A 72,089-nucleotide genomic window follows, 5' to 3' on the forward strand; every position below is an offset into this window, starting at 1 on the left:
AAAAAAAACGGCGTGCGGTCCCCCCCCATCTTAATACCAGCCAGATAAAGCCATACGGCTGAAAGCTGGTATTCTCAGGATGGGGAGCTCCACGTTATGGGGAGCCCCCCACCCTAACAATATCAGTCAGCAGCCGCCCAGAATTGCCGCATACATTATATGCGACAGTTATGGGGCTGTACCCGGCTCTTCCCGATTTGCCCTGGTGCGTTGGCAAATCGGGGTAATAAGGAGTTATTGCAGCCCATAGCTGCCAATAAGTCCTATATTAATCATGTCAGGCGTCTCCCCGAGATTCCTTCCATGATTAATCTGTAAGTGACAGTAAAAAAACACACACACCCGAAAAATCCTTTATTAGAAATAAAAAACACAAACAAATTCCCTCATTACCAATTTATTAACCCCGACAAACCCTCCATGTCCGGCGTAATCCACGGACTCCAGCGTCGCTTCCAGCTCTGCTGCATGGAGGTGACAGGAGCAGCAGAAGACACCGCCGCTCCGGTCACCTCCACGTAGCTAATGAGATGAGTAGCGCGATCAGCTGAGCTGTCACTGAGGTTACCCGCGGCCACCGCTGGATCCAGCGGTGGCCGCGAGTTACCTGACTGACAGCAGCTGATCGCGCTACTCATCTCATTAGCTGCGTGGAGGTGACCGGAGCGGCGGTGTATTCTGCAGCTCCTGTCACCTGCATGCAGCAGAGCTGGAAGCGACGCTGGAGTCCGTGGATTACGCCGGACATGGAGGGTTTGTCGGGGTTAATAAATTGGTAATGAGGGAATTTGTTTGTGTTTTTTATTTCTAATAAAGGATTTTTCGGGTGTGTGTGTTTTTTTACTGTCACTTACAGATTAATCATGAAAGGAATCTCGGGGAGACGCCTGACATGATTAATCTAGGACTTATTGGCAGCTATGGGCTGCCATTAACTCCTTATTACCCCGATTTGCCAACGCACCAGGGTAAATCGGGAAGAGCCGGGTACAGCCCCATAACTGTCGCATCTAATGTATGCGGCAATTCTGGGCGGCTGCTGACTGATATTGTTAGGCTGGGGGGCTCCCCATAACGTGGAGCTCCCCATCCTGAGAATACCAGCCATCAGCCGTATGGCTTTATCTGGCTAGTATTAAAATAGAGGGGGACCGCACGCCGTTTTTTTTAATTATTTATTTATTTATTTCACTGCACAGTATAGACACGCCCACCAGCTGCTGTGATTGGGTGCAGTGAGACAGCTGTCACTCAGCGTGGTGGGCGTGTGTGACTGCAACCAATCACAGGCGCCGGTGGGCGGGGAAAGCAGGGAATACGAGATTGATTAATGGGCGGCCGGCTTTTTCAAAATAGTAAAAGCCGCCAGAGTTTTTATAACAGCCGTGCAGCACCGCGCTGGAGATCGGGGAACGGTAAGTATGAGAGAGGGGGGGGAACTGACCGACAGACAGCTAGAGGGACAGACAGACAGAGAGACCGACCGACAGACATAGAGACCGACCGACGGGCTGAGGGAGAGAACGAAACAGAAAAAGAAAAAAGACCGACATCACATAAAAAAAGCACAAAACGTACAGGGAGCAAACAGAGATGCGTCCGTGTCACTCGGACGTGCGCACAGACCCATTGACTTTCATTGGGTCCGTGCTGCGTGTTGCGTGCAGAAAACGGACATGCTGGCGTGAGACACGGACCAAAAAACGCATCACGGAAACGGACTCACGGACATAACCAAAAACGCAATTGTAACCGCTGAGATATAGTAACATTGGTGCACGTTTGGCCGTGTCTCCAGTATACACGGAAACGGAAAAAACACGCACGTGTTTCACGGATGTGTGTTTCAGGCCTTAAAGGACACCGGCAAGAATAGTAGCCAGTCTTGTTACATTTGTAACAAACAGGTTGTCCATACCGGTTGTTGCTCCTTCTCTGCATCCAGTGGACGTCTTCCGAGCTGTCGGCGAGCTGGGTCTTTTCTGTGGGCTTGGTCTTTGGCTGGAGCTGTAAGGTTGCGAGGATCCTGGCGACATCCTTGCTTAGGCGCTGAACTTGGGATGATAGGTCGTCAGGGGCTCCGGAGGGTGTTGCGGGTGTTGGCAGGGCCAACAGTGGAGGCTTCACCAACACATGAGAAGTATCAGCCGACCAAGGTGATGGTACGGGGTCACCGGCTTCTGATGTTTTCAAAGCTTTAAAGGCCCGGTCCTTTAGGACCGCAAAGTTCAAGTCCAGGTGTTCCAGAGCCCACAGCCGTAGCTGTTTACGGTCCTTGGCCGACCCCAGCCCCTGCAGGAACTGCTCCACCAGCATCTTATTGCTCTCCGGCTGATTAATGAAGTCTACCTGCCTCAGGGTGCGCAAGGCAGTTTGCAGCCTCAAGGCATAGTCCCGGATGCTGTCCCGGGGACGATGCCGGCAATTATAAAACTGCATCCGTAATTCCGCTTCCATGCGGGTTTCAAAAGCTACTTGCAGCTTGTCAAAAATGGTGGCTACCGAGGTCCGGTTTTCGTTGGCCTAAATCTCTACTTCTTGCTCGGCGGTGCCGGTCAGCTGTCCTAACACCACTGATGCTCGCTGCTTGCCGGACATGGCGTACATATCGAGAACGGTACATATCTTCTTTTTGAATAGCTGCAGGGCATCAGGTTGTCCATCATACTGAGGTAGCCAGGCAGCGCCGGGCACGTAGGGTAAGGTTATTGGTATAACTTGTGTGACTGCCGGGACCACCGTACCTAACACTCCTGCGTCCTGAGCGGGAGCTGCCGTTTCTCTGTCATTCAGCTCCGCCGCGGGTGCCGCCGCTCCAGCGGGGGCCACTGCTCCACCATCACTATCAGGCGCCGACATCCCTACGGTTCTTCCCCCTTGGTTTTTCGACAGCAGTCTCGCGGGACCCACTGTCCTTTGCGCTTCCTGTCTGGGGAGTCACTAACTTCCGCCCGCGTTCCCAGGGGGCGGGGCTTCAACTTTGCGCTCTTTTCGGGGAAGAAGACGCTGAGCTTGTCGTTTTTCGCGCCCAAAAATGGCGAAAAATTTCTGAACGGAGCACCGTTTACAGTCCAAAACAAAGCACACTTCCACCAGGTAGGTGGATGGGTTACAATCCTGTTCGTGACGCCAGGTTTTGAGGTGTGCCGCCCCCACGTCAGCAGCTGGGCTGTTGAGATCCGGATCCGCAGTGGCTCGAGGGGTCTCCGAACCCGAGGGTCGGGCGGACACTCAAATATAAAGGGGATGGAATATGTACAGGGGATTGTTGTAGATAGTTCGTGACGCCACCCACGGTGTGTGGTAAGGTGGAGTACCACCGCTGCTGTTGGGGAGCACCCGGGGGAGATGGATTGGCAGCTGGATGTTAACCCCTTCGTGGGTAGGGGTGGATGCCCCGGGGCTCAGTATCCAAAACACGGGAGGTGATGGCTGCTGGTGGTGGTGTACCGGGTGCGGACCGGAGGGTGTTGGTGTACTCACGATTGAATAATTGCACACAAGTCTGCTGGTAAACCAAGGTGTCAAAGGCCGGCTGCAGCTTCGAGATATATACGGTTCCCACACCCGGCTGGTGTACCAATGTCCCTTCTTCCGGCACTTTGTATTTTCCTTCTATTTTAGACAACCTCGTATGGAACAGGGAAGTCTGCTCCTGGTTTGGTTTTGGTTGGGAGATGTGCCCGCGAAAACTGACCCTTGGGATCTCAGTGGGTTGTTGCGGATATCCTATTCCCCGCGGTGGGCTGCCGTTTCGCTCTATCTGGGCTAACACACTAGAACAACGTCTGGAAACTTGCTCCCGGCTTGGTTAATTAGAGAAGGGGTTTGCAACCGTCTTCTAACTAGGGTCCAGGTACCCCGCCTCTGCACGGTTTCCGGACCGGATCTCCCTGTCGGTACCGAAGGGCTCCAACCCTGTCCCTGTCCACCTTGGATCTCCCGCTACCGGACTCCCATTGCCTTTGGACATGGTCCACTGCTTGCCACCTAGCCAGTAGACCAGGGCCACTATCCTGACTACCCTTCACTAGCCTCAAACTTGACTCCACTCCAACTTGCACTTCCACTCCACTTGAACTCCAACTTGAACTAGACTTCCACTTCAACTCTCTGATTCCCTCCCCCGGATCCTCAAGACCCCTCGGTGGGCGCTCCCAATCCACCTAGTCCCGCCCACTGGTGTGTCCTTCCTACCCTGAGGAGGGTGGCTAGGATTTTGTGGCAGATGGTACCTGATGTGGGATGGTGTTGTGGGGGGTGTATGTTTCTCTCTGACCACCTGGTGGCGCCAGGGCGTCACAAATACACACTCAGAGATTATCTGCTCCGTTGCAACTGAACTGCCACTCAAGAAGCTGACGATTTTTTAAAGTTTACTTTCTTGGATTTGAAAGCCTAAACATCCAAACTGACCCCTAATGGTTTGTAGATAAGCATTCTGATAGCGCCAGTATAGCACTGGCCTTAGCTTATATACGAAAATCCTGATCATTGGTTGCCTTTAAAGGGAACCTGTCACCAGATTTGTCCCCTATAAACTGCAGCTATCACCAGTAAGACCTTATATACAGCATTCTAGAGTACAGTATATGTGCCCAAGCCGATCTGTATAACATAAAAAACAAGGTTTTTTATACTCACCTGCAGGGCGGTCCAATCCAATGGGCGTCACTGGTCTCGGTTCAGCGCCTCCTCTTTTCTTGTGCTTTCCGTCCTCCTTCCCTGCTCCATGTGGATGATGCATCCTACATCATCCACACAGAGTCCTCCATTTCACTTCTGCACATGTGCGCGGGTGTTCTTTTACCTTTCCTAGTGCCTGCGCATTACAATTCATTGCTCTGCCCACAGCAGGGCAGAGAGAAGTGTGTGGGCGCAGTAGCACAATGGAGTACTCTGTGTGGATGATGTAGGATGCAACATCCACATGGAGCTGGGAATGAAGACAGAGAATTTGCAAGCAGAAAGGAGGCGCCTGACCGAGACCAGCAATGTCCATTGGAATAGACCACCCCACTGGTGAGTATAATAAAAGGGTCTTTTTTACATTGTATAGAGCACCTGGACACTTATATACTGTATTCTCGAATGCCGTATATAAGGGCTTACTGGTGGTAGTCACAGCTTATAGGGGACACATATGGTGGCAGGTTCCCAGGGTCCTGGGTTCAAATCCCATTAAAGACAGCATCTGCAATGTTTCCTCCTGGTACTCCATTTTCCTGCTGCAGCATTGCTAAAGGGGCGATTGGATGCCAGGGTAGTCGCAGCAGAGACTGCTGTTCAGTTGCAGCGCAGCCCTGTGGTTTTCTCTTGCACCACGATCGCCCCTTTAGTGCAAGGGGGTTTATGCTGGTTACTTGTAGTGCGAGGTACTCACTTTTAGGCCGGAGGCCAGAAATGAGTCATTCTTCTGGACCACTTTCAGGCTGCCAGCTGAAGCAGATCCCATTACCTTCAAACTCCACACACGGACACATTCCTCCTTAACCAGCAATGTTTCTTTACTAAATAGGTCATCACAAAATCTCGCATCACGTCTGCGGCAGGCACATTTCTTCTCGGTTACAGGGGTCACAAAAATACTTTTCCATAATGCCTCAGCCGTACGCTCCGGTTCCTCGACAGGGTTGCCAATAGCAACTGGAGTTACACTTAATTTGCAGGCCAGCCACTTTCCTGGTATTTTTGTTTCCGGTCGAGCTCCTAAACCCCTCATCCCCTCACTCATCTTCATACTGTCGGGCAGGTTCAAATAGTCCTAGGAGTATCCCGTTGTCCCACCCACAGGGATTTTCAGCTAGAAGCTAGGACGCGCCTTTCGGGGACGGAACTCCTCTGCCCAGTTCTGTCAGGATTTACTCCTGTTGTTGGAGCCCACTGACCTTCCATTGATTGAGGGTGTTCTTTCGTTATCTGCCAGGGCGTGACCACCATCCAGGCTGTCTGGGGAACAGCGGTCTGCAATAGCGCCTCTCACAGGCACTATTGCCAACACAAGATATTTGAGAGAAACATTGTTTCTCAACATAATATCGAACTAGACAATAAAAAATATGGGTGAACCACCCCTTTAACTAAACTTCCCCTGCTATTAACTCTCCTTAGCCTGAGAGTACAAGGAGAAGCTGCCAGCCCAATGTGGCCACCTTGTGGCCGCACACATACTACACCAATATCATGATGTCTCAGTATATATAACATACACTACATTTTATACATGACTGCTTTGCAGGTCCCTACACCCCCTTACACCACAAAGACATACTGATAGGGAGTTAAGATTGTGAGCCCCAATGGGGACAGTGATGATTATATCTGTAAAGCGCTCTGAAATTAATGGTGCTATATGAGAAAGCTAAATAATAAAGAAACTGACCCTTAAATGATGTACAGCAGTCCATCAATTATTGAGCTCAACATCTGGGCGTTTATACAATGTAGCCAATATTTCATTTGCTCAGTTAGTTAGTTCGGGTGGTGAACCTTGATTGCTGTCTTGTGGAGCATTCCTTTATACTTAGACTCATATTAGAAGAATAATCCATTTTGTGTAAAAATATACATTCATTAAAAAGGACGTTAAGTGCAATCATTATTTACTTCAGTAGAGTCAATAAAAAGTCAACAAACAAAAAAACTGCAACAAAACGGTAAGTCTAATTCTACATACAAAGAACTATATAAAACACAATCACTTTATTAGCTGCTAGCAACCAAAAATTATTATGTAGTCATAAGCAAATACATACATTACATTCTATTGTAATTGTATATTAGTTATTATTGTCCGAATTAATATTTAAAGCACAACCTTTTGCAACCCCCAAATGTACACATTAAGAGATTGATCTATTTTACATGTTGTAGTTTGAAATCCAATTGTATTTATAAAAAAAATTCTCATCATAAGCCAAGACAAATGCCCAAAAGAATTATACATCCATTCTGACATGGCTTTTCAAAGCAGATAAGCAAATACACCACCCTCATGCCTTGGTGTATTCAGTTTATGTTGTGAAATGTGGTGACAGATCCTATAAATATTAGTTACTAGTATTAATAAATAGGTCTTAAATTATTCTGTTGTATAGATAAAAAAGAAGAAAAAACTGTTTTCACTCACATGTTAAAATAATGATACAATTAAGAGTTAAGGCCATTACTTCAATACAGTACGTGCTACCTGGTATATCGATGTGCAGGTCCACCTAATAAGATAAGTTCAGGTGCAAAGGATTACTGAGCCCCTCCCCGCATAGACATATCTCTGTATAGTGAAGAGCAGCTAATAAAAATGTAGCTCTGTGTCGAGAGAAGAGCTAGAACCCCAGCATAGCCGAGAAGACTCCTTTTGAAGGGCAAGTAAAAATGACTATATTGTCAGCCCCCAGAGGTGGAATGAGACTGACTGCATATATAGCCACATCCACAGATCAGCAGCTGTTTTAAGTTAGAAAAGTTAACTGACGTTACAAAGTTATAAAAAAGTATATTTTTTTGTCTTTTTTTTCTTTTAATTCTAAACATATTGCTGATTACATTAAAACATATTAACAGCATTTCTAATAATGATTCATTACATAACCCTTATAAATCCGGTGTTTCATTATTAGTGAAAAGCATGTAATGATAGTGAAGAGGATTGAGGGTTAATTCATGGTGTTGACTGATGCAGACTTCAGGAACTGAATTGATGCAGTTGGTTGCCTTCTGCTTAAATACCTGTAAAACATACAAAAACGTCAAAGACTGGCTCTACAGTATTCATCATGAAAAATCCACTGTGTGCAGAATTATTAGGCAAATGAGTATTTTGATCACATGATACTTTTTATACATGTTGTCCTACTCCAAGCTGTATAGGCTTGAGAGCCAACTACCAATTAAGTAAATCAGGTGATGTGCATCTCTGTAATGAGGAGCGGTGTGGTGTAATGACCTCAACACTCTATATAAGGTGTGCTTAATTATTAGGCAACTTCCTTTCCTTTGGCAAAATGGGTCAGAAGAGAGATTTGACGGACTCTGAAAAGTCCAAAATTGTGACATGTCTTGCAGAGGGATGCAGCAGTCTTGAAATTGCCAAACTTTTGAAGCGTGATCACCGATCAATCAAGTGTTTCATGGCAAATAGCCAACAGAATCGCAAGAAGCTTGATGGGCAAAAAAGGCGCAAAATAACTGCCCATGAATTGAGGAAAATCAAGCGTGAAGCTGCCAAGATGCCAATTGTCATCAGTTTGGCCATATTTCAGAGCTGCAACATTACTGGAGTATCAAAAAGCACAAGGTGTGCCATACTCAGGGACATGGCCAAGGTAAGGAAGGCTGAAAAACGACCACTTGAACAAGAAACATAAGATAAAACGTCAAGACTGGGCCAAGAAATATCTTAAGACTGATTTTTCAAAGGTTTTATGGACTGATAAAATGAGAGTGACTCTTGATGGGACAGATGGATAGGCCAGAGGCTGCATCAGTAAAGGGCAGAGAGCTCCACTCCGACGCCAGCAAGGTGGAGGTGGGGTACTGGTATGGGCTGGTATCATCAAAGATGAACTTGTGGGACCTTTTCGGGTTGAGGATGGAGTGAAGCTCAACTCCCAGAGCTACTGCCAGTTTCTGGAAGACAACTTCTTCAAGCAGTGGTACAGGAAGAAGTCGGTATCGTTCAAGAAAAACATGATTTTCATGCAGGACAATGCTCCAACACATGCATCCAACTACTCCACAGTGTGGCTGGCCAGTAAAGGTCTAAAAGATGGAAAAATAATGACATGGCCCCTTGTTCACCTGATCTGAACCCCATAGAGAACCTTTGGTCCCTCATAAAATGTAAGATCTACAGGTAGGAAAAACAGTACACCTCTCAGAACAGTGTCTGGGAGGCTGTGGTGGCTGCTGAATGCAATGTTGATCGTAAACAGATCAAACAACTGACAGAATCTATGGATGGTAGGCTGTTGAGTGTCATCATAAAGAAAGGTGCTATATTGGTCACTAATTTTTTGGGTTTTGTTTTTCATGTCAGAAATGTTTATTCCTAAATTTTGTGCAGATATATTGATTTACCTGGTGAAAATAAACAAGTGAGATGGGAATATATTTGGTTTTTATTAAGTTGCCTAATAATTCTGCACAGTAATAGTTACCTGCAGAAACAGATATCCTCCTAAAATAGCCAAATCTAAAAAAAAACCTACTCCAACTTCAAAAAAATATTAAGCTTTGACCTTTATGAGTATTTTGGGTTGATTGAGAACATAGTTGTTGATCAATAATAAAAAAACCCTCTAAAATACAACTTGCCTAATAATTCTGCACACAGTGTATAGGCTTTATTCCCTATTTCTTTTATTTTTCTGTATTTGTGAAACTTAAAGAGAACCAACCAGCAGGATTTTCATATATAAAGTAAAGCCAATGCTATACTGGCGCTAGGATGCTGAATGTAAACATACCTTTTGTTCAGAGATTCAATGTTTTATTTCAGAAATATGCGCAAGTAAAGTTCCAGCAAAGTACTGCTATTTGATTGACAGGTGCAACAGGAAGGGAATATGTGGGACGAGTTTTGCTATCTATTTCCACCCCTGCCTGCCTGGCCTTGGTAGAAGCTAGACTGTATGGACTCCTTTTTACGTCTTTTCTGTCACGTGACATGGCTGTGTTAAAATTGCAGCCCATACAGTCTAGCATCTACCTAGGCCAGGGAAGGCAGACAGGGGCGGGAATAGATAGCAAACATATATTCCCTTCCTGTTGTACCTGTCAATCAAATAGCAGTGCATTTCTGTAAATGTACTTGCGCATATTTCTGAAATAAAACATCCAATCTCAGAACAAAAGGTAGGCTTACATTCATAATCCTAGCGTCAGTATAGCACTGGCTTTACTTTATATATGAAAATCCTGTTGGTTAGTTCCCTTTAATTGTTTTAGATCTTAATATCAAATTTAATACAAGACAAAGACAATCTGAGTAAGCTGTAAAGGTTAATAAGGGGGTGAAGGACTGATGCTAGAAAACATGTTCTGTGGTTTTGTCACATACTTTAAATTTTAAATGTATAGCCCAATGGAGAAGCTGGCTATCTGGCTCAGACTAACTTGGCCAACCCTTTCTCCAATATGGCTGATGTGTAGATATGAAGGAGGCTGGCATAGCTGAAACTGTGTTAGATGACCAGGCCGTCCATACATACCACTGATACACATGGTGGAAAGAGGGTGTGTAGGGAAGATCCCTGCCACCTATAAGATACTTACTCATTACAGTGAATGAATTCTTCCAATTGTGCGAATCTTGACATGCTGTCCTTTCAAGATCATACATATCTTGCCTCAAGATTCCTTCCACGAGCTCCATACTTATCAGATATTTCATGGACTTTGAGGGTCGTTTGAAATCCAGGTGAATGACTGCTGTTTTATCCTTAAGACTAAAAGCCAGGAAGATTTTTTTCAATTGTTTATTGAAATAAAAATAATGAATCAAACAATCATACAGGCTTAGAAAGGGTCCAGCTACCAGATGAAAAGTGGCCAGTTGCTGATTTTATTTTGTTTTGGCTGATCTCTGTTTTTTTGGGGTTTTTTTTTTATTGAAATCCAACATACAGTTCAGGCCTTATTATTTGCTACCAATTTCTCAGGATTTTCAGTGCTGTGTCTTTAGGCTGCTCTGTATACGGTAATTAACTTGTGAGCCCCAAACCTTTAAATGGTATATGGTAAAGACCATAAAAAATTAGCAGCAGAAAAAAAAATAAGGGAAAAATCTTGCCACTTTTGAACTGGTGATAAGGTCCCGATTTTATTTGGAGGACCTAAGGCAAAAACAATTTGACAAACACAATGAAGAAGCATTTTTTCTACATATTTAATTTGTTTAAACATATTTACCTTAAGACCCTAGAACTTTCCTACTTAATTTTATATACAGTATTTTTCCACATTTACTTTTTTACTATACTAAATACAAGATATCTTGTCTGCCAGTTCATTCTGTATCCATTTGAAAGTAGTATTTTTTTCTAGCAAAAATAATTAAGCTGCTTTTTCATTTTCTGTCTTCATATTTAATTAAATATATAGTTCCCCCATTATAAAAACAGTAGTTTCTTACAGTACTCAAATTGTATTAATTGTACTTAATTATCTTGTTACAGTAGTTTTCTGAATGTATGTTTCCAGAAAGTACAGTATGCATACAATCCATGTGTCTCTCTCATACAGTCATATGAAAAAGTTTGGGCACCCCTATTAATGTTAACCTTTTTTCTTTATAACAATTTGGGTTTTTGCAACAGCTATTTCAATTTCATATATCTAATAAATGATGGACTCAGTAATATTTCTGAATTGAAATGAGGTTAATTGTAGTAACAGAAAATGTGCAATCTGCATTTAAACTAAGTTTGACAGGTGCATAAGTATGGGCACCTCAACATAAAAGTGACATTAACATTTTGTAGATCCACCATTTGCAAAAATCACAACCTCTAGTCGCTTTCTGTAGCTTTTAATGAGTTCCTGGATCCTGGATGAAGGTATTTTTGACCATTCCTGTTTACAAAACAATTCCAGTTCAGTTAAGTTTGATGGTCGCCGAGCATGGACAGCCCGCTTCAAATCATGCCACAGATGTTCAATGATATTCAGATCTGGGGACTGGGATGGCCATTCCAGAATATTGTAATTGTTCTTCTGCATGAATGCCTGAGTAGATTTGGAGCAGTGTTTTGGATCATTGTCTTACTGAAATATCCATCCCCTGCATAACTTCAACTTCGTCACTGATTCTTGCCCATTATTGTCAAGAATCTGCTGATACTGAGTTGAATCCATGCGACCCTCAACTTTAACAAGATTCCCGGTGCCGGCATTGGCCACACAGCCCCAAAGCATGATGGAACTTCCACCAAATTTTACTGTGGGTAGCAAGTGCTTTTCTTGGAATGCCGTGTTTTTTTGCCTCCATGCATAACGCCTTTTTGTATGACCAAACTCAATCTTTGTTTCATCAGTCCACAGGACCTTCGTCCAAAATGTAACTGGCTTGTCCAAATGTGCTTTTGCATACCTGAGGCAATTCTGTTTGTGGCGTGCTTGCAGAAATGGCTTCTTTCACATCACTCTCCCATACAGCTTCTCCTTGTGCAACGTGCGCTGTATTGTTGACCGATGCACAGTGACACCATCTGCAGCAAGATGATGCTGCAGGTCTTGGGAGGTGGTCTGTGGATTGTCCTTGACTGTTCTCACCATTCTTCTTCTCTGCCTTTCTGATATTTTTCTTGGCCTGCCACTTCTGGGCTTAACAAGAACTGTGCCTGTGTTCTTCCATTTCCTTACTATGTTCCTCACAGTGGAAACTGACAGTTTAAATCTCTGAGACAACTTTTTGTATCCTTCCCCTGAACAACTATGTTGAATAATCTTTGTTTTCAGATCATTTGAGAGTTGTTTTGAGGAGCCCATGATGCCACTAATCATAGGAGATTCAAATAGGAGAACAACTTGCAAGTGACCACCTTAAATACCTTTTCTCATGATTGGATACACCTGCCTATGAAGTTCAAAGCTCCATAAGGTTACAAAACCAATTTAGTGCTTCAGTAAGTCAGTAAAAAGTAGTTAGGAGTGTTCAAAACAAGAAATTGATAAGGCTGCCCATACTTATGCACCTGTCAAATTTAGTTTAAATGCAGATTGCACATTTTCTGTTAGTACAATAAACCTCATTTCAATTCAGAAATATTACTCAGTCCATCATTTATTAGATATATGAAACTGAAATAGCTGTTGCAAAAACCCAAATTGTTATAAAGAAAAAAGGTTAAGATTAATAGGGGTGCCCAAACTTTTTCATATGACTGTATGTATATGTGTTATCTATTACCGATCTATCTAACTATCTATCTACACACAGTGGTTTGAAAAAGTATTCATACCAGTGTGGATCTCTGCAGCTACTCCAGAGTGACCATGGGTTTCTTGGCTGCTTCTCAAATTAGTGCAAATTAGCTTGGGATGTCAGTGTAGGGGGACTGCCATGTCTTGGAAGGTTTGTAGTTGTGCCATTCAGCTTAATTTTTGGATGCTTGCTTGAATAGTGCCCCATGATACATGATATGTTTGGAGCATGAGCTATTATGTTTTTAGAATCTAACCCTGACTCACTCTTCTCCTCCTTATCCCTGACCTGTCTGATGTGTCATGTGGAAACAAGGCGAAGATATAACTATATGAAAAGAAAAGAAAAGAATACGAAAGAAATTAGTTTATGGATGAATATGTGTTTCATATATGTAATGTCACTTGTGGATCATGTTTGATTGCTATGTAACCATATTGGATAATGGGTAGTAATTTAGGCAAGCATGGATTATAATAATACAATGATATATTGTTTCTATAATGTCCTATTCACCTATAATGTTTAGACTGTCTGGATATTTTTAAAGGAATATGGTGTGCATATTTTGAGGGTATATAATGAGTACTTCATATATTGTCATTATTATCGTATAAAATATAGTATCAATACCATCAGTATATATTTTATGCATAGTAAAGTGTAGTATTATTGCCACAGTATCCATATTACGTATAATAACATCATTAGCATGCAAAAAGGCCGATGATTGCCTCTGTATTCTGTTGTATTATATGCATGCACAATGTATAACACCAATTCCGGTTGTGCGCATGCGCTGCTGTCCGCTCCTCGGACTTCCTGATCTGCAAGCATCATGTGACCCAGAGCGTGACACGCTTGCGGGTCAGCGCGCGCAGCCCGGAAGCCCCTTTCAGAGGGAGGCGGCAGCACTGTCATGCACCCACGTGATACCGGAAGTGGTGTCATTCAGCGTAATAAGGGATAAACGTAAGTGTGTCTTTATTGGCTGAGCAAAACTATTTAAACACGGACGTTCCCCCACCTTGACACGCCCCCTTTTGATAAAGCAGCGGCGAAACGTATGTCAGGGGTGGTGGGACGCATGTCCAGGCATCCTATTTACTAATGTAAGTACTCCTTATCCATGTTTTGGTATACAGTTGGTAATGTGTAATCTTGTTGTATCACCTTAGTGATTGTGCATCATAGTCAGCACAGTTGATCATATTATCATTTAAGATACTGTGGATGGTCGCTAGGTAGCAGTATTGATGTAGCATATATATGCATGGTGACGGTAACTGATGGATATTTGCCAGCATGTGTGGCTAGAAATATAAATGGGAATTATTTATATCCCCTCATTTAATATATCGGCCAGTATACCGTTTCTATCATAGAATTCCACCGATCACCACAATGTATAGGGGTATATTACCATAGCGATAGCAGATATGTACTGCAGGATATATATGCATTGATATTTATTGACATCAAATCACATGTAACTACTATGTATGTATCTGTGGTTTAAGGGATGCATTATAATGGTCAATGTTACATTCTAAATACATTTTCCCTTGACCTATAGCAGTATATTTATTCAATATGGTATGGAATATTATACCTGACTATTATGATGCAGTGTCACCTTTTGATATGCTGAATGATGGATAGGATTTGATAAATCGAAAATTCTGGAACCATGTGCCCCCCAGGTGGCTCTCTTGTTTATATAATTATTGTATGAAATCATTGTGAATAAAATATTTAAGATTTTGATAGCAATTTTGCATTGAATCACTTCTTTCTTGGCTGGTCATTTCCGGTGCCAAGTTGTGGTAGTTTAAGAGGGATAAATAGGGCTGGCTAGCAAATTTTGCCTGGGGGGAAATCAGAAAACAGTGGTCCTCAAGTTTCTTATCTCTGACCAAATGCAGATTTGATGGATGAGAAGGCGGCGAGAATGGTAAATGCGCATGCGTGGGATTCTGACGGCGCAGACGTTACCGTTACTCATGTAAATCCATGGTATCACGCCCACAGGGGCAAGATACCATGGAAAGCATGCAAACGCCCACTGGGCTATGCGACGCCCATGGGGCTAGAGACCTGCTCATTTAAATAGGGAATATGTAAGTAAAAAAACGTATTTTATTACTTTCATATTACAAAATATTACAACACAAGGATGGGTAGGAAGGGGTTACTAGCTCACACATGCTCCTGCTTGTAGGTTATAACGCTTTTTTGACTTGACAGGTTCCCGTTAAATGCAGAGCCCCAGAGATAAGGTGCTCCAGACCTCAAGCTGCCACACTAGTCTCCAAAAAGAAGGAGACAATCATAACAGTATCCCCCTTTTAACGAGAAGCCTCATGAAGTTGACGATCTGGTAACATCATCCACCTAAAATGAGAACAACCTACGGTTACCAGTAGGAGGTGACACACATTTCTGGAGCAAAGACCTGTGGGCTACATCATGTGTTTTAAGTGCTGGGGGAAGCTCCAGCTGTACGGCCATAGGGTTAAGAATGTTAGCTACCCTAGAAGGATTGACAAACTTTGAATCTAAGGCCCCTAACACACTCTTCCACCTAGTGGTTTTAGTGGACACACACACATGGTCATTTTCAGTCAGGTCTGTACCTGAACATTTATTAGCACGTGTGCACCTGGTAATAGCAGAAAAACTCTGGCCTGAGCCGACAACAGCGTTGTCTCTCCGTCTATTCCACACCTTATGTTCCAGTACTGCACTTAGTGGGAATGAGTACCCTCCCCCGATCACCTCTACAGGGGCCGCACTAAGGCCTATTCCTCCCCTGATGTGGAGTTAGTGTAACCTTACTTTTATTTGATTCTTTAGAGGTCACTACTGGCGGGTAGGGTGCATGGTGTATAATAAGTACCACAGCACAGACACTAAAGGCCCCGTTACATGCAACGACATTGCTAACGAGATGTCGTTGGGGTCACGGAATTCGTGACGCACATCCGGCCTCGTTAGCGATGTTGTTGCGTGTGACACGTACGAGCGACCACTAACGATGTAAAATACTCACCAAATCGTTGATTGTTGACACGTCGTCCATTTCCAAAATGTCGTTGCTTGTGCAGGACGCAGGTTGTTCATCGTTCCTGAGGCAGCACACATCGCTACGTGTGACACTCCAGGAACGACGAACAACACTGGACCTGCGTCCTGCTGGCAACGAGGTGGGCATGACTTTCTGCGGCTGCTCTCTGCCCCTCCGCTTCGATTGGATGCCTGTCATGTGACATCGCTCTGACGCCGCACGATCCGCCCCCTTAGAAAAGAGGCTGTTCGCCGGCCAGCGAACAGCCTCTTTTCTAAGGGGGCGGTTCGTGCGGCGTCACAGCGACGTCGCTAGGAAGGTAAGTATGTGTGATGGCTCCCAGCGATATTGTGCCACAGGCAGCGATTTGCCCGTGACTCACAAACGACGGGGGCGGGTGCTTTCACGAGCGACATCGCTAGCTATGTTGCTGCGTGTAAAGCCCCCTGTAGGCTATGTGCCCAAAGGACAATGTACCGGCAGAGTTTGCCGCAGAAAACCTGCGGATTTATTTGGATTTTCTAGATAAATCCGCAGGTTTTAGCAAGTACAGACACTCCCCATGTTATCCTATGGGGAGTGCTGTGTCCATACTGCGGTATGTGCGGCTGCGGAATGTACTGCGGATGTCCCGCAGCCCCACATAACTGCCAATGTCAATGTCAATTATTCCTGCGGAAATACCTGCAGAAGTCCCGCTTCTCCATTATGGAGATAGAGGCCGGGACTTCCGCAGGTAAGTCGCATGAATGTCCGCAGGTTTACCGCAGATATTTCGCTGGAATCCCACAGCAATGGATAGCTGCAGGAAACCTGTGGATGTACCTGCGGATATTTCCACGGGTACATTGTCCCATGGGCACATAGTCTTAGGGGTACTTTGCACGCTGCAACATCGCAAGCCGATGCTGCGATGCCGAACGCGATAGTTCCTGCCCCCGTCGCAGCTGCGATATCCTTGTGATAGCTGCCGTAGCGAACATTATCGCTACGGCTGCTTCACATGGATTCACCTGCCCTGCGACGTCGCTCTGGCCGGCGACCCGCCTCCTTATTAAGGGGGCGGGTTATGCGGCGTCACTGCGATATCACACGGCAGGCAGCCAATAGGAGCGGAGGGGCAGAGATGAGCGGGATGTAAACATCCCGCCCACCTCCTTCCTTCCGCATATCCTACGGGAGCCGCAGTGACGCCGGTAGGAGATGTTCCTCGCTCCTGCGACTTCACACACAGCGATGTGTACTGCCGCAGGAGTGAGGAACAACATCGGACCGTCGCATCAGCGTAATTATGGATTACGCCGACGCTACATCGATGATACGATTACGACGCTTTTGCGCTCGTTAATCATATCATCTAGGCTTTACACACTACGATGTCGCATGCGATGCCGGATGTGCGTCACTTTCAATTTGACGCCACCGACATCGCACCTGCGATGTCGTAGTGTGCAAAGTGCCCCTTAGTCTAACTTGAACTGCCCCAACTGACAACTTTCCCTGATTGCCAGTCTTGGAGTGGGCAAATCCTGTAAGACATAGCAGGATAAACGCTCCTTAAAAACCAAGCCCACATAGCAGGATAAACGTTCCTTATGAACCAAGCCCACTTGCAGGTTGATATTGGGCACAGTATGTGTAAACTCTCTCAGGCTGAGCGGAGCTGAGTCAATAGACTGGATGGGAATGGACCTTGACAGTGCACTACACGCCAGATCCAGAGTCTGTGCAAAGCAAGAATCTATCAAATTGGCACCGCCTCCGCTGTCCACCAGCACAGAGATAGTCTCAGTTTTACCACCTATCATCACCTCTGCTGTGATGATAAATTGGGAAGTATAGATGCAGGAGATGTACACAGCCTGGTCATTACCCTTCATCCGACCAGGAGGACGCGATTTTCTGCCAGATGGACTTGGCTTACTGCCAGATGGACTGAGCTTAGGTCTTATAGGATAGGCCCCGATGTACTGACCCTTGTTCCCACATTAAAAAAAGGACTCAGACCGACAACGAACCACAAGCGACTCCATCTGAGGGGAGGCTCCCCCCAACTGCATAGGTTTGTCAGCTTTCACCAGTGGGAAATGCTACCTAGGGAAAACGACAAGGGACAGAGTCCTAGAGGGTCTCGTATAGCAAGAGCCATGGCGGCCTCCAATGACTCTGGTGCGGAGTATTGTAACAGAGTATCCCTCAGCCTACCTGACAACCCCTCCATGAAATGACTCCTGAGCGCAGGGTCACTCCACTGGATGTCAGTGGCCCACCTCCAGAACTCCGAACAATACTCCTCTACTGGCCGCGCCCCCTGCTGGAATTTACAGAGTTTAGACTCTGCGAGTGTGATACCGTCAGGGTCTCCATACACTAAAGGCCAGAGCTGCGAAAAATTAATCTACCGACCGTAATGCCTGAGAGTCAGTCGGCAGAGAAAAGGCCCAGGACTAGGGATCTCCCAACAACAGTGAGACAATAATCGCCACTCTCGGTTCCTCACTCCGGGAAGTGTGACGGCGGAGCCTGAAATATAATTTACAGGCCTCACTATAGGTGGTAAATTATTACTCCAACCAGAGAACTTATCCGGGAGTGCTATCTTGGGTTTTCGTTGAACCAGAAACCAGAACCAGAAATTTTCGGCAACTGCTGCATGAGTTCAGCACACATGTCAGACATCTCCTGAGAGAAGGTCTGAAGCAGTTGAGCGAGTGTAGCCGCCTGAACCATAAGGACGCAGAAATAAAATGTATATGGCTGACTATAATGTCACGCAACAAGCGTGGTGAGCGTGTTCAGACCAACCAAGGTCTGACGCGCATAGAAAAAACACCTAAACAACACCACAGACAAGGGGGAAACATAGAGGACATAATAACAACGGTGGGCCTTGGAACTATTAAGAGAGTAGATGGACACCTCCTAACCTCACCTGAGCTGTCCCTGCTCTCGTAACCAGTCCCTATACAGTTTCCACAACTATTCCCGAGCAGAACCCTGGGTCCCTAAGAAACCCTATAGAGGCCCTGATTAGTGAGGTTCACTAGACCCACAATTGCACTAAAGAGACAAAAGGGTAGGGAAACAAACGGAATAAAGAACAAAAAAGAGGAGAGGCTAGGCTATGACTTCAAGACTATCCGCAGCAGCTTTCTTCCTCCAAGACGACTTTTCTACAAATGTTTTGTATAGTCTACAAAGCTTCTTGAGATACCTGGCTATTTAAGTGTTAGATGGGTGAAGGGGTGGGATGGTAGGCATGACAGAAACTGCTGCCTTGCTGCAGCGCAGCCCTGGAACAGTTCTCTGCACCACGTCTGCCCCTCTAGTACAGAGGCAGGGTTGCTGGGACTTGTGCTGCGGAGCACTTACTTGCAGGCCAGAGGCCAGGGCTTGTTCGATCTTCAGGACTGCTTCCCAGCTGCCGGTTGCAGCAGGTCCCTGTGCCCTCAAACACCACACACTGACACAGACTTTTCTGAACAAAAACATCTGTTTACTTGTAATATCTCGCCAGTGGCGGGAACATTGCTTTCTAGTTATAGGGGAAATCATCCCTAATAAATATCGTCCTTACGCTCCGGCTTTCCTCTTTGGTCGTTGCTATTTACCGGAGCCACTCTTAATTTGTACATTTTTCCGGTCGATCGCTTCCCTTGCACTTGGGCTCCCATTGGGGTCCCTAAGCTCCTCTTCCACCTCTTCAGCTTCACTATCCACGGCAGAATCAACCATCCTTCCGGTCACTTAGGACCTACTCTTCTCTCATGGGCCCACTGACCTTTCGCTGACTGAGGGGATTCGTTAGGTATCTGCCAGGGAATGGCCACCACCCAGGCCGCACTGCATGTCCTGCACAAGGATTCAACCCACAAGGTCACGCTAAATTAAAGTTATTGGGGTTTGTCTCCACCATGTCTTTCACAGATGCAGTCTGTTCCTCGCCCTCAGGTTTTCTTCTCACACTAACTGACTTCTTAACCACTCTTTTTCAAACTAATCCCCTCCCTTCACTAACTCCCTCCAGCCCAGGAGTACCAGGGAAGCAGTTTAAACACTGTGGCCACCTAGTGGCCGTTTAACCCCTTAATGACCACAGGTAGTAATCTTACGTCCTAGCGGTCATAGTGTTACTGCCCGCGGTCTGCTGCAAGCAGCTTGCAGTGATTGGCGCACATCTCAGCTGATTTTTACAGCTGAGATGTGTGCCTGCCAGGTACGAGCGGAAACGTTATCCGCCCATGCCGTTTAACACCTTAAATGGCGCTGCCAATATGTGACAGCGACATTATAATGCCATTAGCGGTAAACATTTACTCACCAGCCAATACCGGAAGTAACATGACATGATCACGTCACTTCCGGTTGTTGTTATGGTAGCACAGAGTCATGTGATGACTCCTGTAGCTCAAATGACTCAATTCCTGCCTCACACAGCCGAGAGCTGGGTGAGACAGCTTAGGAACATATCTGCTGTTCACAGCTGTGTAGCTGTAATCAGCAGATATGGCAGAGCGATCAGACAGCTTATCCATATAGTCCCTTAAAAAAAACTAAAAATTCAAATCACCCACCTTTCGCCCCATTGAAAAGTAAAAGGTTAAAAAATAAAAAATATACACACATTTGGTATCGCCGCGTTCACAAATGTTCGATCTATCAAAATATAAAATTAATTAATCTGATCAATAAATGGTGTCGCGGCACTCTGACATGTTGTCCCGTCTCACCCCCTCCCTGCTGCCACAGCATGTAATTTCCACCTGTGATTAAAAGTTTTTCACTGCACAGCAAAGATCGGTGAGTGCCTTCACTTCTTTTATATTAACTTCTTGGACTGTTCTGGATCTATGAATGAGCACCACGTAGCTGTTACAGGAACTTTTCTGCTACATCAGCCTGATTGCTGCAGAAAATAGCGCAATCATAATGAAAAGTGTGAATATTTGCCCCGGCTAAAAATATTTCTTATATTGAGCAGTGCCCTGATTTTCCTTCTTAATTTCTTTATGCTATACATGTTTGGTGTCTACGAACTCACACCAACCTCAGGCATCACACCCACACATCTGTTTTACCATATAGTGAACACAGTGAATAAAATATCTCAAAAACAATAGCGCTATCGCACTTTTTTTGCAATTTTTCCGCATTTGGAATTATTTTGCCGTTTTCCAATACACTATATGGTAAAACTTATGGTTTCATTTAAAAGTACAGCTTGTTCCGCAAAACATTAGCCCTCACATGACCATATCGACTGAAAAATAAAAACATTACGTTTCTTGGAAGAAGAATGGCTAAAAAAAAAACCGGAAAGCGCAAAGTCGGCCGGTCGTGAAGGGGTTAAACACATTACACCATAACATGAACTTCAAACATTACATTTTATACACAGTAGACATGCAGGTGTGCAGTGGCCAAGCCTTACACCCCCTTACATAAGCACAAGGGGGGTGTGTCTACAAAGCAGGTGCCACTGACCTCAACTTCAGCAGAGCTGCAAACAGAAAAACTGGCATTAACTACTTAAGTGCCAAAGGAAACAAAATGACATTTAAATGCAGAGTCTTAGCGATTAGGGGCTACAGACCTCAAGTTGCCACTAGTCTCCAAAAACAAGGAGACAATCGTGACAGTCACACAATGGGTCTTCACTGACTTTTTAGAAGGAACTGTCTCTTTCCTTATGAACTAACCCCTCCCATTGTAGTCTAGTGCCAACACCTAACTACCATATTTCCTTGCCCTACAGTCTGGTAACCACATATCATAGTGCTGTACAGTACACAGGAACACATTGCAACATGTTACATTACTACTTAAGAAACATAAGAACTTACATTGAATTATAATTTACTTTGGCAGCAATGAAAAAATATTTCAGAAATGGAGATGCTGAATATATTTCGGTAATCTGTAAAGCAAAGGAAAACAATATTTAATTTCATAAGATTTTGAGATTAATTTTAGTCACATCCCAATTTAGTAATCTAAGGCAGATTATAGATATATACCCCCACTGCCAAGCGCGTAACGATCGTGGTCGCAGAATGTGAAACTGCAACCGGAAGCATGCAGGAGGGGGCTCACTGACGCCAATTTCCCCTGGGTGTGGGTCTTCAGACTCACACACTCAGCTGAAATGTATTGCAGCACAGAGACCAGCAGCGGCTGTCGTCCTTACCAGTCATGGGCGTCACATGACAGTGAGGTCACACGCTGCCCATGGTGGCAGGCACAAGTCAGCTTCTGAGCTGCGGTAGACGAGGAGTGGAGTGTTGTGGAAGTGGAGGAAGATATGAATAATTGTTTGTTTCTTTTTAAAATGTACTGGAGAAAAACGGAAGGGGCCTAGGATGGGGGACATTATACCAGGATGAAGGACATTATACCAGGACGGGAGACATTATTACAGGATGCGGCCAAGATGAGGGACAATATTATGAGACAGGGACCATTACTAGAGGATGGAAGGCATTATTACAGGATGGTGGACATTATTACATGATAGGGGCCAGTTATATATACACTATGTTAAAATACCCCAAACTTAAAAAAGTGGTTATTCAGCTTATTTTGCCTTTTTCTTGACATTTTACTATTAGGCTACATTGAAGCAGGTAAGTAGATAGTAACTACTTACCTGCCCTGCTGTCAGCCCCTCTCCCCCGGCTCAGAGTGGTCATGTGACCGCTCCTACCCTGATTTTTCGGCTTCCTGTGGCTGCTTTCTCATCAGCTTTTTTTTTAAGGACGTCAAAAAAAACGCAAAATGCATATGACTGGATCCTTGACAAATGCATTGTCATTGCAATACATTTTGCAATGGAATCACAGTAAGATGCGGATCCAGTGTTTTGCGTTTATTTAGCTCATTTCAAAAACACTACTTATAAAATTCTTTACCTGCGTCCAAATACTGCATGTCACTGGATCCTGACTATACCATACGCAACCGCATGTGAATGGTGGTATGCTGATAGAAAGGATCCAGTTTACTCTAGTGAGCATGCCCAGAAACCACCTGTAGTGATCTCTCTTTTTCTCTCTCTCTCTTGCCGCCCTGCTGGCCTACTGGTACAGTATGTAGAGTCCCCGCCCACCTTTCCCCTGCACCCACCCACACATTCTGTAGTGCAGTGGTCTAACACGATGCCGTTAAGCTGCATGCGGCCCCTAATCCTTCTTGCAGCATGCAGGCAGTGGTCCCCTTGCTGACCGCTGCTTGTGCAGGGGGCCGCTGACAGTGCTTTATATAAGAGGACAGATTCCCCGACTCTGGTCAGATGGGAGCTCTGTAAACAGCTACTGCAATTGTGATGCCCCTGGACTAGTCAGGGCGTCACAGGGTACTGCACGCTCTTTATTCTTTAGTGCAGGACTCAACCCCTCTTGAGTCTGGGTTCCCAACCTATAGTACTGCCTCCATCAGCATCCAAAATCCCAACCACACTTCACACCACACCCTGTCAGACACACCAGTGGGCTGCTGAGCTGGAATAGGGCCGCCCACCTAGGGGTCAGGCAACTGGTGGGAGGGGTTAGAGTAGTAGTCTCCAGTGGAGCAAAGTGAGAGGAAGGGAAGTAGTAAGCCTAAAAGGGAGAGGAAACTGGGGGTTGGAGCTCCCAAGGAAGCTGAGTTAAAGGCTGGGTTGCAGACGGTGGTCTGGGCCCGGAGGAGTCGGAGACCCGGTCGTGGGATATTGGGACTGGGTGCCTAGAGCTAGTCTTGGAGGACGGTCAGAAGCTCGAGTTCAATATCCTGTCCGGGACCGACAGCACGGCGGGGTACTGGACCCTAGGTCGGGGAGTAGCTTCAAGCAACCCGGCAATTAACCGGAGGATAGTGAGTTTATGGACTGTCACCACGAAGCTCAGAGATCAGGGGCACTAGCACAACGAGGGGCATAGGGCTTTCCAACCCATGCAGCCCACAGAAATCCCAAGCGTGAGCCCTTGAGAGCACAGCTTCACTATCAATAGTAGGGAACGGGGCCCGGACAGCTTTATGCCTTCTAAATTTGTGCATGGAGGCAGGCTCTGGACCATCAGGCAGTATTGTAGGGGACGGATACCCGGATGGGCTCCCCAAAGAGGGCAGCGGCACCAAGAGACTTGGTTTACCTTGTTGTCAGAGTCTGCTTCTTATCACCGACGCTGTCTGAGTGAGTACTTAGTCATCCCCTGCTTCCAGCAAGCCTGTGCTCCCCTGCACCCCACAATCCAGAGTCCCGGGGCCTTCCCTACCCGTGGAGGGGGAAACGTCATCTGGCTGCCCCCCTTCCATCTCGCCTGGGCACTCCCATCGGCAGCGGTGGTAGTCTCCGTTACCGCACACCGCGGGTGGCGTCACGAGCTATATCTATTCCCCTGTAAATAATTCCCCCTTTCTCCATTTGAGAGTGGCCCCTGGCCAATCAGAGGCCAGCAGCAGATCACTGGAGAAGCTGCATACAGAGCTCATCCATGCGCAGTGCTGGGGATTCTGTCCTCTGATGTAAAGTACTGTCAGAAGTGTGACGCCCTGGGCAAGCCAGGGGTCACAGGTCATCACACCACCACAACCTACATCCCAGTTAGGAACACCAAGGCTACCAAAATCCTTGTTGCCTTCCTCCAGGGGCTGATGTTCACACCAGGGGGTGGGCCAGGTGGTTGGCTCCGCCCACCAAGGAGTTCACAGCCCTGGAGGCGGGAAGAACCAGGCAGTTTAGCTCAGGCAGAGATAGAGAAAGGAACAGTTAGGGAAGTGAAGGAGTAAACAGTGTGTGGTAAAGAAGCTAAGTGAAGTGAAAGTGAAGTAGTAGTGGAGCAAAGAAGAAAAGAGTAAAAGTGAGAGTAGAAATCCTGAAGTTGGTCCAGCTGTGTGCAGGACAGAGTCAGCAAGGTCAGCAACGGCGGTGACCGTCTGGAGGGGGACTGCTCGGAGGTTGCTGGAAGGACCGCGGACGGGTAGTGGCCCGGCGGTCTGGAGCAGTATACGAAGAACAGTCAGCACCAGGGCAGGGGCTTCTCGGACCCCGGCAAGGCTAGGAGTCGCCGTAAATTTGCCAAATCCGTCAGTGAAGGGGACGTCTGTCTCCAAACAACCAAGTCCCGATTGAAGGCAACAGTCCGACCGTTATAGAGAGACACCGCCACCGCCAGGGCACCAGTTTCTCAGGGCCAGCGCCTGCGGGCAAAGTAGGGCTCCTCCGGCCCATATCCAAGTCGGGGAGCGGGTTACCGGTGGGAACCCATCGCTACCAACAATGAAACATTAGGTGCACGTCAAAGGGACATCACCGTCACCTACTGGGAGAGCAAATGCAGCCGTCCGTGGGAACCGTCTTTCCAGCCGTGTGGTTTACCGAAAAACTGTGTCAACGTCTCAGGCTGAGTGAGTACCACAGTGCCGCAAGGCACAGCGCTGCCCCCGGCGTCCCTGCGCCCACCAAGCCCTGCACCTCCCACCTCATCACTGGGCCCCGGGATCACCAACCCCTACCCACGGAGGGGCAACACAACAACTGGCTGCTCCATACCATCCTTCCCGTGATCCCCCCCATACAGAGCAGCGGTGGTGCCAACAAATCACCACAACCGTGGGTGTTGTCACGGACAATAAACCAATCCCTATACCCAAAACCCCCTTTGACTCACGGGCGAGGAGCGCCGCTAAAGTCCCCGGGATCCGGCCCATCGCTCGAGCCACCGAGCAGCAGCAGGCCGCAGCAGCCGCGGCAGCCGGACCCGAGCAGCAGTGGGAGAGCGCGGCGTCCCCTCCTCCGCCCGCGACAACTTGGCGTCACGAACAGGATCTTTCCGCTCTGCCGTTGGGTAGAGGTGCGCCTTGTGACCGCCGGAGGTATCCGGCAGAAAAATTTCAGAAGTCGCCATCTTTGGCGCGAAAAGTTCCCGCTCGAGCGTCTTCTCGAGTAGCAGAGGCGCGAAGGCCAAAACTCCGCCCCAATAGAGGAGGGGCCGGAAAGAAGCTAAGGGGGACGTGATGGCGGCTGGCTGCATGTGAGCGCAGCTATAAAAGCAGGGACGCCAGGACTCTGCAGTCACCCTGTTCCTGGAAGGAGTTGCCAGCAGAATGTGGATGCCGTCCCGAAGCACCGTAGCCCCCGCGCCTGGAACCGCGGCGTGGGTGGAAATCCGGACCGCGCAGTTCTACCTAAGGCTGCAGGTCAAGATGCAGCTCCTCATGGAGGAGTGGGAGACCGACATGGCGGACGTTATAGCCACCGTGCGGAGACGCGAGGAGGAGGCGGAGGAAGGGAGGGTGAGTGACCCACGCCCCTATGTCCCCGAGGGACCGGTCGTTGCGGCTGAGGGACCCAGTCCAAGCCCTCCCCCTCCGCTGCCTCCCTCGCCACCCGTCTCGGAAGCCGTGACCCCGCCACTAGGCCCGCTACCACCGCAACCGGTAGCGATACCCAGCCCGTCGGCCCTAGCGGACCGACCTGTAGCCGGAGCCCGTAGCAAGTCGGAGGTGCTGCCATGGAAGGCCCCGAAGTCTGCACCGGAGGCAGCCCCTGAGAAGTTCCCCGAGCCGGAGCTGATGACCCGTTCTGAACCAAAGGCCCAGCCGCGGAAAGCCCCTGTGCCCATCTCCCACACCTCGGCTGAGGTGGCGCCGGGTTGTCGCTGCAAGGCGGCGCCCAAGGCCAAGACACCGCGGGACCTGCCGCCCAGAGCCCTGACAGTGGGCAACGTCCAGGATGTCCCGCGGGGCCTGATCCGTGCGCCGGAGCTCGCAGTAGCACCGTATTGGGACAGGGAGCCGGTACTGCTGGGTCCGGAGATCGGCGAGAGGGAAAAGAAAAAGGCGGAGCTGGTGGCCCAAGCAATTAGGGGAAAGGAGAACCTCCGGCAAGCAACATTCCGAGTCCGGGGCCCGCTGTACGAAAGGCAGGTGAGGCGGTTTGATGTCCACCGGGGCTATGGGTTTATATATGAACCGGGCCTGGAGGCCGAAGTGATTATAGCCCGGCGGGATGTGAATGCCCACCTGCCTGAAGAGCACCCTGGCCGTAACCTAATGCCGGGTGACATTGTGCAATATACCCGGCACTGTGGAGAGAGGGGGTGGTTTGCCCTAGATGCCAAACTGCGGGGCAGCCAGGAGAGCAGAGTGAGTCCTGCACACCCTCCCTAGGATGAGGCTGAAAGTCCGGAGTAGGGGCAGCGGAGCACCGTTGTCCAGTCCCCGTTGGGACCACCAGAGTGTTGTTGCAAAAGTTGAAAATGATAAAGAATGATTAACCGAGAAGTTACCTGATTACAGTGATTGAACCGGCCGTTGCCGGCACCGTTGTCCCCGAGGGGACCGTTTAAAAAGTTGTTTTGCATGGAGAACTTTCCATGGACAAGCCCGTGAACTTGCAGGGCAACCACCAACGTTAGTGGCTTGTAAATAAGTTGTTTTACCGTTACCGTTTCCGCATTGCCGCCTCCGGAGAGGCAGGTTGGAGGGAGGGCCCTCAGCAGAGCAGGCTGGGGCCCAGCCACCACAGGAACCGGTGGCTACCCTCTGGAGGGGAAGGACAGATCCTGCTCGGGTGACTTGTGCTGGACTTGGGTCAAGGGGTGCTGCCTGGGTTTTAGGGGCAGCATCAGGGCCAGGTTGCTTGGGTGGGAGAGAGCAGAAACCGTAACCGTAAACCGTTAGTAACGTTTAAGAAATGTGCCTCCCGTTGTGGGATGATGTTATAATTTATATGTTACCGTTTACCTTTTTCAGAAAATAAAACCGGTGTTGGATGGGCAGCCCGCGGACGGTCTGCATTTTGCTAAGGGGGAATGTGACGCCCTGGGGAAGCCAGGGGTCACAGGTCATCACACCACCACAACCTACATCCCAGTTAGGAACACCAAGGCTACCAAAATCCTTGTTGCCTTCCTCCAGGGGCTGATGTTCACACCAGGGGGTGGGCCAGGCGGTTGGCTCTGCCCACCGAGGAGTTCACAGCCCTGGAGGCGGGAAGAACCAGGCAGTTTAGCTCAGGCAGAGATAGAGAAAGGAACAGTTAGGGAAGTGAAGGAGTAAACAGTGTGTGGTAAAGAAGCTAAGTGAAGTGAAAGTGAAGTAGTAGTGGAGCAAAGAAGAAAAGAGTAAAAGTGAGAGTAGAAAAGCCTGAAGTTGGTCCAGCTGTGTGCAGGACAGAGTCAGCAAGGTCAGCAACGGCGGTGACCGTCTGGAGGGGGACTGCTCGGAGGTTGCTGGAAGGACCGCGGACGGGTAGTGGCCCGGCGGTCTGGAGCAGTATACGAAGAACAGTCAGCACCAAGGCAGGGGCTTCTCGGACCCCGGCAAGGCTAGGAGTCGCCGTAAATTTGCCAAATCCGTCAGTGAAGGGGACGTCTGTCTCCAAACAACCAAGTCCCGATTGAAGGCAACAGTCCGACTGTTACAGAGAGACACCGCCACCGCCAGGGCACCAGTTTCTCAGGGCCAGCGCCTGCAGGCAAAGTAGGGCTCCTCCGGCCCATATCCATGTCGGGGAGCGGGTTACCGGTGGGAACCCATCGCTACCAACAACGAAACATTAGGTGCAGGTCAAAGGGACATCACCGTCACCTACTGGGAGAGCAAGTGCAGCCGTCCGTGGGAACCGTCTTTCCAGCCGTGTGGTTTACCGAAAAACTGTGTCAACATCTCAGGCTGAGTGAGTACCACAGTGCCGCAAGGCACAGCGCTGCCCCCGGTGTCCCTGCGCCCACCAAGCCCTGCACCTCCGACCTCATCACTGGGCCCCGGGATCACCAACCCCTACCCATGGAGGGGCAACACAACAACTGGCTGCTCCATACCATCCTTACCGGGATCCCCCCCATACAGACAACCGTGGGTGGCGTCACGGACAATAAACCAATCCCTATACCCAAAACCCCCTTTCACTCACGGGCGAGGAGCGCCGCTAAAGTCCCCGGGATCCGGCCCATCGCTCGAGCCACTGAGCAGCAGCAGGCCGCAGCAGCCGCGGCAGCCGGACCCGAGCAGCAGTGGGAGAGCACGGCGTCCCCTCCTCCGCCCGCGACAGAAGCAGGACACCGAGGGAATCAGGACTGGTGAGATGGACTTTGTGTTTGTTTTTTTGCATGTGTGAAGTATGGCAGAATAGGGGACACTATTACATGATGGAAGAGGATCAGGAAAGGGGCTATTACTATAGGATGAGCAGGATGGGCACAAGGATGGGGCACATTACAGGTTGGGGGCATTACTATACGATGATCACAAGGATGGACACATTACTATATTATATGTGCCCATATTGTGCTCTGCTAAAGGTCTGTGCTGAGCAGACTACTGACAGCCAATGGGTGTGTGCAGAGGGCGAGCAGAGGGCAGGGCTGGACAGTGAGGCCGGGCGGTGCCAGCTCTGACTGTGAGGTTTGGCAACCAAGGAAACAAAAAAGTCAAGTTTGCTTGAGTTGCAGGTAAATAAAGTGTCTGCAGAGAATAAAGGGATAATTCAAGAGGAACAAAAGTTAGAAAACAAACAAATATAATGTAGGAATGTTTTATATGACAATACAGCAGAGATTAGCTTAAGGGTAAGTTCACAAAGTGCGTTTTTCGCGGCGTTTTTGCGCGTTTTTCAGGTGCGTTTTTGCTCAGAAAACTGCATGAATTTGCTTCCCCAGCAAAGTCTATGAGTTTTCATTTTTGCTGTCTGCACACAGCGTTTTTTTTTAGCTGCGTTTTTGTGGGCACCACAAAAACGCAGCATGTCAATTATTTTTGCGTTTTTCACTCCGTTTTCCACCCATTGAGTTCAATGAGATGTTCAAAAACGCAATGAAAGCCGCAAATTGCAAACATAGCTGCGTTTTACTGCGTTTTTATGACAAAACGCAGCTATAAACGCAAGGGGTGGGTAGTAAAGTGACTTGTACAGGAAGAGGATTCCTTCTGTCAGTAAACACAGAAGTGTGAATCCTCCCGGTACTGCCACCGCTGCTTCCATTTCCCGCCCGGTGCCATGTCCACTCCCGTGCAGGAGGTGGAAGCGGCTGCTAAATCAAAAGTGAACAGTAGAAAAATCTCATACTCACCTATCTTCAGACTCCCGATGCAAGGCTCCCAGCTCCTCTTCACGGTACCGCCACCCCCGCTCTGGCTGTGTGCTGGCTCCCAGGCACGTACGATAGCTGCAGGACCTGGCGGTGATCACCTGATGCGGTCACCTGACGCATCAGCTGATCGTAAGTCTCGCGGTGACGGATTCCCCGGCGCTTCCAGTCAGTTCATGACAGCTGCAGACAGGCCGGGGTGATCTCCGGAGTTCAGGTGACAGCACCGGCGATCACCCCGGCCTGTTTGCAGCTGTCATGAACTGAACCGCAAGTGCCGGGGAATCAATCAATCACTAGGCGCTCGCTGTAAAGTCCAGGCTGCACGCCGGAGCTCAGGTGAGAGCTCCGGAGTGCAGTGCAGGTACCTGAATCCAGGCCTGGCATTACTGGAGATTCCTCCGGTAGCCAGTCCGACGCTGCACAGAAGTGTGTAGTTTGTTTTTGTTTGTTTTTTTGCACTGATGCATCAGCTGATTGTATAAAAGCCGTTTATACCTGCTCTCCTGCATACACAAGTGGAGAATGAAGAACATATTGAAGAAGGAAATTACATCAGACCTTGTTTCTTTTTTTTTTCCAACAATCTTTAATGGCAATGTTCACTGATAAAAAACGCATAAAAACGCAGTGAGCAAAAACGCAGCAAAACGCCGCAAAAAATGCACCAAAACGCGGTAAAACGCATGCGTTTTTGCCGCGGGTGCGTTTTTGTGCGTTTTTTGCGTCAAAAAATGCACAAAAATGCAACGTCAAAAAAACGCAGTGTGTGAACTTAGCCTAAAACATTTTTTGGAGTTTACGTCGGACAACTTTAATATTAAGGAAATAAACAAAATGAATCAAATGTAAGGGATATGAACATATATGGACTCAAATAGATGGTCAAGCACCATACAATAAATACCTACATAAGAAAAAAAGTGCACTGAAGGCTGAAATATATATATATATATATATATATATATATATATATATATATATATATATATATAAAATACATGTAATTTATTGAACCACTTTAAAATATAACATGTAAAAATGTATTGCAAATGGCCACAAGGTGGCACTGCATACAAGATATGCCCGAACAAGTGAAAATACCATGCTATCACAACCTGTAAAGTGCACGGTTTTTAAAATAATGACTGTTATTATTATTATTACTATATTGCATACTGTGCACTTGTCCCAGTATTGGTAGTGATAGCAGTGCTGCCGCTACTATTACTATCATTATTTTCATACCATACACCAGTGACCTTACTGGTTGTTGATAGCATCGCATTTTCACTTGATGAGGCATAGACTTACATAAAATTACTGGATTGATTGTCCTCGTATCTTTTATGCCGTGCCACCTTGTGGCCATTTGTAATAAATTTTCACATTCTTGTATTTTAATGTGGTTCAATAAATTATATATTTTATATCTATTTCCGTCTTTTTTCATATGTAGGTATTTTTTATAGGGGCCAGGAAGGGGGACATTATTGCCTAATCATTGTTCATCTGACCCACATACTGCTGGAGGTACAGGTCCAAATTTTGCCCTGAGGTCCATAGGACGGTAGATATGCCAAGTTCTTTGCATCATATGCAGTCAGGCCTATATATATAACTTTTAGTAAATGCCTAGGCAAAATATGACATCATGGATGTAGACTGGGACTGAATATTGCTATTGTTCATGACAGGGCACTGCACTGGTGGAGCAGGATACAGAATTGACCACGACTGGCGGTGACACGAGGTGTGGCATTGTGACAGTAGTACTCAGGTTGCTGAGTGCTGCTGTCAGTTGGCTAATGACTTGTGTGCATCTGCTTGTGTCACTGGTGGCAACGGTCAACTGGTTATGGATTTAACGTGGCAAAGTGGCGTAGATGAGCTCTGGCACTTTTTGATTGGGAAGTTTGACTATTGTGATTGATTCTAGAATGTATATATTTGACAGGGGTGTACTGTGTGAGATGTTATTATAATCTGGGGTAGTAGGTGATTAAAACATTATTTCCGAAAAATTACATGATTCACTATTTATAGAAATAAGACATAAATTCCTAACTATCGGGCCCTGACCATTGGAACCCCACAGCGATCTCTGTCCTGAATGGAGCAGAACAAAGCTGGGCATGAAAGGCCTTTGCTCTATTAATTGTTTATGGATAGGGATGAGCGGACCCATGGAAGTTTGGTTTCACCTCGACTTTAGTCAAAAGTTCGGTTCCGAACACCGACTTGACCCAAACTTGACCCCGGACTCCGAACTCCATGTCATAGTTTCATAGTTTTTAAGGTTGAAGGGAGACTCTAAGGGGTGCTTCACACATAGCGAGATCGCTACCGAAATCGCTGCTACAGCACGGTTTTGGTGACGCAACAGTGACCTCATTAGCGATCTCGCTGTGTGTGACACTGAGCAGCGATCTGGCCCCTGCTGCGAGATCGCTGCTCGTTACACACAGCCCTGGTTCGTTTTCTTCAAAGGCGCTCTCCCGCTGTGACGCACAGATCGCTGTGTGTGACAGCGAGAGAGCGACGAAATGAAACGAGCAGGGAGCTGGAGCCGGCATCTGGTAGCTGTGGTAAGCTGTAACCAGGGTAAACATCGGGTAACCAAGGTGGTTACCCAATATTTACCTTTGTTACCAGCCTCCGCAGCTCTCACGCTGCCTGTGCTGCCGGTTCCGGCTCTCTGCACATGTAGCTGCAGTACACATCGGGTTAATTAACCCGATGTGTACTGTAGCTAGGAGAGCAGGGAGCCAGCGCTAAGCAGTGTGCGCGGCTCCCTGCTCTCTGCACATGTAGCTGCAGTACACATCGGGTTAATTAACCCGATGTGTACTGTAGCTAGGAGAGCAAGGAGCCAGCGCTAAGCAGTGTGCGTGGCTCCCTGCTTTCTGCACATGTAGCTGCAGTACACATCAGGTTAATTAACCCGATGTGTACTGTAGCTAGGAGAGCAAGGAGCCAGCGCTAAGCAGTGTGCGCGGCTCCCTGCTCTCGCGGTTATGATCGCTGCTTTGGCTGCTGTGTTTGACAGCTAAACAGCGATCATAACAGCGACTTACAAGGTCGCTGTTACGTCACAGAAAATGGTGACGTAACAGCGACCTCGTTGTCGCTGTCGCTTAGTGTGAACCAGCCCTAAGTCCATCTAGTTTAACCCGTAGCCTAACATGTTGATCCAGAGGAAGGCAAAAAAACCCCAATGTATCAAATAAGCTCCAATGGGGAAAAAAATTCCTTCCTGACTCCACATACGGCAATCAGACTAGTTCCCTGGATCAACACCCTGTCATAAAATCTAATATACATAACTGGTAATATTATATTTTTCAAGAAAGGAGTCCAGGCTCTGCTTAAATGTTAGTAGTGAATCACTCATTACAACACCATGCGGCAGAGAGTTCCATAGTCTCACTGCTCGTACAGTAAAGAATCCTCGTCTGTGGTTATGATTAAACCTTCTTTCCTCTAGACGTAGCGGATGCTCCCATGTTCCAGTCGCATGCCTAGGTGTAAAGAGATCTTTGGAAAGTTCTCTGTACTGTCCCCTCATATGTTTATACATTGTGATTAGATCTCCCCTAAGCCTTTGTTTTTCCAAACTAAATAACCCCAAGTTTAATAACCTGTCTTGGTGTTGCAGCCCACCCATTCCTCTAATAATCTAGGTTGCTCTTCTATCTACCTGTAAGATTATGCTATTGATAACCTTCTATACTTTTGCTATCAAGAAAAGCTTCCATTCCTCTCTTAAATTCATTCAGTGAGTTGGCCATCACCACTTCCTCAGGAAGAGAGTTCCAGAGCCTCACTGCTCTTACCGTGAAGAACCCTCTTCTATGCTGATGTAGGAATTTTCTTTCCTCCAATCGAAGAGAATGCCCCCTTGTTCTTGTCATAGTCCTTGGTACAAACAGATCATGGGAGAGATCTCTATATGGCCCTCTGATATATTTGTACATATTTATTAGGTCTCCCCTAAGTCTTCTCTTTTCTAGAGTAAATAGACCTAATTTTGATAACCTTACCGTGTATTGTAATGCACCCACTCCATTTATTATTTTACTAGCCCGCCTCTGAACCCTTTCAAGTTCAGTAATGTCTTTCTTGAGCACCGGTGCCCGAAATTGCACACAATACTCCAAGTGTGGTCTGACGAGTGATTTGTACAGAGGGAGAATGATGTTTTCATCTCGTGCACCCAGACCTCTTCTAATGCATCCCATCACCCTATTTGCTTTGGTGGCTGCTGCCTGACACTGGGCACTCCAATTTAGCTTCTTATTGACTAAGATGCCTAAGTCTTTTTCCATGTCTGATTTCCCCAGCGGTTTCCCATTTAGTAAGTAATTGTAGCATCTGTTTCTCCTTCCCATGTGCATAACCTTACACTTATCTGTGTTAAACCTCATTTGCCATTTTTCAGCCCAATTCTCCAATTTACTCAAATCCATCTGTAGTTGCAAACTGTCCTCCATTGTGTTAACTACCTTGCATAGTTTTGTATCATCTGCAAATACTGATATTTTACTCTGTAAACCATCCACCAGATCATTAATAAATATATTAAATAGTAGGGGGCCCAATACAGACCCCTGTGGCACCCCACTAGTAACCCTGGCCCAATCTGAGTATGCGCCATTAATAACCACTCTTTGTTTTCTACCACTAAGCCAGCTACCTACCCATCTACACACATTTTTCCCGAGCCCAAGCTTTCTCATTTTACTTATCAGTCTTTTATGTGGGACAGTGTCAAATGCTTTACCGAAGTCGAGATAAATGACATCCAATGATTCTTCTTGGTCCATGTGAGAGCTTACATCCTCATAGAGGCTGATCAGGTTAGTTTGACAGGAGCGATCCTTCATAAATCCATGTTGATATGGAGTTAAACAATTATTAACATTGAGACATTCCATAATAGTATCCCTTAAAAACCCTTCAAACATTTTACCCACAACAGATGTTAAGCTTACCGGCCTATAGTTTCCAGGTTCCCTTTTACACACTTTTTTGAATATTGGTACCACATTTGCTAGCCGCCAATCCAGTGGAACAGACCCAGTTTCTATAGAGTCTTTAAATATAAGGAATAGAGGCCTGTCTATCACATTACTTAACTCCCTTAATACCCGAGGGTGAAGGCCATCAGGGCCTGGTGATTTGTCAATGGGAACCAGAACTTTGGTACTGTAAAATGAGTGTAACATGGCCGTAATAAGCGCTAGGGGCTACAAAAGGAACTATAAAGGAGGCAATTGTACTGCAAAGATGTGGATATGGAATAAATAAAAAAAAAAAAGATGACGTCGGCTCCCGCATATTTTTCATAACCAGCACAGGTAAAACAAACAGCTGCGAGCTGCAACCCTCATCTGTATGCTTTGCCTTAACTGCTTATCTAAAATACTAATTTAAATTAAAAAACATTATAATTTAGAAAAATGGCGTAGGGTCCCCTCTCATTTTTCATAACCATCCAAGATAAAGCAGACATCTGGGGGCTGGTATTATCAGGATGGGAAGTCCTATGGTTCTGAGCCCTCCCAAACTTAAAAATAGCAGCACACAGCCGCCCAAAAGTACATCATTGGATGTGCCAATCCTGGAGCTTTACCGATTGCCCTGCTGCATTGGCAATAGGAGTAATACTTGTAAGGTTGACGTCAGCTGTGAATTGACAGCTGACATCAAGCCCAAAGTTTAGTAATCAATAGGAGTCTATCAGACACCAACACTTCAAGTATAGAATTAAAAAACACACCAACATTGGGAAAAAAAAGTGAATAAATATTCCCGTACACTCCCTTCTTCACAAATGTATTAATTAAAAATAAATTCTGTTAGTTCCGACGTAATCCTATGGGGAATAAAGACTCTCCCACATTCCCTTGTTTACCAATTTATTACTTCAAAATAAATTTTGCTAGTTCCAACGTAATCCAAACTGTAATGTCCCACAACGTCCATCGATTCTTTTGGAGCATCGTTCTGAGAACATTTTCAGAACAAGGCTCCGGAGGTCACTCCAGATCAACAGCAGGCCTAGAATTTCTCACCTCAATGAACGTCATGGTACATTACACTTTGGATTACATTCAAACTTCCAGTATGTTTTCTGAACAATAAATTGGTGAGAGATCGTGTGACGGAGTCTATATTCAAATAATTTTTTTCCTAGTGTCTGTGTGTTTTATAACTTTATATTTGCTGGGTTAGTAATGGAGTTGTCTGATAGATGTATATCCATTAATAACCCCTGGGCTTGAGCTCTCATTTCAGAGCTGACAATTGGCAAAGGACCAGGGCAATCAGGAAGAGCCAAGCAGAGCACCAGAAGTAGATGTGTCACTTCTGGGTCAGCTACGGGCTGCTATTTTTATGCTGGGGGGGTGGGGGGGGAAATAACCATGGGTCTTCCCATCCTGATGCTACCATCCCCCAACTGTCTGCTTTACCTTGGCTGGTTATCAATAATAAGGGGGACGCCAAGCCATTTTTTCTTTTTTTGATAAGCAGCCAAGGTAAAACAGATAGCTGAGAGATGCAACCTGCAGAGGTCTGTTTTATCTGCACTGGTTATCAAAAATAGGTGGGCCCACGTCATTTTTTTTAATCTTTATTCTTCCCAGCAGCCTACAGTCATGCAATGTAGCTTGTTGACTGGCTGAACTACAACCTTTCAATGAACTTCGTTACCATACAAACAGTACCCAAACTCTAAACTCAGACACAGACTTTTTTTTAAAAAGTTTGTGTTTGAGTTGAAACCCCGGACACTAGGTATAAAAAACCCAAGCTTTACCATTTTGGTTCCACATCTCTATTTATGGGCCTACTGAAACTAGCCAAGCACTGTACTTAGCAATCCCATAGATAATGTATTCAGTGGAGGCTGCGTATGTGTACATAGTCATAAAGAAGGGGTATAACCCTATTTTTGGGGGGAATAACCTTCTCATTCTTATACCACAATTGGTGGGACTATAGTCTTGGGGGGGAGAATGATTATAGAATGATTACCACAGGTGTGCTCACCATGAATGCATCTATTATATTTAGCTTTGCATACCTTTTCTTGAATCAAAGTTTCATTCTTAATCCATGAATCCCAGAGACAAGGATTTGTTACGTTCACAAATCCGGTGTAACTGCATGTGCTGTTTGATGAAAGGTTGGCCAAGTTTTTTTCATCTTCATCAATATAAATATCTGTAAAGAGATAAAGATTGTAGTAAACCTGACTGTATTTTGTACTTGTTAGTTTTATTGTGGTTTCCCAGATGTAATATACAAAAAATAACCACACACTGCTATGTTTGCTCAGTTTTGAGAAATAGAGCCAAAGCCAAAAGTAATTCAGGAAGTACTTAAGGCCTCTTTCACACGTCCGTGAAAAGCCACGCACGTTTTTCACGGACGTGTCAAAGGTGCGTTTTGCCCTCCGTGAGCCGTGTTTATGACACACGTGTGTTCTCCGTGTGTTATCCGTGTGTTATCCATGATAAAACTCGGAGAATGGGAACTTTCTACTCACCTGTCCCTGGCGTTGCTGTCCATGGTGCTGATCTTCGGTCTCCGGTCCTGCTGACTCCCCGCTGCTGCTACTTCTGGCCGCAGTGAAGTGAATATGCAATGAGAATAATGAGCGGCGGTCGGCAGCAAGTGACAGCAGCGGCAGAGACAGCAGGGCTGGGGAAGGTGAGTAATGTTTTTTTTTTTTCTTGCAGACACATGTGATTTCTCCGGTGCGTGTCACACGGAACACATCCGTGTGGTCCGTTTGCGGTACGCGTGACCCGTTTGCGTTCCGTGTGACACCCGTGATGCCGGAGAGAAAACGGACATGTTGCCGTGAGGAACACACATATGTACGGCACGGACACACGTTCCGTGCGTAAATACATATGTGTATCCAAGTCCATTAAAAAACCAAGGTCTACATGTGTACATGTCTCCGGTACGTGAGGAAACTGACCAAACACGTACCGGAGGCACGGGCATGTGAAAGAGGCCTAAAGGAGTATTCACATCTGCAAGATTCTATCCAAATATGTAATTGGTATAATAATATTATCAAATAGCTTGAATTATTACTTTAGTATAGCTCTCCTGATTAGCTATGTTGCTTTCTTCATGTGCAGGGCATTACAGTAGCTTAGATATTCATAGTTAAGGCCACTATGGTGTTCCTATAATAAAAGGAGTGTAACTCCGGCACACTGTTATATTTCCCAATTATAAGTCAAAGAGTGAATGAGAAACGTCTGAATCTTTTCTTGATCTTTTTATTGAAAAAAAGGGGATGTGATACAATTGTAGAAAGTCCGCCTATAACATATCGGCCTTAGTCTTGGCCTTCATCTGGTCGGACAGACTGACTAGATATGTAGGAGTCCCGAGATGGGCAAGAAAACGGTGCTGGTATGAGCAGTCACTCGACTAGATGCGTAAAGTATCTAATGATAGAAATGGAATATTCCAAACGTGGATCAATAATGAAATCCCATCTATGTTTTTGGTTCTGTCTGTAGGGATTCTCTGCTTATGTGCACGTTGTGTGTTCAATTAGAGCTGGGATGCCAGTCCGTATGTAGATGGCAAGATGACAAATAATCATCAGGCCAGGATGCTGGACAGCTGGTTGACAGGTATATAAAGTTGGTGCGGATAGCACACATCTGAGCACTCCTTAGTATAATTGCATGTAGCTAAGTGGTGTAGTATAAATGGATTGAATTCACTAGTTTCATAAGGTCCGAGGCACTAAAAGTTCCAGGGATAGGAGCTACTTGATGAGCTTGTGGGTATAGCGGTTGCTGGATAAACCATTACGTATATGTAGGCAAACATGGAGGAGGTGGACCGCGTGTGTGCCCCAAGCGTCTGGTGAGGTCTATACTATGGTGTTCCTGGCTGCGTTTGTACAGTTAATAAAGAGTTTATCATTATCAATGGCCAGGTGTTTGGCAGGATGCATATCTGGAGTGTACGCAGTAGCTTCCTGGCTGGCCACCTCACTTCTACACAACAGAACAGCTCTAGCATACAGCACAAAGGCAAAATACAAGTGCATCTCAATAAATGACAATATCCTCAAAAAGTTAATTTATTTCAGTAATTCAATAGAAAAAGGGAATCACATATATTATATAGAGTCATTACACACAGTGTGATCTATTTCAAGTGTTTATTTCTGTTAATGTTTATGATTATGGCTTACAGGCAATGAAAACCCAAAAGTCATTATCTCAGAAAATTAAAATAATTACCACAAAACACCTGTAAAGGCTTCCCAAGCATTTAAAATGGTCCATTAGTCTACAGTGGGTACGGAAAGTATTCAGACCCCTTTAAATGTTTCACTCTTTGTTTCATTGCAGCCATTTGGTAAATTCAAAAAAGTTCATTTTTTTCTCATTAATGTACACTCTGCACCCCATCTTGACAGAAAAAAAACAAATGTAAATTTTTTTGCAAATTTATTAAACAAGAAAAACTGAAATATCACATGGCCATAAGTATATTCAGACCCTTTGCTCAGTATTGAGTAGAACAATCCTTTTGAGCTAGTACAGCCATGAGTCTTCTTGGGAATGATGCAACAAGTTTTTCACATCTAGATTTGGGGATCCTCCGCCATTCTTCCTTGCAGGTTCTCTCCAGTTCCGTCAGTTTGGATGGTGAATGTTGGTAGACGGCCATTTTCAGGTCTCTCCACACATGCTCAATTGAGTTTAAGTCAGGTTTCTGGCTGGGCCAGTCAAGAATGGTCACAGAGTTGTTCTGAAGCCACTCCTTTGTTATTTTAGCTGTGTGCTTAGGGTCATTGCCTTGTTGGAAGGTGAACCTTTGGCCAAGTCTGAAGTCCAAAGCACTCTTAAAGAGATTTTCTTCCAGGATCTTTCTATACTTGGCTGCATTCATCTTTCCTTCAATTGCAACCAGTCGTCCTGTCCCTCCATTTGAAAAACACCCCCATAGCATGATGCGGCCACCACCATGTTTCACTGTTGGGATTGTATTGGGCAGGTGATGAGCAGTACCTGGTTTTCTCCACACATACTCCTTGGAATTATCACCAAAAATTTCTATCTTCATCTCATCAGACCAGAGAATCTTATTTCTCATAGTCTGGGAGTCCTTCCTGTGTTTTTTTGCAAACTCTATGCAGGCTTTCATATGTCTTGCACTGCTTAGAGGCTTCCTTCAGGCCACTCTGCCATAAAGACCCGACTGGTGGAGGGCTGCAGTGATAGTTGACTTTGTGGAACTTTCTCCCATCTCCCTACTGCATCTCTGGAACTCAGCTACAGTGGTCTTGAGGTTCTTCTTTTCCTCTCTTACCAAAGCTCTTTTCCCATGATTGCTCAGTTTGGCTGGACGGCCAGGTCTAGGACGAGTTATAGTGGTCTCAAATTTCTAACATTTCAGGATTACTCAGACCACTGTGCAATTAGGGACCTTGAGTACTGCAGAAATTCTTTTGCAGCCTTGGCCAGATCTGTGCCTTGCCACAATTCTGTCTCTGAGCTCCTTGGGCAGTTCCTTTGACCTCATGATTCTCATTTGGTCTCATATGCACTGTGAGCTTATATAGACAGGTGTGTGCCTTTCCAAATCAAGTCCTATCAGTTTAATTAAACACAGCTGGACTCCAATGAATGAGTAGAACCATCTCAAGGAGGAATACAAGGAAATGGACAGTATGTGACTTAAATATGAGAGTCTGAGCAAAGAGTCTGAATAGTTATGACCATGTGATATTTTAGTTTTTCTTGTTTAATAAATTTACAAACATTTTTACATTTCTGGGTTTTTTTCCATCAAGATGGGGTGCAGAGTATAAATTAATTAGAAAAAAATGAACTTTTAATGAATTTACCAAATGGCTGCAATGAAACAAAGAATGAAAAATTGAAAGGGGTCTGAATACTTTCCATACCCACCGTTGTTCAGTAGGCTACACTCTTATGAGAAAGACTGCTGACTTGACAGATGTCCAGCCAGCAGTCATTGACACACTCCACAAGGAGTGTAAGCCACAAAAGATCATTGCTAAAGAATCTGGCTGTTCACAGAGTGCTGTATCCAAGCATATTAATGGGAAGTTGAGTGGAAGGAAAAAGTGTGGTAGAATAATGTGCACAAGTAACCGAGATAACTGCAGCCCTGATAGTATTGTTAAGAAAAGGCCTTTCAAAAATTTGGGGGAGTTTCACAAGGAGTGGACTGCTGCTGGAGTCAGTGCTTCAAGGGCGATCACACATAGATGTATCCAGGACATGGGCTAAAAGTGTCGCATTCCTCATGTCAAGCCACTCATGACCAATAGACAACCCCAGAAGCGTCTTACCTGGGCCAAGGAGAAAAAGAACTGGACTGTTGCTCAGTCGGGCAAGGTGATGTTTTCAATGAAAGTAAATTTTGCACTTCATTTGGAATTCAAGGACCCAGAGTCTGGAGGAAGAGTGAAGATACACACAATCCAAGCTGCTTGAGGTCTAGTGTGAACTTTCCACAATCAGTGATGGTTTGGGGAGCCATGTCATCTGCTGTGTAGGTTCACTGTATTTTATGAAGACCAGCACAGCTGTCTGCCAGAAAATTTTAAAGCACTTCATGATTCTTTCTGCCTACAAGTTTTTTGGAGATGGATATTTTATTTTCAAGCAGGACTTGGCACCTGTCCACACTGCCAAAAGTACCAATACTTGGTTTCATAACCACATTGAGAATCTATGGGGTATTGTCAAGAGGAAGATGAGAGACACCAGACCCAACAAGTAAAATATATCTTTGTACCGTGTTAGCCAGTAGAGATAAAAAAATTGTTTAAAAGAACAGAGAGTCCTCAGTGGTTGATACCTTTTAATGGCTAACTGAAAAGATGGTAATAATTGCAAGCTTTCGAGACTACTCAGGTCTCTTCATCAGGCATGGTATAACACAACATGTGTTATACCATGCCTGATGAAGAGACCTGAGTAGTCTCGAAAGCTTGCAATTATTACCATCTTTTCAGTTAGCCATTAAAAGGTATCAACCACTGAGGACTCTCTGTTCTTTTAAACAATTTCAGACCCAACAATGCAGACAAGCTAAAGGCTGCTATCAAAGCATCCTGGTCTTCCATAACACCTCAGCAGTGCCACAGGCTGATCGCCTCTATGCCACACTGCATTGATGCAGTAATTCATGCAGAAGGAGCCCCAACCAAGTATTGAGTGCATTTACTGTACAGACTGTTCAGTAGGAGCCAACAATTCTGAGTTTAAAATCATTTTTTCAGTTGGTCTTATGTAATATTCTATATTGTCTGAGATAATGACTTTTGGGTTTTCAGTGGCTGTAAGCCATAAATCATCAACATTAACAGAAATAAACACTTGAAATAGATCACTCTGTATGTAATGACTCTATATAATATATGTGTTTCCCTTTTTGTATTGAATTACTGAAATAAATTCACTTTTTGAGAATATTCTAATTTATTGAGATGCACTTGTATGGCTATGTCAAGGTGGTTGGGTGGCCCTGGGAAGCTTCAAGTTCTCACAGATGAAAGGTAAACTCTTATGTAAAAAGATCCCCTAAAATTACCATTATTGGTCAGGATGTAAATCTAAAGAGAAACATCACAAATAAGGTTGCAAGCGTGCACAAAATACTATCCTTTAAGTTAGATTGCTCAAAACTAAGGATAATATGAACTACTAGAAGGTGGCCCGATTCTACGCATCGGGTATTCTAGAATTTACGTATTGTGTAGTTCATGTATGATTTTTGTTATATATATATATATATATATATATATATATATATAGAGATGTTGTTGTGTGTAGTTACCAAGTGTTTGTGTAGGCGCTGTACATGTTCTGGGTGTTGTCTGGGTGTGGCGGGGGGTGAGAGCGGTGTTGTATGTGTGTTGCGTGTGTTGCGTTGTTTGTGGAGTGCTGTGTGTCTGTAGCGTTGTGTGTGTGTGTTGCGCGGTTTGTGTGTGTGTGGTGTGTTTTGGGGGGAGGTATGTTTTGTGCAATGTGTGTGTTGTGCGGTATGTGCGTATATTTGTGTGTGCCGCGGTGTTTGTGTGTTGGGTGTTGTGTGTGTGCAGCGTTGTCTGTGTGTGTGGGTGTCTGTGTAGGGCAGTTGTTTGTGGTTCCCAGTGTGTGTGTGTGTGTGTGTGTGGTGTGTTGTGCAGTGCGCGCGTGTGTGTGTGTGTGTGTGTGTGTGTGTGTGTGCATCAGCCTCTCTTCTCTCAGCCTACCTCTCCCAGCCTCCCTCCTCCCAGCCTCCCTCAGCATCAGCCTCCCTCTCCCAGCCTCCCCAAGCATCAGCCTCCACCAGCATCAGCCTCTCTCCTTCCAGCCTCCCCCAGCATCAGCCTCCGCCAGCATCAGCCTCTCTCCTTCCAGCCTCCTCCAGCATCAGCCTCCCTCTCCCAGCCTTCCCCAGGATCAGCCTCTCTCCTCCCAGCCTCCGTCCTCCCAGCCTTCCCCAGCATCAGCTTTCCCCTCCCAGCCTCCCTCAGCATCAGCCTTCCCCAGCATCAGCCTCTCTCCTCCCAGCCTCAGCCTCTCTCCTTCCAGCCTCCCCCAGCATCAGCCTCTCTCCTTCCAGCTTCCCTCAGCATCAGCCTCCCCTTCCCAGCCTTCCCCAGGATCAGCCTCTCTCCTCCCAGCCTCCTTCCTCCCAGCCTCCCCCTCCCAGCCTCCCTCAGCATCAGCCTTCCGCTCCCAGTCTCCCCCAGCATCAGCCTCCCCATGCATCAGCCTCCACCAGCATCAGCCTCTCTCCTTCCAGCCTCCCCCAGCATCAGCCTCCCCTTCCCAGCCTTCCCCAGGATCAGCCTCTCTCCTCCCAGCCTCCTTCCTCCCAGCCTCCCCCTCCCAGCCTCCCTCAGCATCAGCCTTCCGCTCCCAGTCTCCCCCAGCATCAGCCTCCCCAAGCATCAGCCTCCACCAGCATCAGCCTCTCTCCTTCCAGCCTCCCCCAGCATCAGCCTCTCTCCTTCCAGCCTCCCTCAGCATCAGCCTCCCGTTCCCAGCCTTCCCCAGGATCAGCCTCTCTCCTCCCAGCCTCCTTCCTCCCAGCCTCCCTCAGCATTAGCCTTCCCCTCCCAGTCTCCCCCAGCATCAGCCTCCCCAAGCATCAGCCTCCACCAGCATTAGCCTCCACCAGCATTAGCCTCTCTCCTTCCAGCCTCCCCTAGCATCAGCCTCCCCAAGCATCAGCCTCCACCAGCATCAGCCTCCCTCGTCCCAGCCTCCCCCTCCCAGCCTCCCCCAGCATCAGCCTCTCTCCTCCCAGCCTTCCCCATGATCAGCCTCTCTGCTCCCAGCCTCCTCCAGCACGCCGTGCTCCTCTGCCGACACTCACACACCCGATCGCATCCACTCACACACACCCGATCGCATCCACTCACACACACCCGATCGCATCCACTCACACACACCCGATCGCATCCACTCACACACACCCGATCGCATCCACTCACACACACCCGATCGCATCCACTCACACACACCCGATCGCATCCACTCACACACACAGACACTGACGATATCGCACATACGCGCTTATACTCACAACATCCGGGGATATCACATGCTTCTGGCCATGTGATCCTCCCGCAGGTCCTGGAAGCTAACAGCACAGTACCGCCGCCGAGAAGCAAGCGATATCCCAGGATGTTGTGAGTATTTGGATGCGATGTGATGTGTGTGTGTGAGTGAGTGTGATCTGATTTGTGTGTGTGTATGTGCTGTTATGTGTGTGTGCTGTTATGTGTCTGTATTTTCCGCCGCTGCAGGACCTTGATGTGTGGATGCGATGTGATGTGTGTGTGAGGTGTGTGTGAGAGTGAGTGTGAGCCGGTGTACACTGGTAACTATGATACACATCGGGTAACCAAGGGACCTTAGTTACCCGATGTGTATAATGGTTACCAGCTTTCACGGCCTCCGTGAAGATCCCAGCATCGCAAGGTTATGTCTGGCGCTGCCGGGATCCTGACGGAGCCGGTGTAGAAGCAAGCAATATCCCAGCATGTTGTGATGTGTGAGGTGTGTGTGAGAGTGAGTGTGAGAGTGAGTGTGATCTGATGTGTGTGTGTGTACTCACCTGGGAGTCGCGGCTCCGTGTCAGTTGGGCCAGAGCGAGCGTGCATTGCGTGAGGGGGGCGGGGCCTGCAGAGAGCCGGGGCGAGAGGCCAATCCGTGTGGGGGGCGGGGCCATGGCGAGCCCAGCGGCCAATCAGCTTTGTGTCACCGTAAGGACACAATTTCGGAGCATGACAGACAGACAGATAGACAGACAGACAGACAGACAGACAGACAGAATAAGGCAATTATATATATAGATAATGATCATTTGTAATCCAGACATTTTTAGGGGGTTCAGTTCCTTTGCAGGGGGCTGCATATATGCATGCCTTAGCTTTACTTACTTGAATATAGTATCAGGCTAAGAATTGTTACAAATGCGACCGATAAAATGACAATAACTATCCAGAACTTCGGGTTCTTAAAAATGTTATTTTTGCGCTTCTTCTGCACATTTTCCACATTGTCCTAAAAGAAAATAAAAGTATTACATGTTACAGAGAATCAATCACCTATTTATAGTTGTGATCTGGCGGTAGTGGCCCTGAGCTGCTCCTCTGCAGCCTGAAGAGAGAAATGTGAATACCAAAGGTTGCTGCTGTGATTACTATTTTTATCCTGTTTCAACAAATGTTCCAAAAGCCATTATTGCTGGAGAGTGCATTGGAGGATCACGCACAGAAGACATCATTGGAAGGGCATATTCCAGCATGAAAAATACGCAGCTCCGGTTTGCATTGTGTCCTGTAAAGGCTGCTGCCAACTAAGCAAACATTTTTGTTTCAGTTCGCTCAGTGCCTAAAATAAGACTTGAGGCATTTTGAAATTGAGTAACGAAGAATAACACCCATTTGCCACACTTTTGACTCAGGTGATTCTGTGAATCCGGACTTTGATTCTCACACTCATTCATCCTCTCACCTACTCCAAGAGGCCGACAATGAGCTTAGCGCATCCCTTGGCCATTTCTCATATCTACACCACACCATTGCAGCCATCAGTTGCTGTTTTGATAGATCACGAGACGCTGGTATCCTACTATTATACACGGCTACACCAGACAATCTATCGTGCGAAAGATCGTCGGGGTCACGGTTTTTGTGACGCACATCCGGCATCGCTAGCGATGCCGGCCTGTGTGACACCTCCTAGCGACGCAGTATCGCTCATAAATCGTGAGTCGTGTACTGCTCGCTAGGTTCCATAATATCGTTTAATTTAGTTGTTCATCGTTTCCGTGGTAGCACACGCCGCTCCGTGTGACACCCCGGGAACGATGAACAGCAGCTCACTTGTGTCCCGCGGCCGCCGCCGGCTATGTGAAGGAAGGAGGTGGGCGGGATGTTTACGTCCCGCTCATATCCGCCCCTCCGCTTCCATTGGCCGGCGGCCGTGTGATGTCGCTGTGACGCCGAACGTCCTTCCCACTCCAGGAAGTGGACGTTCGCCGCCCACAGCGTGGTCGCACGAGAGGTAAGTACGTGTGACGGGGGTTACCGACTTTGTGCGACACGGGCAGCGATTTGCCCGTGACGCAAAAAGGACGGGGGCGGGTACGATCGATTGTGAAATTGCACAATCGGTCGTACCGTGTAAAGCAGCCTTAAGTCTTTCTGCAACTCTCTACATGTGGTTATTGGCTCTTAGGATATGTGCGCACTAGAAAAGTGATTTTTCTCAAGAAAATTTCTTGAGAAACTTCTGGGAGTTGAAGATTACTGCACCTGCGGTAAAAAAACGCTCCAAAACCGCGGGAAAAACGCATGCGTTTTGCCGCGGTTTTTCCGCAGGTTGGTCCCTGCGTTTTTTTTATGCTGAACTGCAATAAATAATATAGATAATAGATAGATAATCGATAGATAGACAGATAATGGATAGAGGGAAAGATGGATAGATGAATAGATAGATAGATAGATAGATGAGAAAGACCTATATAATGTCCCACCTCCCTGCATTTTCTAAGCTGGCACCCTTTAGTGACTTTCATGTGGCACTAAAGGGTGCCTAGCCTTGTATTTATCCAAAAAATAAATAATTAACAAAAAATGACGTGAGGTCCCCCCATCTTTTGTAGCCAGCTAGGGTAAAGCAGACGGCTGCAGCCTGCAAACCACAGCTGGCAGCTTTACCTTGGCTGGTAATCCAAAGCAGAGGGCACCCCACGCTGTTATTTCACATTAAATAAATAATTTAAAACAAAAAACGTGGGCTCCCCCCCAAATTGGATCACCAGCCAAGGTAAAGCGGACAGCTGTGGTCTGGTATTCTCAGATTAGGGAGGTCCACTGTTATTGGACACTCCCCAGCCTAAAAATAGCAGGCTGCAGCCGCCCCAGAAGTGGCGCATCCATTAGACGTGCCAATCCTGACGCTTCGCCCCAACTCACCCCGTTGCTCTGGTGCGGTGGCAAACAGGGTAATATATGGGGTTGATGCCAGATGTGTAATGTGACCTGGCATCAGGCCCTGGGGTTAGAGATGTCACGCGTCTATCAGATACCTGACATCACCAACCCAGTCAGTAAGAAATAAAAAATAGACAACAAAAAAAGTTTTATTTGAAAAAACACTCCCCACATTCCCTCTTTCATCAATTTATTGACAAGAACAATCAAATCCTGGTCCGGCGTAATCCAATAAGGGGGGGTCCCACGGCAATCCATACCATAGTCACTGTCCCAGTCCATGAAGAACAGAATGTTCCCCATTGGCTGGGAGAGCAGTGCAGTGACCTGAGCTAACATCAATAGGTCATCCCAGGTCACTGCAGGGGATGACGAGCGCTGACTTCAGGAGGATAGATGAGATCATTACCTGCTGTGATCATCTCCTGTACAGCTGACGTCAGCGCTGTCACTGCCTTCTATGCCCGCCGTGTTCTCAGCAGTATCTCAAGAGCCCGTGACGTCACCGCTAGTGACAGTCTCGGGCCGCGGGCATAGACGGCAGTGACAGCGGTGACGTCAGGAGGCAGGAGATCGTCACAGCAGGTAATGATCTCATCTCACCTCGTGACAGCAGCGCTCGGCATCCCCGTGGCTGCACGCACTGCTGTGTGTCAGTGTCTGCCTGTGCTGCAGCGTGATAAGCTGCTGATACTGTGGGCAGACACTGACACACAGCAGTGCAGGCAGCCGCGGGGCTGCAGCAGGACACAGACTGCACGGGCACCTGGAGGTCACACGGAAGTGCTTCTGTACGGCGTCCAGGGAGTGTGACGTGTGTGTTTACTCTGTTCCGCTTCCTCTTCTGTCATAATGACATCACTTCCTGCAAAACCGCAGGCAGCGATGAACATTCCCGCAGGTAAATCGCGGCTATACCGGGGGTATACCGCACATCATTTGCTACCTGCGGTATACCCCCGGAATTTCGCGATTACATTACAGTGAATGGAGTGAAATACTGGGGGTATACCGCAGGTACCTGCGGAAAAGAAGTGACATGCACATTTTCTCAAGAAATTTTCTCAAGAAAATCTTCACAAAGAATTTTCTTGAGAAAAAACGCAGTGTGCGCACAGCTATTTTTTTTCCCATAGGTTTTGCTGGGAAATGTCTGCAGAAAGATTACAAACATTTCTCAAGAAATTTCCGCAGCAAAACCGCGGGTAAAACCGCAGGTAAAAACGGCTAGTGCGCACATAGCCTTAGACAACTCTTCTGGTAATTTTTTTCACACCTTTATCTGAAATCTTGTAGGGAGCACCTGGTCGTGGCCAGTTTATGGTGAAATGATGTTATTTTCACTTCTGGATTATGGCTTCAAAAATACACACTGGAACCTTGAGTAGTTTATATATTCTTCTGTAGCCAATGCCATTTGTATATTTTGCGACAATAAGCTCATTCGTTTTACTCATCATGACATATTTCTTTTGTGGCAACTTAGTATGTGCATCTTTTTTATAGGCTATCAGTTGAACCAGCTGATATTATTTTTCACTAAATGGCAGGATTGCTTTCTAAATACTGATAGATTTCAGGTGGTGTTATAACTTTCCATGGCTTTTTTCACCTCTCCTTCTTATGTGTTCAATATTTTTTCTTTGTGTCATTTCTCATTATTATACTTAAAATAGGCTATGGCCATCTATGGCTTGATTTATTTCCCTGTGTGGATTGGATGGGTTGTTACCAGCATCTACAGATATTTCTATTTCAATAGCACTGTCACGATGTAAATGTAGGATAGCAAGGGACAGGGGCGTCCCATACTGTCCCTCACGCTAGGCAACCATAGGCTATCCCTAACCTCCAGATTACCCCTAATGGTGATGTTGAAGTCCCATGCCTTTCTATTCTCCTAACCAGAAGTAAACTGTTTCCCCCTTCAGGGAAGGAAGAGGCAGGTGTGTGATGGCAACAGAGATAAAGACAGACAGGGAAAAAACAAAACGCAGACACACTGTAAACTCACAGAAACAAACAGTAACAGACTAAGGAGAAAAGCAGGAGTAGTAAGGCAACAAAATGACAACACGGGTTAACACCACAACTGCTTGCAGAAAAGAAGTACAACAAACACAAGTAAGCCTGGGTCACAATACCTCACCAGACAAGTATATAGAAACTATAGCTGGCATTAAAGGCACTGTCCAGCCAGCATATATAGGAAAGGAGTGAATGTGACTGACTCCCCCAGCATGTGAACAAATGAGACTAATGAGCAGCCCAGCAGAGATGAACTCTTGCTAGCCTGCCTATGAACTACAAATCTGTGGGTTAATGCCCAAGTTTGCCTGCACTGATCACAGGTATAAGAGAAGTTAGCAGGCAGAGTGCCAAAATCTGTAGTCTCCACAGACCCTGACGCCACCATGACAGTCGGTGATGTTTGTAAAAAAAACCTCCTTGTGACAGTACTCCTCTCTCTAAGAGAGGTCTTTGGACACTCAGGACCCATTTTGTTTATGGATGAAGGAGATGAAAACTCCTAACGAGGCACTCAGCATAGACATTGGAGGATGGTACCCAAGTCCTTTCCTCAGAACCATAACCCCTCCAATAAATTAAATACTGTAACAAACAGTGCACAAAATGTGAATCAGTAATTTTTGAAACCTGAAACTCTAACGATCCATTGACTAGGGCTGGATGTGGAGGTAAAGGTAGAGAGGTACTAGATGCCACATATTTTTTTTAACATAGACCTGTGAAGTACATTATGGATTTTAAATGATGCTGGTAGTGCCACACAGAAAGCCAAAGGATTAGTGACTGCAGTAATTTTATACAGACCAATAAACTAGGGTCCTAAATTCAATGAAGGTATTTTGAGCTTAATGTTCTTGGTAGATAGCCACACCAGATCATGCACACACAGGTCACACATCTGTAACGCACGTTTATATTTAGAACGCATGTCACGCAAATATTGCTGACCTTCTCCCATGTAGATGATAAAGATGAGACAAATACTTCCCAGGTACCCCTGATGAGTGCTCCTCTTGAAATGTACAGAACTGGGGATGCTGAGCATAGATACAAAAAATGGTGATATTCCAGTGGATTTGTGATGACAAATATTAATAGCAAAATTGGGGCAGAGGAAGGAAAGAGGACCACTCTTCCTGATTATCAGATACAAAACAACGTAAATACCCCTCCAGATTTTGATTTATAGGTTCTGTGTGCCTAGTAGACTAAGGGTGGAATGCCGAATAAATGAGATAACTTAATCCCTAACCGAGAGCAAAAGGCTCTCTAAAATGTGGCAATGAATGTGTGCCGCCCCTGCAGTGGTCGAACCGCTCGGATCCGGGGTTGCTGTGACTCGAAGGTCTCTGGACCCGGGGGCTTGCGGTCACTCAAATGTAAAAGGGGACTATTTACAGGGGATAAGATTTTGTGATACCACCCGTGGTTCGCGATAAGGGGAGTACCGCCGCTGCCGATGGGAGTACCCGGGGAAGATGGAGTGGGGCAGCCAGATGACATTCCCTCCACGGGTAGGGGAGGCCCCGAGACTCTGAATGGTGAGATGCTGGTGTAGGGGAGCGCAGGGCTGGTTGGAAGCAGGGGAGGACCATGTACTCACTCAGGCAGGGTTGGTGATGATGCGGCCGCAAAGCAGACTCTGACAACAAGGTAAACCAAGTCTCTGGGTGCCGCTGCCCTCTTAGGGGAGCCCGTCCGGGTATCTGTCCCCTATAGCACTGCCGGGTGGTCCGGAGCCTGCCTCTGTGCACAAATTAGAAGTATTCTGGTGGCCCGTTGGCGTAAAGCTGTCTGTGCACCGCTCCCTACTTGTTGATAGTGGAGCTGCGCTCTCAAGGGCTCACGCTTGGGATTTCTGTGGGCTGCGTGGGTTGGAAAGCCCTATCCCCCTCGTTGCGCTAGTGCCCCTGGTCACTGAGCTTCTTGGGGACAGTCCATAAAGATACTATCCTCCGCAGGTTAATTGTCGGGTTGCCTGAAGCTACTCCTCGACCTAGGCTCCTGTTCCCGCCGTGCTTTTGGTCCTGGACTGGTTATTAGACTCGAGTTGCTGACCGTCCTCCAATACCAGGTCTAGGCACCCAGCCTCAATACCCTGTGACCGGGTCTCTGACTCCTACGGGCCCAGACCACCGTCTGAGGCTCAACCTCTAATACCCAGGGAGCCACACACTCCCCCAGCTCCTCACTACTCGACAGCTACCACTGTTCTGTTCTACTTCCCTCTCACCAGTCTGCCTGACCCCTAGGTGGGTGGCCCTATTCCAACTCAGCAGCCCACTGGTGTGTCTGACAGGGTGTGGTGTGTGTGGTTGGGATTTGGATGCAGATGGAGGCAGTACCATAGGTTGGGAACCCAGAACCAAGAGGGGATGAGCCCTGCACTAAAGGGCAGCAAGTGCACTGCCCTGTGACGCCCTGACTAGTCCAGGGGCATCACAAATGGAGTTTCTCTATCCAAGACAATATTAAGAGAGAACTCTGTGGAGTTATTACAACTTCACAAATAAAGACCTGAGCTAAAGTCTTGGCATTAGGTCAGGATGGTAAGTCAATAAAACGTGTAATTTTAGAAAACCTATCAACAATTACCATATTACCAGCACAGGAGGGTAAATCTGTTATAAAATCCATCGAAATATTTGTTCAGGGTTGACTGGGAACACTTAAAGGCTGCCAACATCCAGAAAGACGAGAGGGAGATGCCGTAGAGAGTGCAAAGGTGGCACAGGCAGACACATAGGCTACCTCATCCCTCTGAATTTTGGGCTCCATAGGTTTTGAGGCTCCATAGGTTGTGTTACACAATCAGTGGATGTTGTGGGAATGCAGGAACTTTTTTTTAACACTAAATTTGTGAAGGAGGAACTGTGTTTTGTTTTTATTACTTCCCCGCTTTCTTTTTATGTCTTTCAGAATTGCATTTGTGGACTACATAGGATTTGGTGGACTACTTTGGATCTTCATGGCTTTTTTTTTTTTTTTTAATAAACTAGTGAACTAGGGCACAAGTCAGGAAGTGTTTTTTAAAATAAAAAAAAATTGTGTTTGTATTTTTATCTTTATACTTATTGGGTTGGTAATCGGAGTGTATGATAGATTTATTTCATTACTAACCTCCCTGGGCTTGATGCCAGCTGACATTACACAGCTGATATCAGCCCCAAAAAATATTACCCAAATTGCTATCGTACCAGGGCAATCAGGAAGACCCGGGACAAAATGCCAGAATTTGCGCAGATAATGTGATGCCCCACTTCCTGCGCTCCTGTGTGCTGATATTTGAGGTTGGGAAGGTCTAAATAATCATTGACCTTCACAGATTGATAATATCAGCTCAAAGCTCTCTACTTTTCCTTGTCTGGTTATCAAAAATATGGGGTACCCCATGCTGTTTGTTTTAATTATTTATTAGGCTAAACAAGGCTAAAAACACCCTTTAGTGGCACATGAAAGGCACTAAAGGGTGAAAGTCTATAAACCCCACTCTAGTCTAAGCTCTCCTATTTAGATCAACTCTCCCCGAACTGCTTCTAGAGGACAGTGTGCCGAGCATCGTGCCCCTGGGTGTCATATAAGTTCCAATGATGCAATATGGGTGCCATTCACAGTAATGCTAGTAGCCAACATAGCAACTGCATTACTGTGTGTGGCAGGCAATCCCTGCATGATTATTGGCTCTGTAACAGCTGCAAAACATATGGGCAGGGACTCGAGCATGGTGCTCGATTGAGCAATGAGCGTCTCGAGCACCCTGATGCAGTGCCAAGCATGCACGCTCATCACTAATCATCATACAGTAAGGCTATTTAAAGGGAGTCAGTCATTTAAAACAAATAATATTAGTGTGATTAGTGTTGTAGTTTTTATTCATGATCATTATTGTAGTATTATACGTCCCTGTGTGGTAGTAATGTGTGGTCTGTTCATGTTGTGTTGATATTTGTCTCTTGTGTTTGGTATTATTTGGTTATTATGTGGTGTGGTTGTAGTGTTGTGGTACTTCTCCCTTGTATGTGGTAATATTCAGTTACTATGTGGTCTTATTATGGTGTGGCAGTATTACGCTCTTTTATGTGGTTGTACACGGTCACTGTGTGGTGGTAATATTTTGTCTGGTCACGGCGTGGCGGTATTTCTTCCTTGTATGCGATATTGGTCTTGGTATAGTGGATCGTTTTGTGTATGGAGGTCACGTTTTCTCTCTATAAGAGGGAGATTATTTCCAATAGAGATTAAATACTTGAATGGTTAACCCCTCCCTGTCCTGTGATTATTACACTGTAGCACATATGGAGTAACAGAGGTTCTCCGGTCAAAACAAGTAATCATCTTTTTTAAGGCCACATACACACAATGTGTATTTGGTAAGTATTTTACCTCAGTATTTGTAGCCAAAACCAGGAGGGGTAAAATCAGAGGAAAAGTAGAAACACGGGCATCACTTCTGTATTTTTCACCCACTCCTGGTTTTGGCTACAAATACTGATGTAAGATACTGACCAAATACTGAATGTGTGAATAAGGCCTAAGGATAAGTGATAACTTATTCATCACTGGGGTCTGACTGCTGGGACCTGCACCGATCGGCAAAATGTGCAACTTTTATCCCCATTACACTGGAGCTCATGTCCGACTCGACCCCTGATCCATTCATTCCCTCAGTGGCTATGAGCTCTGTACTTGGCTCTTTCTGTCATCCCCAAAGAAGATGAATGGAGCTGCAGCCACACACCCCACCTGCCACCGCTGCATTATATAATGGGGATAAAAGTGCCCCATTCTTCCGATCAGTGCGATTTCCACTAGTCTGGTTCCACTGATCAATAATATCACCTACCGAACCTGTGGATCGGTGATAACTTGTCACCAAAGACCCTCTACTGCAAACTACTGTAAATGTACATCCCAGATATTGTGTGCAAAATAGATATGCAGGAGCTGTCTGTATATACAGTCAATGCAACACAATAATCGTTATAACGCCAATGGGTATTTATATTTAGCTGTAGGGTGGGCCCCTAGAGTCAGTTCCCCTAGTGGGCCCCCAGACACCCCAGTCCGACCCTGGTCCTGAATGTGGCTAATATCCGGTACTGTACTACACGCCATAATCAGAGAATTGGTAATAACACTACGTGAGTGGCCGCAGAGGTCAGGCAGCGCTCACCTGAGAGCCACACAAAGTGCTCAGTATGTGAACTGACAAAGCCCAAAGCCATACCAAGGGTGCACTGAAGACCCCTCATTTATATAAGAAATAGTGATGAGCGAGTACTAAAAAGCTCGGGTGCTCGAGGCTCGGGCCGAGCCTCCCAAGATACTCGTGTACTCGGCCCGAGCAACGAGCCCAATGTTATCCTATGGGAGACCCGAGTATTTTTGTGAAATGACCCCCCGGCAGCATGGAGAAACCCTAAAACTGTCACAAAAGTCTCAGAAGAGTGCTCAAATGACATGGCATCAGCATGGGGAAGACCCCTTGAAGCATTTATCACTCAAAAGTCACAGCTGTGAACAATTTTGTCCGAGTTTTACGCCATTTTTACGGACTCACCAGAAAACCTTGCAAAATGACCCCAAAATGAATTTTCATGGCGGAAATGTTAAGGGCACATACCCAATAGTGAGATAGAGCTGGTGTATGTTACTTTTTGAGATTAATACATGAAAGATTTTACATAAACATTGTGTGGCACTCCGATGTCCAAAACGCACGTTTTGTGCTTTTTACTAGCGATGTCGGTCATTTTTTTTTTCATTCTATCTCCCGTCGGTCGGTCTCGCTCTGTCGGTCTCTCTCTGTCTTGTCTGTCCCCCTCTCACAGTCTGTCGGTCATTCTCCCCCCTCTCTCTTACTCACCGTTCGCCGATCACTGCTGCGGCACTGCACGGCATTCACACTGCTCCTGCGGCTTTTCTTCTTTTGAAAAAGCCGGCCGGTCATTAATCAATCTCGTATTCTCTGCTTTCCTGCTTTTCGGCGCCTATGATTGGTTGCAGTGAGACACGCCCCCACTCTGAGTGACAGGTGTCACACTGCACCCAATCACAGCAGCCGGTGTGTGTGTATACTGTGCAGTGAAATAAATAATTAAATAATTAAAAAAAACGGCGTGCGGTCCCCCCCAATTTTAATACCAGCCAGATAAAGCCATACGGCTGAAGGCTGGTATTCTCAGGATGGGGAGCGCCACGTTATGGGGAGCCCCCCACCCTAACAATAACAGCCAACAGCCGCCCAGAATTGCCGCATACATTATATGCGACAGTTCTGGGGCTGTACCCGGCTCTTCCCGATTTACCCTGGTGCGTTGGCAAATCGGGGTAATAAGGATTTATTGGCAGCCCATAGCTGCCAATAAGTCCTAGATTAATCATGTCAGGCGTCTATGAGACACCCTCCATGATTAATCTGTAAATTACAGTTAAAAAACACACACACACGAAAAATCCTTTATTAGAAATAAAAAACAATAACAAAGTCCCTCATTACCAATTTATTAACCCCGACAAACCCTCCATGTCCGGTGTAATCCACGGTCCTCCAGCGTCGCATCCAGCTCTGCTGCATGCAGGTGACAGGAGCTGCAGAATACACCGCCGCTCCGGTCACCTCCACGCAGCTAATGAGGTGAGTATAGCGATCAGCTGAGCTGTCACTGAGGTTACCTGGATCCAGCGGTGGCCGCGGGTAACCTCAGTGACAGCAGCTGATCGCACTACTCACCGCCGCTCCGGTCAGCTCCATGCACCAACTGAGGAGAGTATAGCGATCAGCTGCTGTCACTGAGGTTAATCGCGGCCACCGCTGGATCCAGCGGTGGCCGCGAGTTACCTGACTGACAGCAGCTGATCGCGCTTCTCACCTCAGTTGCTGTGTGAAGCTGACCGGAGCGGCGGTAAGTAGCGCGATCAGCTGCTGTCACTGAGGTTACCCGCGGCCACCGCTGCATCCACCGCTGGATCCAGGTAACCTCAGTGACAGCTCAGCTGATCGCTATACTCACCTCATTAGCTGCGTGGAGGTGACCGGAGCGGCGGTGTATTCTGCAGCTCCTGTCACCTGCATGCAGCAGAGCTGGACGCAACGCTGGAGGACCGTGGATTACACCGGACATGGAGGGTTTTGTTGTGGGTAATAAATTGGTGATGAGGGACTTTGTTATTGTTTTTTATTTCTAATAAAGGATTTTTCGGGTGTGTGTGTTTATTTACTGTAATTTACAGATTAATCATGGAGGGTGTCTCATAGACGCCTGACATGATTAATCTAGGACTTATTGGCAGCTATGGGCTGCCAATAACTCCTTATTACCCCGATTTGCCAACGCACCAGGGTAAATCGGGAAGAGCCGGGTACAGTCCCAGAACTGTCGCATATAATGTATGCGGCAATTCTGGGCGGCTGCTGACTGTTATTGTTAGGGTGGGGGGCTCCCCATAACGTGGAGCTCCCCATCCTGAGAATACCAGCCTTCAGCCGTATGGCTTTATCTGGCTGGTATTAAAATTGGGGGGACCGCACGCCGGTTTTTTTAATTATTTATTTATTTATTTTACTGCACAGTATAGACACGCCCACCGGCTGCTGTGATTGGGTGCAGTGTGACACCTGTCACTCAGCGTGGGGGCGTGTCTCACTGCAACCAATCATAGGCGCCTGTGGGCGTGGAAAGCAGGGAATATGAGATGGCTGTGTACAGAGCACAGCGCGCCGGCCGGTATAAAGGCTCGGTCACGCTGTGCAGGCCGGCCAATCACTGCAATTCCACAACTAACAGGGCTGTGGCATTGCAGTGGTCTGCCAGCCAATCCCTGCATGAGGGCTGGCTCTCAAAAGAGCGCCAACATGCAGAAATGAAGACCACGAGTAAAGCACGAGTATCACGAAATTACTCGGTACCCGCCGAGTAGCCCGAGTACAGTGATACTCGTGCGAGTACCGAGTAGTAACAAGCATACTCGCTCATCACTAATAAGAAATAGTTGTTTTTTCTATAAACTAAGTTATTAAACCCTATACAACAGGTATGATTTTTACATAGCCTAAGTCCCCTGCATACCTGTATAAGTGGCTAAGATGGGGTATGAGGGGGAGGGGTGACTTATCCAAACCCCTGTGCTCTATGTTAGTTATGTAGGGCATCATTATCATACACTTACAGTATATTAGACCCAGGCTAATAATGAAGCTTGCCATGTCAGGGCCAAATTATAAAGTAGTTTACAGTCTGATAAATTAAGAATTGCATCAATATGGACTTTGGCTGTTTTACAGGCAGAAAGGAAACATCAAGACCACTTCTCATCTGTATGTGACATTTAACATCTGGATTTGACTTGAGCGTGAACACGTTAAGCTTTCTTCACTCTGTTGTATGCCAGAAGAGGTTTCAATTCTGAAACCAAATGATGCAAGATCTTATGTAAAAAATGAAGAAAAATGTCTTGGTATAGATCGAAAGTCAATGCTAGCCAATACACCTTCTACAGTATATACGTTGTAAGTTGGATGGACATGGAAATCCCCCATAGACATGGGTGTGTATATCTGTGTTACTATGAGGGGTCGTGTACATTAAGCAATGTTACTAGTAATGTATCGCACACTTCTCCGATTGAATACAAATTCTAGTTCTATCAAGTCTATTCATCATATACATGAAAAACAACTTACCGTAGGTTGTTCGATTAGACGATGAAGAACCCTGTGGTCATTCTGGTTATTATCCATGTTGTAGCTCAGGACAGCCTCTGTGAGTCATTTATACATCCGGAAGCAAGTTTCTTTTTACTATCCAAGCAGTTAGTGTCAGAGGTTTCTGGGGAGTGGCCAGAGTGAAAGAGGTTAAACAAGTCTGAGCACACAGGGAAGGACAGGTTGTTCCACTTTAGTTTCCTGATATGAAGTACACGGAGAAAATAAAGTTGCTGTATACTGTATGCTGCAGTTATTCGCTACGTTTCCACCATGAGTATTTAATGAGCTTTTGTTGTTGCAGAATTTCTGCAACTATTAGATTACTTGCATTTTTTTTGTCATGAGTGCATTTTTTACTGGCTTTTTATTGCGTTTTTTCCCCTTGTTTTTTGCTATGTCATGCTTAAAGTTAAAAGAAGAAAGTAGGTAGCCCAGCTTCAAAACTAAATTGTATTATTATTTTTGTGCATATAAATTGGTGACAGATTAAAATAAGAACACCTACGCATTTCTGGTGCTTAGAGCAGCCTTAATCATGGTGTATAGTGAGTGTTCCACAATGTAGCACCTATGTTGTTTCCCATTCTGATGCACACTGCAGTGGTATAATTAAAGGGAACCTGTCAGCAGAAATTTCGCAATAAACCTAAAAGATTCCCCTCTGCAGCTCCTGTGCTGCATTCTAGAAAGGTTCCTGTTGCTATTGTGCCCCCTTTGAGACCTAAATAAATACTTTATAAAAGTCTTACCTTTCTGTATGCAAATCTTTTTTAATGGTCACGTGGGCGGGCTGTCTTGCGTCCGTTATTCTCCCTCCTGCTGCTTTACACTGACCCCCATTGCTCATTTCCATACCTGAGGACGCCACCCAGTGCTCCCGAGGTCTCACGCATGCCCAGTGCCACTCTCGCGGGACTGAGCACTGTGCACAGTGTGACTGCTGGTGACGTGTTGTGCAGGCGTGAGATTATGGGCGGCGCTGTGATTGTCATCAGCAGCGTCATCCAAGTACCTGCCCATAATCTCATGCCCGCGCGTTTCACTCTGCCTCCACCGTTATGCGCAAGCGCTGGCCATATGAAACCACGTCACCTATTACCCATCTTTTCCTGGAGCAGGAAATAGATGGGAGGAGCAGCACACCACCGATTATAACCGCATAACGGTGGAGGCAGAGTGAAAAGCGCGGGCACGAGATTATGGGCGGGTACTTGGATGATGCTGCTGATGACAATCACAGCGCCGCCATTAATCTCACGCCTGCGCAACACGTCACCAGCGGTCACAGTGTGCACAGTGCTCAGCCCCGCGAGAGTGGCACTGGGCATGCGCGATGCCTCGGGAGCACTGGGCAGCGTCCTAGTGTATGTAACTGAGCAATGGAGGATGGCGTAAAGCGGCAGGAGGGAGAATAACGGACGCAAGACAGCCCACCCCCGTGACCATAAAAAAAGATTTGCATACAAAAAGGTAAGACTTTATAAAGTACTAGCTGTACTACCCGGCTTCGCCCGGGTTAATAACTGCTGTTAACAAAATAGAATGTATTAACAAAAATGTGTTCTGCACACAAAAACCACAAAACAAATAGATATAAATGTAATTATAATGTCTGTCTCCCCCTCTGTATATATCTCTCTGTCTCTCTCTCTATCTCTTTGTCTGTCTGTCTCTTTCCCTGTGTCTGTCTCTGACTGTCTCTGTCTCTTTCTCCGTCTGTCTCAATCTCTTTCCCTGTCTGTCTATCTATCTCTTTCCCTGTCTGTCTATATAGCTCTGTCACTTTCCCTGTCTGTCTCTTTCCCTGTCTGTCTCTTTCCGTCTCTTTCCCTGTCTGTCTCTTTCCCTCTCTTTCCCTGTCTGTCTCTTTCCCTCTCTGTCCCTGTCTGTCTCTTTCCCTCCGTCTCTTTCCCTGTGTCTGTCTCTTTGTCTATCTCTTTACCTGTCTTTGTCTGTCTCTTACCATGTCTGTCTCTTTCCCTCTCTTTCACTGTCTGTCTGTTTCCCTGTGTCTGTCTCTGTCTCTTTGTCTGTGTCTGTCTCTTTACCTGTCTGTGTCTGTCTCTTAATCTGTCTCTCTCTTTCCCTCTCTTTCCCTGTCTGTCTCTTTCCCTGTCAGTCTGTCTCTTTGTCTGTGTCTGTCTCTTTGTGTCTGTCTCTTACCCTGTCTATGTATGTTTCTTACCCTGTCTGTGTCTGCCTCTTTCCCTGTCTGTGTCTGTCTCTTTCCCTGGCTGCATTGTGACATGCCAACATTCCATATAAGGGCGTGGCTGCGCATTCTTCTGAAGTTCTGGCCGCACCGTGGCTCCAAGCTCCATTCGCTTTAATGGAGGCAGGGTTTTTGGCGAATAACTGTAAAGAGCGGGGTTAAAATTTCCCCTCAAAATATAGCCTATGACGCTCTCGGGGTCCAGACGTGTGAGTGTGCAAAATTTTGTGGCTGTAGCTGCGATGGTGCAGATGCCAATCCCGGACATACATACACACACACACACACACACACACACACACACACATACACACACACACACACACACACATACACACACATTCAGCTTTATATATTAGATTTATTTAGGTCTCAAAGGGGGCACAATAGCAACAGGAACCTTTCTAGAATGCAGCCCAGGAGCTGCAGAGGGGGAATCTTTTAGGTTTATTGCGAAATTTCTGCTGACAGGTTCCCTTTAAACAATTAATTAAAAGCAAAGTTATGTACAACAAAATAGTAGAGACAGTGTGTTGTTCTTCAGTGGGTTATGTTTAGAGATGAGCGAACCTGTTCGATAAAGATTCACCAATTTCAAATTCGGTATCAGTCACAGCCTGTTCAGCTTGGGCTCGGGAGCACGAGCACATTCCCCAAAAGTCGGCAATATTCGTTTTTATTCCATAACTGATTGCGTTTTCCAAAAATGCTTTTCTAATAACGTTATGCTTTTTGATAGGATTGTGGTGTTGTATGATTAATGGGGAATATGTTTAATCAGTGGGGGGGGGGATTCGAGAAAAGCCAGAGGAGCAGCACCTTTTTTTTCTTGTCTCTTAACGTTATTTGCGGATGTTCCTGCAGCCAGTCACAATGCAGAAAACATCCACATTGTTTAGACACGAGGGCTTGTGTCATTGGCTGACTAAGTCACATGTGCCTCTGCATATAAAATGAGGGCATGTGGCATCAGCTACATTTTGTGAATGTTAAACATTATGGAAGTTAGCTTAGATTAGCTTAGCTAGGGGTTTAATGATAGGTAGCTGAGATAGAGAGGAGAGCGATAGTGTAGAATAGGGATGTCTGCCTACTCCAAATTACTCAGTGAACAAAATTTCTAGGTATTGCTACTTATTGCTGCCTGCTCCAAATTACCCAGTGAACCACATTTCTAGGTATTGTTACTGATTAATGCCTGCTCTAAATTTGCTAGTGAACTAGCTAAATAGGTCTTGGCACTTTTCAGTGCATGCTCCAAATTCCGATATGAACCACATTTCTAGGTATTGCTACTTATTACTGGCTGCTCCAAATGACCCAGTGAACCACATTTCTTGGTATTTTTTACTTAATAGTACCTGCCATAAATCTGCTAGTGAACTAGCTAAATAGGTCTTGGCACTTTTCAGTGCCTGTTCCATATTACGCAGTGAATCACATTTCTAGGTATTGCTACTTATTACTGCCTGCTTCAAATTACCCAGTAAACCACATTTCTAAGTATTGTTACTTAATAGTGCCTGCTCTAAATTTGCTAGTGAACTAGCTAAATAGGTCTTGGCACTTTTCAGTGCTTGCTCTAAATTGCACACTGAACCACATTTCAAGGTATTGCTACTTATTACTGCCTGCTCCAAATTACCCAGTGAACCACATTTCCAGGTAATGTTACTTAGTATTGCCTGCTTTAAATTTGCTTGTGAACTAGCTAAATAGGTCTTGGCACTTTTCAGTACCTGCTCCAAGCTACCCAGTGAACCACATTTCTAGGTATTGGTACTTTTTAGTGCCTTCCCAATACTGTCATCTCAGGCAAGAAATAAATAATTTATCTTTTTTGTCAGGTGTCTGACAGGTGTGGGCGTAAGGTTGCGAAACATCTGATTCAAAGGGCAAGGGTACATCAACCATGAGTGGTAAATCACGACGAGGTCGTGGTGCAAGGCTGAATAGAAGGGGTGTTCGAGGTGTACGTGTGGGATGTTGTAATTTTAATCAAAACTCTACTGTGCAAACATCGGCTCATCCTATCCCAAGAGAAATGAGAACAATTTCTGTTACTGGACAACCTAGTCCACTAGATTACTTTGGCAGCCGCACATTGCTTCAACTTTGAAATGAGGGTGAAAAACAGCATGTACTGGATTGGATGGCAAGCGCTGCATCAAGTGGCCTCTCCTCTTCCTGCACCTCAACATCACACACAGTTCATTCCTCAAAGGTGCCATCGCAATTACACTTATTTACCCCCACATCACAAATCTCCAACTGGTAAACTGACTCTGGGGAACCACACATTGGCATGTCTGCATGGTTTAGGTATTATGTGTGGGAGTATATACTGTTTTACTCCTTTGCATGGTTATGCGTCCCACTTTGGCGCACATGTCATTATTTCTCTATGCCCCCTTTTTGTTAACCCACGCTGTGCGGTCCTATACTATGTTTGGGAGTGTATATCACCTCCCTCACCGGCAATGCGTTCCACATTGGGACGCACACCGATCCTGCGCATGCACAATCTGGTACTCTGTGTGGCATTTTATATTGCCTCTATTTCCTGATCTGGTACTGCGTTCCACACTGGAACACATGACGATCCCACGCATGCGCAATCTAATACTCTGGCATTGTAGATTGTTTCTACTTCCTGATCCAGTTATGTGTTCCACAGTGCAACACATGCCGCGAGTTCTCCATGCTTCTTTCTGACTTCCTTGGGAAGTTGTATCCACCAGTCTCTCTCAGCCTCGTTTTTTTGCTTTTCATTATTGTGTGTTTATTGATTGCAATTAGATTTGCCTGCACCTTGTTTACTGACTATTTAAAGTGTCCTTTTTTTGTCCAGCTACTGCACCCCTAAGGAAGCCAAGCACTTTGTAAGGGCGTAATGCGTAGGGCTAGCAGCCGCTTCCCGGTCTCTCCTCTCTTTGTACGGACTAGGGTCATTTATACCCTTGCCTTTTCAGGTATAATTTGTTAATTATCCTATGATTCTGGGATTATCTTTTATAATTTTGTACTATTATTCATGTATTGTTCATGTCTGCTTACATCATGTCTTACCATTGTGTTTATTGCTGAAAGGTGCCATGCATACCATTTATTATATAGAACATGTTCCACATACATGAAAAAATCCTTTTCCGCATGCTTTAGAGAGGTTCCCGGGTAGCTTAGACTGCACTTTGTGCTTTCTGTGTTTTTAGGTGTTTTTTAATCTTCATGTAGTAATAAAATTCTTTTTGATACATTTATGCAGGCAATTGCATGTTTATTCATTTGGTTTCGATGCCCATTAGATACAATCCTCCTTTTGTATATACTTTTTGGGATAACTCACAGCCATTAACTGCAGTCAAAGGTATTGAGCAACCTGCACGTCCTATTCAATGTCTAATCAGGTCCTATATAAGTATCCGAGATGGAGTCAGCCTGTTCCCTGTGATTTGGTCCTCCCTCAGTGGCTTGATCTTATACTTAACTACTGCTTATCCTTAGTGTTGTTACAGACTCTATCTAAACCAGACACTAGATGGTGATAGTTACAGCAATATCCTACATAGCAATTCTGCACTTTATATTTATATTTCTATATAGTAATTCTAGTTTATACATTCTATACAGTGATATGTGTGTCTTCATGTGAAGGAATCTAAATACCTTCCTATAGGACTACAAAATCAGCATCTCAGGATGCAGATGATGTTAAACAGGGATGCTCCACACTCTGTTAACCATCTTGATGAGGTTGTCACTATTTACAACAGCATCTAAGTGGTAATTGGCCATGGTCAGTGCCAACACCGATTTTGATTAATTGCAGCAATATGTCAGCTATAGTGTACAGCTGACACATTCTGGCTATATCTGTAAGGAATTCCTATGACTGTGTTCTTGTTTTACACCATTTACATCAGATCCTTTCTCAACAATTTGTTTATCCTGGAATAGATCCTCTTGCTCAGTAAATCACCAATATTCTTGGGAATGCTTACAATTCTGTCGGATATAGAAGATGGCTCTTGCCTTGGATGTTTGTCATCATTGTTCCACAACAGAATTATAACCAATAACTGTCAGTTAATAAAAGGAGATGTTGACCCTTATTTTCCTGTTTTGCCTTATATACCGTAGTCTGTTTTTTCAGGTGGAACCATGTGGTGTCACCTCCAGTGACCCCAGTCAATCCATTTATTTATTCATTTCTTTTTTTGTTTAATACAATTATTACTTGGTTTTTGCTTTTGGATTTCATTTTCCGTCTCTTATTTTTAGACATATAACCTGAGTATGCAATATCTTCAAGTAACATCTTTCTCTTGGTCCGTTCCATCCATAGTCCCCTCACATCTGTGTCAAGTGCCATTGTTTGGTATACATCACCTCCCTTTTGGAATTCCTTTATCTTTTTGGTGCTCTTTGCACCTATGTTTGGTGGTACTGTTTTGCACAATGGCAACTACTCAATAAACCATGTAACACCTCCCTTATGAAATATTTTCTTGTCTTTTTTTCTCATGTGTTTTTCATACTTGTGCAGCGCTGCTGTTTCACATTATGGGGCGCTGTTCTTTTTGGTCCATATTGCTTTTCCATATTATTAGGACTGGTCTGTTTACTTTTCCCCATCTTTTCATATATATAAGGTTATTCATTTGTATATGCTTATATATGCATGTTCACGCATGCACATATCCCCATTCATATTCACTTATTGATACAATGTTACACTTCACATTTTTCAATCTTTTCAATGCCACATATGCGCACTTTACTAGTTTGGTACTTAGCCATCTTGCCTCCTGTACTGCGCTATGCACATGCATCTATGCTTACCTCAGGCCCTTCCACTCCTGCTCTGCGCATGCGCGCTCCATTTGCCCAGCATTGTTCTGAGCCATTTGGCTTTCCGTATCGGGCGCACTGCGCATGCACCTACATCTGCGTTGAATGAGGTCCGGACCGTGCCAGCGCTCACCTTACAGGTGATTTCTATCTTAATTTTTGTACTTATATATTCATGCCTATGCTTAGAGAACTTAGACATTTCCCTGACGAAGCCGCTCCGGCGGCGATACGCGTGGGGCTCTGCCATGCTACCCACCTTCTCCTCCCCCACTCCTTTTTTGCAATATTATTCCCCTATGCCTGGAGTAAATATCCCTTGACTAGTGGCTTTTCTATTGCACATGTTTGTATGTTTGTATGTTCTCCCCGTGTTTGCGTGGGTTTCCTCCGGGTACTCCGGTTTCCTCCCACACTCCAAAGACATACAGATAGGGACTCTAGATTGTGAGCCCCAATGGGGACAGTGTTGCCAATGTATGTAAAGCGCTGTGGAATTAATAGCGCTATATAAATGAATAAAATTATTATTATTATTATTGCACATTCGGTCAACTTGATATATTCCTTGATATCTCTGCTATAGCACTTGATTGCACTATCTCTTGTTATGGGTTGGCTTTTCTAACTTGCTGACCCTTACAATTGTGGCGTTTATTTGTCCACATAGATGAATCAGGTATTTATTTGCATGGCTTGTTCCATTATCTTCATATGGTCTTGCTGCTCTTGCTATTATGCCCCAATTCTGTTTAGGCCTCTGTCACACGTTCATGCCTCCGGTCCGTGTTTGACAGTTTTCTCACGTACCGGAGGCACGTACACACGTGGACCAATGTATTCCTAATGTATTGGACACACGTAAGTATTTTTGAACGGAACGTGTGTCTGTTCCGTACTTACGTGTGTCCGTGTGTTTCTCACGCCGACTTGTCCGTTTTTCTCCGGCATCACGGGTGTCACGCGGCCCGCACCCGTACCACGCAGATGTAGTGTGGATGCGGTCCCGTGTGACACGCGCCGGAGAAACACGTGTCATGATTTTAAAATTAAAAAAAAAACATACTCACCTCCACCAGCCCTGCAGAATCTTCCGCTGCAAACAGTTGCTGGAGACCGCCGCTCATTATGAGCGTGTTCAGGAGGTGGGCGTGATGTCACGGGCACTAATCTCCGCCCCTACGCTCGGCCGGAAGCAGCATCATTGGGGAGTGGGCGGGGCTGGAGCCGAAGATCAGTACCATCAGCGGGGAGTGGGCAGGGCTGGAGCTGAAGATCAGTACCCTGGACAGCAGCAAGGACCACGTGAGTATTAAAATTACTGGTTTTCCTTGTGTTATCGCAGATAGCACACGTATAACACGTGGCACGCACGTACCGGAGACACGTACCAAACGCAACACGCAAGGAAAATACATGTCTTAGACTGAGGACCATTCATTGCTCGGTTTCAGCACGTATGTGTTTTTTTATGTGCAATGTGCCATGCATGAGAATTTTTGCTGACTTCGTTATTATGTTATTATAATTTGTGTCAAATTGCTATGTTTGATTATTGCTGTATATACTGTATATTTTTTGATGGTTTGACACTTATTTAATCTTGCTATTGCTATAATCCTGTTAGTCTTTTTGCTATCATACATGTTCTTAGTACATCATTGTTTGAACTGTAGGGGGGTTGTCATACACTTCATATATTGTGTGAGCACTGTTCTAAATGGGTAGTGTTGCAGATATTGTTGTCTGTTAACTGTTTTTAAAAGCTTTTGTAATAAAGGTCTATTATATCTCTCATTTTGTGGTCGTGCTGGCTGGCATGTGCAGTGTCTATTTCTTCCTTTTTTCTGCTTTTCTATTCCACTGCATTGGCTAGCACCCTGATATATAATTCTTGCATTTATTGATATTTAGTGGTGGACTCCCCCATTGTTCCGAAGCTCTAGTGTACAGCTGACTGTGTCGCCCTGGGCAAGCCAGGGGACACAGGTCACAACACCACCACACCCCACACTCCAGGTAGGCACATCTATGCTAACCACAAATCCTTGTTGCCTTCCTCCAGGAGTCTGATGATGCACACCAGGGGGTGGGCCAGGCGGTTGGCTCCGCCCACCGAGGAGCTCACAACTCTGGAGGCGGGAAAACCAGACAGTTCAGCTCAGGGAGGAGTAGGAGTAAGGAGCTAAGTAGAGGAGTTAAGAAAGTGAAAGTAAGAAAGTGAAAAAGGAGAACAACAAGTGAAGTGGCAGTAAGGAAGGAAAGCCTGAAGGGTCCAGCTGTGTGTAGGGCCAGATCAGCAAGGTCAGCGACGGCGGTGACTGTCTGGAGGGGGACCGTTTGGAAGTTCCTCGAAGGACCCCGTTGGCTGTGTGCCCGGTGGTCTGGAGCAGTGTTCCGAAGGACAGTCAGCACCAGGGCAGGGGCCTCTCGGACCCCGGCAAGGCTAGGAGTCGCCAAATTTGCCAAATCCGTCAGTGACGGGGACGCAGATCCCCCAACAACCAAGTCCCGATTGAAGGCAACAGCCCAACCCGTATTGGAGAGACACCGCCACCGCCAAGGCACCAGTTTCTCAGGGCCAGCGCCTGCGGGCAAAGTGTAGAGCTCCTCCGGCCCAGATTGCAGTCGGGGAGCGGGTAACCGGAGGGAATCCACCGCTACCATCAGTCAACATAGGTGCAAGGAAGAGAGACATCACCGTCACCTACCGGGAGTGCAGGTGCAGCCGTCTGTGGGACCGTCCTACCAGCCGTTGGTTTACCGTACAAACTGTGTCCACGTCTCAGGCTGAGTGAGTACCACAGTGCCGCAAGGCACAGCGCTGCCCCCGCGTCCCTGCGCCCACCAGGCCCCGCACCTCCTTCTCCACCACCGGGCCCCGGGATCACCAACCCCTACCCACGGAGGGGCAACACAACACCTGGCTGCTCCGCATCACCATCCCCGGGATCCCCGAATTGAGCAGCGGTGGTGAAATCACCACAACCGTGGGTGGCGTCACGAACTATAACAAATCCCCCACACCCAACCACAACAACCCCCCTTTTCACTCACGGGCGAGGAGTGTCGCTCGAGAAACCCCGGGATCCGGCCCACAGCTCGAGCCACCACTGAGCAGCTGCCGGACCCGAGCAGAAGGGGTGAGCGTAGTGTGCCGACACCCTCCTCCCCGCCCGCGACAACTTGGCGTCACGAACAGGATCTTACCGCTCTGCCGTCTGGTAGAGGTGCGCCTTGTTACCGCCGGAGGTATCCGGCAGAAAAATTTCAGAAGCCGCTATCTTTGGCGCGAAAGGTTCCCGCTCGAGCGTCTTCTCGAGCAGTAGAGGCGCGAAGGCCAAAACCCCGCCCCGAGAGAGGAGGGGCCGGAAAGAGCTAAGGGGGACGGAAACAAGATGTCTGCGCCCGACGGAGCCGCTGGAGGAGCGGTGGTCGCAGCGGCACCCGCGGATGGGAATGGGTCTGCCCAGGTCCCGGCCGCACCGGCGGGAGGTGCCGCGGCCCCCGCGCTTGCTCAGGTCATGCCGTTTTCCTTGCCCTATGCACCCGGAGCTGCCTGGCTACCGCAGTATGACGGGAAACCGGATGCCCTACAGGCCTTCCGGAAAAAGCTTAACCCGTTGCTAGAGCTGTACCCCCTGACTGATAAGCAACGTGCAGCGATAGTGCTAGGCCAGTTAACCGGTGCGGCGGAGCAGGAAGCGGAGACCTGGGCCGAGGGGGACCGGCTCTCTGTAGCCACCATTTTCGAGAAGTTACAGACTGCCTTCGAGACCCGGACTGAAGCTGAGCTGAGGATGCAGTTTTACCAGTGCCGGCAACGAGCTGGGGATAGCATTCGGGACTATGCTCTACGTCTGCAGACCGCCCTCCGCACGCTGAAGCGGGTGAACTCTATTAATGAGGCGGATAGCAACAAGATGTTAGTGGAGCAATTTGCGCAGGGGATGAGGTCCGCCGAGGATCGTAAACAACTCCGGCTGTGGGCCCTGGAACACCCTGATGTGGACTTTGCTGTGTTAAAGGAGCGGGCTATCAAAGCACTACAGCCCCCAGCTGCTGAAGTTCTGGAACCCGTCCCGTGGCCCGTCGAGACAGCTCCTGTTGTGGCGGCCTCAGCCAAACCAACCTCTGTAATGCCTGCAGCCCCGAGCAGCACAGTCGAAGAGTTGGCAGCCCAGGTCCGTCGCCTGGACGGAGACCTTGCCAAAATCCTCGCTGCACTGCAACCTCTGACCAGATCCCAGCCTCCAGCGCAGATACAGCTTGCTGACAGTCCCGAAGATGTTCCCTGGATGCAGCGGAGAAGCGCTAACAACCCGCGGAGCAGACCTCCAATCTGCTACAAGTGCCGTAAGCCGGGCCATTATTACCGACAGTGCCCGTTAAACGAGCAACCCCTGGGGCCCCGGGCCAATCCTCAGGAGTAGAACACCATGGCCCCCCGGACTGGCGAGACCGATATGTCGGGGCCCGCCCTATCATCCCCGTGGCTGTGGACGGCATACCAGTGATGGCTCTCTTGGACACTGGATCACAGGTAACTACCATACCGTACACGTTGTATCAGCGGTATTGGGCCACAGACGAGCTGGCGCCTCCAGACAATAGTATAAATTTGATTGCCGCTAATGGACTTCCATTGACCCAGGTGGGGCATAAACAGGTGGCTATGACAGTGGGGCAAGCTGAACTGCAACACCAGGGTATGATTGTGATCATGAATGAACCCAGTGATCATAACCCGAAAATAGTGCTGGGAACCAATGTGATGGAACACTGCATGGCTGATGTGTTGAACCTATTGCAACAGCTAGCCACCACAGCGGCGGGGAGCCGGCAGAGGGCTGTGCAGCGTGAGATCCGCGCCCTGATGTACCGCCAGCATGTAAGCTCAACCGGAGGGGAGATTGGTGGAGTGAGAGTGATGGATGTTGCTCCATTGACTGTGCCCCCTAGGAGTGAGATGATGATTTGGTGTAGGGCAGCAGTAGGGCCTCAGGGGCGTGACTACCCTGCGATGATGGAGCCCATGCCTTCCGAGCACTGGCCCACTGTAGTAGCCGCCCGAGGGGTGGTAGATGTGAAGAAAGGGAGAGTGCCCGTGAGAGTGTTGAACTGTGGGGAGGAAGAAGTCAGGCTCCCCCGGTATGCCACCATTGCCAAGCTGCTCACCCTGGACCCTCACACTATCCATGAAGCCAGTCCATCCACACTCCCACCTACCACCAGCACTTCCCCACCCCAGGGGGACACAAAGGAGTGGCACCAACAGCTACATGTAGGCACTGATGATACCCCTACACATCACAGGGCAGGGGTACACAGGGTGGTGCAGGAGTACGAACAGGTTTTCAGTAAGCACCCCCTAGACTTTGGGCAGATCAAGGTGGTCCAACACCACATTCCCACGAGTGAACATCCCCCTATCAAAGAGAGGTATAGACCTATTCCCCCTGCACATTACCAGTGTGCCAAAGATATGTTGAGGAATATGAAGGAGGCAGGGGTTATTCGGGACAGGTGGAAGACCCATTGGAGCCCCACTGTCGTGGGAAGACAAGCATGAGGAGTCCTTTTGCCAGTTGAAGGCGGCCCTGACCGGAGAAGAGGTCCTGGCGTACCCTGATTATGGGCGCCCATTCATCCTCCACACGGACGCCAGTAACGTGGGGCTAGGAGCGGTCCTATCCCAGGTCCAGGATGGAAAGAAGAAGGTGATTGCCTACGCCAGCCGAAAACTCCGGCCGACCGAAAGGAACCCTGAGAACTATAGCTCCTTCAAGCTCGAGCTACTGGCGTTGGTGTGGGCTATCACGGAGCGGTTCCGGCACTATTTGGCGGCAGCAAAATTCACCGCATTCACGGACAACAATCCGCTGACTCACTTGAACACGGCCAAGTTGGGCGCGCTGGAGCAGCGTTGGGTAGCCCGGTTAGCCAACTATGATTTCACCATAAAGTACCGAGCTGGTCGTGTCAACATCAATGCAGATGCACTCTCCCGGATGCCCCATTTGTCAGAAGAGGGGTGCGAGGATGACGACCTCGAGGAGATTGAGTTGCCTGCGTTCCACCAGCCGCCTACTGAGAGGGTACAAGTATGTCAGCAACGGGTGGATCTGGACCCGCGGCCCAGTCAAGAGTGGCAGGACGCCCAGGACCAAGCGCCGGCTGTCCGCCTTGTCAAGACCCTGGTGGAACAAGGTGCTATGGGAATAGACCCTGCCGCTCCAGCCGAAGCCCAACGCTTGTGGAAAGAACGGAAACGGCTTTACCTACACCAAGGGAGGTTGTACCGTGAGCTGATCAACCCGAAGACCCATGAGAAAATATGCCAGTTAATCGTTCCTCAAGCTGATGTCGCTACTGTCCTACAGGCATACCATGATGGTGCTGGCCACTTTGGGTGGAAGAAGCTGGAAATGCTGTTGAGGGAGCGGTTCTATTGGAGTGGGATACGTGAATCGGTGGAAGCCTGGTGCCGAGAGTGCGGTCCTTGTACGCTGAGAAGAAAGGACGAGAATAGCCAGAGGGCACCGTTACACCCCATAGTCACCCATCAGCCGCTGGAGCTGGTCGCCCTAGACCATGTCAAACTCACCCCTAGCCGAAGTGGGTACACCTACGCATTGACCATGGTAGACCACTACTCAAGATTTATGGTGGTAGTCCCCGTTAAGGACCTGACTGGTTGAAC

General features: G+C 46.8%; 1 protein-coding gene across 1 annotated transcript; it reads right to left on the reverse strand.

The window, feature by feature from the left end:
• Nucleotides 1–6,683: 6,683 nt before the first annotated feature.
• Nucleotides 6,684–58,416, reverse strand: C2H3orf52 (chromosome 2 C3orf52 homolog). Its single transcript, XM_075333842.1, has 6 exons — nucleotides 58,300–58,416; nucleotides 45,525–45,648; nucleotides 37,149–37,288; nucleotides 21,836–21,909; nucleotides 10,276–10,448; nucleotides 6,684–7,728 (listed from the first exon to the last, which is right to left on the reverse strand). The coding sequence occupies exons 1-6, from the start codon at nucleotides 58,354–58,356 to the stop codon at nucleotides 7,721–7,723; spliced, it is 576 nt and encodes a 191-aa protein (XP_075189957.1). The 5' UTR covers nucleotides 58,357–58,416; the 3' UTR covers nucleotides 6,684–7,720.
• Between the last annotated feature and the right edge of the window lie 13,673 nt (nucleotides 58,417–72,089).

Source organism: Anomaloglossus baeobatrachus, chromosome 2 (assembly GCF_048569485.1).
Source record: "Anomaloglossus baeobatrachus isolate aAnoBae1 chromosome 2, aAnoBae1.hap1, whole genome shotgun sequence".
Lineage (NCBI taxonomy): Eukaryota > Metazoa > Chordata > Amphibia > Anura > Aromobatidae > Anomaloglossus > Anomaloglossus baeobatrachus.

What these genes read in the sequence shown, in the direction of transcription:
- C2H3orf52 (XM_075333842.1), bottom strand. Translation starts at nt 58,356, where the DNA reads ATGGATAATAACCAGAATGACCACAGGGTTCTTCATCGTCTAATCGAA. An exon ending in TAGCCTGATACTATATTCAA is followed by an intron (nt 37,289 to 45,524) that starts GTAAGTAAAGCT and finishes ATCTCTTTACAG; the next exon opens with ATATTTATATTGATGAAGAT. An exon ending in AAACTTTGATTCAAGAAAAG is followed by an intron (nt 21,910 to 37,148) that starts GTATGCAAAGCT and finishes TTTGCTTTACAG; the next exon opens with ATTACCGAAATATATTCAGC.